Here is a 72,089-nt window from a genome sequence, read left to right as displayed (position 1 = left end):
ATTTTCTACAAATTTTATTTCTATAGAAAATTTGCACAAAAAGTTTCTGAAAATTTTATTTTTTTAGAAAATTTTCTGAAAATTTAATTTCTTTCGAAAAATTTGTCAAAATTTTATTTCTACAGAAAATTTTTTCAAAATTTTATTTCTATAGAAAATTTTGTCGCAATTTTATTTCTATAGAAAATTTTGTCAAAATTTTATTTCTATAGAAAAATTTCTGACAATTTTATTTCTATAGAAAATTTGCTGAAAAATTTATTTCTATAGAAAATTTGCTGAAAAATTTATTTCTTTGAAAATTTGCTGAAAATTTTATTTCTATAGAAAATTTTCTACAAATTTTATTTCTATAGAAAATTTTCTAAAAAATTTATTTTATATAGAAAATTTTAGAATTTAGAAATTTTATTTTATTTCTATAGAAAATTTTCACAAAAATTTTCGGAAAATTTTATTTCTTTAGAAAATTTTGTAAACATTTTATTTCTATGGAAAATTTTATTTCATTAGAAAATTTTATTTCTTTAGAAAATTTTCTGAAAATTTTATTTCTATAGAAAATTTTGTCAATTTTTTTTTCTCTAGAAAATTTTATTTCTAAAGAAAATTTAATTTCTTTAGACAATTTTGTCAAAATTTTGTTTCTATAGAAAATTTTGTCAAAATTTTATTTCTTTAGAAAATTTCCTGAAAATTTAATTTCTTTAGAAAATTTTGTCAAAATTTTATTTCTATAGAAAATTTTGTCGCAATTTTATTTCTATAGAAAATTTTTTTCAAAATTTTATTTCTATAGAAAATTTTGTCAAAATTTTATTTCTATAGAAATTTTTCTGAAAATTTTATTTCTATAGAAAATTTTATTTCCATAGAAAATTTGCTGAACATTTTATTTCTATAGAAAATTTGCTGAAAATTTTATTTCTATAGAAAATTTTCTACAAATTTTATTTCTATAGAACATTTTCTGAAAATTTTATTTTATATAGAAAATTTTAGAATTTAGAAATTTTATTTTATTTCTATAGAAAATTTTCACAAAAAATTTCTGAAAATTTTATTTCTTTAGAAAATTTCTGAAAATGTTATTTCTATAGAAAATTTCGTCAAATTGTTTTTCTCTAGAAAATTTTATTTATAAAGAAAATTTTATTTCTTTAGAAAAATTTTTGAAAATGTTATTTCTATATAAAATTTTGTCAAAATTTTATTTCTTTAGAATAATTTCTGAAAATTTAATTTCTTTAGAAAATTTTGTAAAAATTTTATTTCTATAGAAAATTTTCTGAAAATTTAATTTCTTTAGAAAATTTTGTCAACATTTTATTTCTATAGAAAATTTTTTCAAAATTTTATTTCTATAGAAAATTTTGTCGCAATTTTATTTCTATAGAAAATTTTCACCGTAACGTTGCGTCCAACAGCATCTTTGAAAAAATACGGTCCAATGATTTCACCAGCGTACAAACCACACCAAACAGTGCATTTTTCGGGATGCATGGGCAGTTCTTGAACGGCTTCTGGTTGCTCTTCACTCCAAATGCGGCAATTTTGCTTATTTACGTAGCCATTCAACCAGAAATGAGCCTCATCGCTGAACAAAATTTGTCGATAAAAAAGCGGATTTTCTGCCAACTTTTCTAGGGCCCATTCACTGAAAATTCGACGTTGTGGCAGATCGTTCGGCTTCAGTTCTTGCACGAGCTGTATTTTATACGGTTTTACACCAAGATCTTTGCGTAAAATCTTCCATGTGGTCGAATAACACAAACCCAATTGCTGCGACATTTCATTCATCGACATTTCACGGTCTTCAGCAACACTCTCAGAAACAGACGCAATATTCTCTTCTGTTCGCACTGTACGCATTCGTGTGGTTGGTTTAATGTCCAATAAAGTAAACTGAGTGCGAAACTTGGTCACAATCGCATTAATTGTTTGCTCACTTGGTCGATTATGTAGACCATAAATCGGACGTAAAGCGCGAAACACATTTCGAACCGAACACTGATTTTGGTAATAAAATTCAATGATTTGCAAGCGTTGCTCGTTAGTAAGTCTATTCATGATGAAATGTCAAAGCATACTGAGCATCTTTCTCTTTGACACCATGTCTGAAATCCCACGTGATCTGTCAAATACTAATGCATGAAAATCCTAACCTCAAAAGAATCACCCTTTAATTTTGTAAAGACTAGATTTAAAGCCAGAAAACTGCATAAAAATTCTCCCTATTTTAAAGAAGCAGCATCTTTGGCTCGGAACCAATACCATAATCCTTAGGGGAAGTGAAGATTTTAAAACTAAAGTTTCCCCCTAAACGACATAGAAAGTCAGATCCAGCGGGAAAAAAGTCAAATTTGCAGCACTGCTGCGATCCATTTTGATATCATTTGCTTCGGTCTACGGCACAAAACAACCGCCTGCTGCCGTCAATGGGCTCAATTAAACTCAATATTTATTTTAATTTCGTACATCAGTTTATTTATTTATCTGTCATCATTTGGCTATCGTATAGCGTCCGTTGCAATCCACGTGCAAGGAATTTCTTGGGTTTCGAATAACATCCTTTGTAAATATTTGACTCTTACAATTCCAGCTGAAATCGGAATAGTAAAAGCGAAAATCATCTGTTATGGACATCTCTTATCAACGGAGCAGTTGGCAGCATGCACGAGCGAGGAGTGTTATTACAGTTGCGAACAAATTTGTGATGTTATTAGGAAAGTAAGAGTGATTCTAAATACATTCAAGTAAGAGGGATACTTAATCTATTCTATGGACGGTATAGGACAAGGTCCTGCTGTATGTGTACCTGTCTCAGTTCTGGTCAAAACGATTGAATGGATAAAAGTACAAGAAATGTTAATACCCTCCACCATTGGATGGGGATACACTAACTTTGTCATTCCTTTCTAACACATAGAAACTTTTAGACTTAGAACCACGGTTGCCACTCAAGCCTAAAAATTAGAAAATTTTGTCATTTTTTTCTATAGAAAATTTTATATCTATAGAAAATTTTCTGAAAAAAATTATTTCTATAGAAAATTTTATTTCTATACCCAGGAAATTTTTCCGTAGTTAAAATAACGCTAAATTTAACTTATTTTTATTGGAAAAACATGATTTGCTTGTAGTTAAATTTTATTATTTTTATCGAAATTTTCCACTAAACGTGAGTATAAAGTTCAACGACCGTACACATAAGTTCAATATGAACTAAAACAAATGAAAATTTACGATTCCCAAAAATAGTAAGAATGAATGGTTAAAATGATCATGATTTGGCGCCAATGATTTACTTCTTTACTTTTAGTTAATTTTTTCTTCTATGAGATGATGTAATTTCGTGATCTGCAGTTAAGAAGTACAACAGGGCATTAAAATTTCCTCGTTTTAACAACGCTTTGTGGAAATATAGTTCAATTTTCGTGCGTGGTAGTTCATTCTTCCTATAAAACAGTTCACTTTTTTTCGGTGTAGAAAATTTTCGGGAAAAATTTTATTTCTATCGAAATTTTTTGAAAATTTTATTTCTTTAGAAAATTTTCTAAAAAAAAATTTATTTTTATAGAAAAATTTCTGAAAATTTTATTCCTATAGAAAATTTGCTGAAAATTTTATTTCTATAGAAAATTTTCTACAAATTTTATTTCTATAGAAAATTTGCACAAAAAGTTTCTGAAAATTTTATTTTTTTAGAAAATTTTCTGAAAATTTAATTTCTTTCGAAAAATTTGTCAAAATTTTATTTCTACAGAAAATTTTTTCAAAATTTTATTTCTATAGAAAATTTTGTCGCAATTTTATTTCTATAGAAAATTTTGTCAAAATTTTATTTCTATAGAAAAATTTCTGACAATTTTATTTCTATAGAAAATTTGCTGAAAAATTTATTTCTATAGAAAATTTGCTGAAAAATTTATTTCTTTGAAAATTTGCTGAAAATTTTATTTCTATAGAAAATTTTCTACAAATTTTATTTCTATAGAAAATTTTCTAAAAAATTTATTTTATATAGAAAATTTTAGAATTTAGAAATTTTATTTTATTTCTATAGAAAATTTTCACAAAAATTTTCGGAAAATTTTATTTCTTTAGAAAATTTTGTAAACATTTTATTTCTATGGAAAATTTTATTTCATTAGAAAATTTTATTTCTTTAGAAAATTTTCTGAAAATTTTATTTCTATAGAAAATTTTGTCAATTTTTTTTTCTCTAGAAAATTTTATTTCTAAAGAAAATTTAATTTCTTTAGACAATTTTGTCAAAATTTTGTTTCTATAGAAAATTTTGTCAAAATTTTATTTCTTTAGAAAATTTCCTGAAAATTTAATTTCTTTAGAAAATTTTGTCAAAATTTTATTTCTATAGAAAATTTTGTCGCAATTTTATTTCTATAGAAAATTTTTTTCAAAATTTTATTTCTATAGAAAATTTTGTCAAAATTTTATTTCTATAGAAATTTTTCTGAAAATTTTATTTCTATAGAAAATTTTATTTCCATAGAAAATTTGCTGAACATTTTATTTCTATAGAAAATTTGCTGAAAATTTTATTTCTATAGAAAATTTTCTACAAATTTTATTTCTATAGAACATTTTCTGAAAATTTTATTTTATATAGAAAATTTTAGAATTTAGAAATTTTATTTTATTTCTATAGAAAATTTTCACAAAAAATTTCTGAAAATTTTATTTCTTTAGAAAATTTCTGAAAATGTTATTTCTATAGAAAATTTCGTCAAATTGTTTTTCTCTAGAAAATTTTATTTATAAAGAAAATTTTATTTCTTTAGAAAAATTTTTGAAAATGTTATTTCTATATAAAATTTTGTCAAAATTTTATTTCTTTAGAATAATTTCTGAAAATTTAATTTCTTTAGAAAATTTTGTAAAAATTTTATTTCTATAGAAAATTTTCTGAAAATTTAATTTCTTTAGAAAATTTTGTCAACATTTTATTTCTATAGAAAATTTTTTCAAAATTTTATTTCTATAGAAAATTTTGTCGCAATTTTATTTCTATAGAAAATTTTGTCGCAATTTTATTTCTATAGAAACTTTGTTCCATTTTTGGTAGAATTCTACCCACTGTGGCAACCGTGCTTAGAACCCATAAAATATATCTATTCTGGGTCGAAACGAGCTATCGATTGGAAACAAACAGTTGTTATTGATGTAGGTAGGATGGTGTTGCAAATGGGCCATAACGAACCACTTTTAGGTATAGTCGCCATATAAACCGATCCCCAGATATGTCTTCCGAACCCGTTGAAATTTAGTTCGTGATGTTACTATGTCCCTTCAACAAACCACAATTGGTTCATATTGGTCCCTAATTATATATAGCGGCCATACACAGAAAAAATGTTAAGTGGTTTGTAGTAAGAATGAACTACCTCGTGCGAAAATTTTATTAAATTATATACCATATTTTGAGATTTTCACAAAGTGTCATTAAAACCAAAAAAAAAATGCCCTGGTGTACTTTTTAGCTACAACGTACTAGACGTACATAACAAAATAATTGACGCCAAATCATGACCATTTAAAAAAAAGTAAACTATGTTAAAGTAAAAATTAACTATTTCCTGCGAAAATTGAACTAAATCGTATTACAAATTTTGAGATTAATAAAATTAACGCCAGATCATTACCATTTTAACCACGATGTAGTTCATTCTAACTATTGTTGAGAATCGTACGAAAAACTTCTTGAACTTATTTGTATTTCATTGAAATTTTAGTGGCATTTAGTTCATAAAATTTTTGAGACATAGCCTTTGAGCTTGGGAAAATTTCTTAAACATTTTAAAAATGAATATTACGTTATATTTTGTAATAAATATAACGTAATATTAGCATCAGTTTTACAACTTACTTTTTTTCTGTGTACGAAAATTTTCTTCTGCGTTGGTTCATATTGAATTTATATGTACGGTCATTGAACTTAATACCCACGTTATGTTCATAAAATATTGGAGACAAACTTTACAGAAAGAAACTTTCATTGGGCTGTGGAAAATTTCGAAAAAAATAAAAAAAATATTTTTATTGCAAACAAAATATTTGTTTGTAATAGTTGTTTTTTTTTTTTGCAATAAAAAGGTTAAATTTAGCGATAGTTTAACTACAGATTTTTTTCCAATGTTTATACATCTCAAAGATTTGACCTCTAAAAGCTCATGGAGGAACGAATTTAATGCGATCCGGATGAAATTTTACCTCTAATTATCATACGAAAATTGGTTCATATCAATTCATATTTATTTATAGACTCCTCCATATCAGACAAGCAATTTCAATTGAAATATTAATTGGAAAAATAAATTTTATGATCGGATCATAACAAATTATTTTCTAGATACCTGCTAGTCAAATGTCACTATCAATTGACCTGTACCAACCTAGTCGAATTTATTCTAATAAATGTATTATTTGATTTAATTTTATTTAATATATTTTAAAATTTAATTATAATTTTAATCCTCTTAGGGCCGGTTTATCAATGTCTTGTTATTATTTATCGTGTCGATAAAACAGCTGATCCCATACAAAAATTTTACTAACCGGAGGTCTATCCTCCGCTTAAAATTAATCGGAGGATGAGAAACTGGCCATTAGCTTACTAGATGAAATCCCCCTTTTAATTGGATAAATAATATACTTCAATTTATATGAGACCAATAACAATTCCCCCCAAAAAAATCGTAAAACTAAACCATATGTCCAGATATCTTTGCATTTGTAATTTTTGCTACCTCTTATGATTGCCTCAGAAAGTTGTAAAGCTACTCCATAAAAATATAAAAATAACGTTTTCCATGTCATAAATTTTGAAAATTCTTTTCAAAACCTCAAGTACAGGGGGTCATTTTTATTGTCTCGCCGTAATGTGAGATTGGTAATTATTCCATTGTAATCTGAGGGACTTTGTGCAAAGCTTGTTACTTTTCCACTTTGCCCAATAAAAACAAAATCCACAGCAATTTGGTTCTTTTTCTCCTATTTTTTGGTAGAGTTCTACAACATATGAGTGTTCTTTCTAATTTTCTTTGTTTTTTTTTTGTGTAAATTGTTACAACATAAATTTATGTAGAAAAATTACAAGATAAGGTTGGTTGTACTACTACTGCCATTTCAGGTATACCCCATCCATATATTCATAGTACATCCTCATCATAATTCATTCTAATGGTAAAATGTTCTTGGCTAGCTCGACCTCATTGTGTAATGGATGGATGGATGGATGAATGACTGTCAGAGACTGAATGCATGAAAAACCAACGAAGAAATGGGTGTTATTCGATCTGTAGTACGTTCTTGAGTACGCAGCAGTTATGGTGATTGTTGAAAAGGAGGAGGTCCGCAGAAGTTTCCTCCACCTCGTTTCCTTTATGAGTGCACTTAATCTTCGCAACAAACCAGTTGTTCAAAGGGATTTTTCACCAAAATAAAAATCCAGGAAACTCGTTGGAAAAATTGTGTGGAAACAAAGGAAAATAATTCAATTATTACGGTTGTGCGGTCGGTCATAGTATTTTGGGATAACATTTGTTCTTTGCTGCGCAATTGACAGCAGTAGTGGTACTGCAACACACGTTCCATTGTCCATAATTCACATATCATGTTTTTTGTTTGTTCGATATCATTGTGCGATAAGCACTTCAAAGATTATATAGACTTCCATATGAGGGATGATTATCCTCTAAATCTTCGTTCGTCGTAATACGTCTCAATGAGGTGAAAGATCTCGTGTGGGATATATACAGGCTCATTCATATTGCTTGTTTTAGTGAACTTGATGATGTTCGTATTAAAGACCTCATTTATGCTCTATCCACGATACCATAGACGATCATTTATATTAACCTGAACATACTATGTAACATGCTTCTTTGGAAAAAAATTTCGGACTCCACTATAAAAAAGAAGAATTATAATTGTGATGAGTTGTGATTAATTTGAAGTTGTTGTTCTGTGAAATATTTTTTTTTTTTGAGATTTCCACAATGCGTTGTTTAAACAAGGAAAAAAGTAATGACCTTTTAACTACAATTCTCTCATAGAAAAAAAAATTAACTAAAAGTTAAGAAAAAATCATTGGCGCCAAATAATGACCATTTAAAAAAATTAGTAAAGATGGCGTATTATATATACCATAATCAAAAGTTTTGGTGATATTCTACTATTTAATAATTATTAAATTTTGATTGGAATTCAATATTCTTCAGAATAATCATTTGTAATTATTTGTATATATAATAATATTTAGTTTTCTTTTCCCTTGCATACAAGTTTATAAACATCGCCGGGGACATTTAATTCTTGAATTGTATATGAATTTATTATGAATAAAGAAATAAGATTAACAAAAAAAAAACATACAGTAGTTCATTCCCAGCAAAAAAAAAAAAAATTGGAAGTTCTTCTCAAGGCACAACTTTAAAAGAACTTCCAAAAATGCCCTCCCAAAGATGTTCTTTATTTTAACTGCACAGGAAGTTCATTTGAGTCAATTTTGTTATAACTAGCTGTTTTCATATTTTTAATTGGAATCGGTTACAAACAGAGTAAGAATTAATAAAATGATACAAATTATTTAAATTTAACCGAAAAACATTCTAAATTATTTCTCGAAAAATTGCGAATTTTTGAAAATATTTGATGACGAATGCTCCAGACGAGCGTTTCAATGCATAAAAAATCATAAAAAAAATTTTAAAAATTATTTATTTGTCACAATATATAAAAAAATTCTTATTTCACATCCAAAACACTGAATTCGCCTCACACCTTAAGAAGAGATGCAAATTCAGTGTAGCGGCTGTTGAAATGGTGGACACCCATCCTATGACAAGCCCATGTTAAATTCATCGCTTCTGTGTCAATTTGGCACCACTTCCGGATCCAAAAAGAACATTTTCACTACTTTTTGGCGATGCTTTTTTTGCTGGGTTGTTACTATGTTTGGGTATCTCACGGACATTTTCATCGGCTTTAGTTCATATTGAACATTATAACCACATGTAGTTTATAACATTTTTCATACATACTACGGATGGGAGCCAAGGTGGTGCAATGGTTAGCATGCCCGCATGCTACGACCGAACACCAAAAAGTTTTTCAGCGGTGGATTATCCCACCTCAGTAATACTGGTGACATTTCTGAGGGTTTCAAAGCTTCTCTAAGTGGTTTCACTTGAATGTGCAACGCCGTTCGGACCCGGCTATAAAAAGGAGGTCCCTTGTCATTGAGCTTAACATGGAATCGGGCAGCACTCAGTGATAAGAGAGAAGTTCACCACTGTGGTATCACAATGGACTGAATAGTCTAAGTGAGCCTGATACATCGGGCTGCCACATAACCTAACCTAACCTAACCTTCGTTTTTAAATACAATTTATTTATTTATATAAGCAATTTTTTCTTCTATAAAATACATGTTTTATTAATATATTAAATATACTTATTTAAAATCAACAGCATCGACTTATCAACTGTAAACCACATTTTTCTTCTTCTCGTACCTTTCACTTTTAATAAGTTGCTGCTTAACGATTTTGTCAATTCTTTTACAATTTCAATACCTACAAATATAAAAAATCATAAACCAATTTTTTCACAAAAGGTTAGCGTCACTGAATATTAACCTGATAATTGAAGACGAATTAAGGGGTTGTTATTCTTCTGGTATTTTCTCATTAATTTAAAATAACATATATTTTATATATTTTATTTGTTATTTATTATATTATTTTACTAAATTATCTTTTAACTATCTCTCCGTATATCACAACAACACGATTCCAACTAAAACAAGTATATACGGCCGTAAGTTCGGCCAGGCCGAATCTTATGTACCCTCCACCATGGATTGCGTAGGAACTTCTACTAAAGGCTGTCATCCACAACCGAATTACTTGGGTTGCGATAACACTTGCCGATGGCAAGGTATCGTAAAACTTTTTAACACTGTCTTCTAAATTGTAAGTTAGTCCATAAGGGGTATATATTAAACAAAAAAAAAAGGCCGATTAAATACGTATATAATTCAGTTTGACAAAATTTTCTATAGAAATAAAATTTTGACAAAATTTTCTAGGAAATAAAAACTTGACAAAATTTTCTATAGAAATAAAATGTTGACAAAATTTTCTATGGAAGTAAAATGTTGACAAAATTTTCTATAGCAATAAAATTTTGACAAAATTTTCTATAGAAATAAAATGTTGACAAAATTTTCTATAGAAATAAAATGTTGACAAAATTTTCTACAGAAATAAATTTTTTACAAAATTTTCTATAGAAATAAAATTTTGACAAAATTTTCTATGGAAATAAAATGTTGACAAACATTGCTATAGAAATAAACTTTTTACAAAACTTTCTATAGAAATGAAATTTTGACAAAACTTTCTATAGTAATAAAATTTGACAATTTTTACATGGCTGTTAGAGGCCATATACTAACGAAATTTCAACCGCATCGGATGACTTTTGCTCCTCCAAGAGGCTCCGGAGGTCAAATCTGGGGATCGGTTTATATGGTAGCTATATATAATTATGGACCGATATGGACCAATTTTTGCATGGTTGTTAGAGACCATATACTAACACCACGTACTAAATTTCAATTCGATCGGATGAATTTTGCTCATCCAAGAGGCTCCAGAGTTCAAATCTGGGGATCGGTTTATATGGGAGCTATATATAATTATGGACCGATATGGACCAATTTTTGCATGCTTGTTAGAGACCATATACTAACATCAGGTACCCAATTTCAAACGGATCGGATGAATTTTGCCCCTCCAAGAGGCTCCGGAGGTCAAATCTGGGGATCGGTTTATATGGGAGCTATATATAATTATGGACCGATATGGACCAGTTTTTGCATGGTTGTTAGAGACCATATACTAACACCACGTACCAAATTTCAATCGGGTAGGATGAAGTTTGCTCCTCCAAGAGGCTCCGGAGGTCAAATCTGGGGATCGGTTTATATGGGAGCTATATATATTTATGGACCGATATGGACCAATTTTTGCATGGTTGTTAGAGACCGCATACTTAGACCACGTACAAAATTTCAACCGGATCGGATGAATTTTGCTGCTCCGGAAGGCTTCGCAAGCCAAATTTGGGGATCGGTTTATATGGGGGCTATACGTAAACGTGGGCCGATGTGGCCCATTTTCAATACCATCCGACCTACATCAATAACAACTACTTGTGCCAAGTTTCAAGTCGATAGCTAGTTTCGTTCGGAAGTTAGCGTGATTTCCACAGACGGACAGCCGGACAGACGGACAGACGGACAGACGGACGGACGGACGGACGGACGGACATGCTTAGATCGACTCAGAATTTCACCACGACCCAGAATATATATACTTTATGGGGTCTTAGAGCAATATTTCGATGTGTTACAAACGGAATGACAAAGTTAATATACCCCCATCCTATGGTGGAGGGTATAAAAACAGCCCACGCGCAAACATATCGACTACACGGATGAAACAGACTGTTTTTCATATGTTTGGCTATAAACATTATATGTTTGGAACACAAATTTTTAAACACAATATTTTTGAGTGCAAGCATATAATGTTCATAAACTAGCATAACATGTTTGGGACATATATGTTAATATGTTAGAACATATTATGTTTGGGACATAAAATGTTTGTAAATATAATATGCTTGGATGCAAACATATATTAATTTAGAAATAGCCTATAAACATATATGTGTTTAGTAGCTTGGAGCGCTATTTAACAGGGAGCGATATTGAATTAAGTTGGTGGTTGTTGCTTGTTATTACAAAATTAACATTTTATTATTCCTTGGGCAATTGATCAGCTACTTCTTTGATCCTTACAAACTGTGTGGTCCGCTGTTCGAATCCCCGTCCGGCAAAAGGTAAAATTAAAATAAAAAAATCATACAATTGAATAATTTCTTCTACAATGTTTGTATTACAGAAAAAGGTGCTAAGAACTAAAAAATCTCGTGGAAGTGAGAAAGATGTGGGGGAATATACAATTGGGCAGAAACAAAATTTTGAGCATTCAGGTCGAAAACCTATGTTGTTAGCACTTATATTACCTGTTTATTTTCATAATTCGTTATGATTGTAAATATATAAATAAATAAATAAAATTTTGAGCACAATATTGTTTGGGAGAATTTTTTTAAGCATATAATATTTTTGGGTGCAAAATGCTTCCAAACATATTATATGTTCACATAATAACATATTGTTTTTTGGAAGACAACATTATTGAATGTGGATGCAAAAATACAAAATGTTTGGAACTTAGACTACCCAAACATATATTGTTTAGACCAATATGCTTTCAAACATATTATATATTGGAAGAGATCAAACATATAAATGTTTGGGCAATACCCAAAAATGTATATGCTTGAAGCAAAATATGTTTGGGAGTATATGTTACAGAAGCGATTTTTTGTGAGCGTGTACAGGCAGATAAAAGAAATATAGGAAAATTTCCTATATTCTAACAAGTGTGTTTCCTTAAGTTTTGAAAGGATTGAATACTTCTTAGTACGAATTAACTAAAATATTTTTCTATGACAAGTGTTATTCGTAGTTATAATAAGCTTTCTATAATAAAGGAAGTCAGAATTATCATTTTATAAGAAATCTTACTAAATTTGAGGAAACTTGGTTTTAGTTCATACTTTGTTTATTTTGACGAATGCTTTGTTATCAGTGAATAAAATTTTCTTTTTCAGTAGTAAATTGTTATACCCAGCGAAGAAAACAGTATTAGTAAAATTCCATGCCTTACTCTAGTTAATGAACTATTCCTAACTGCTTTCAGTTTAGGATTTTTTTACTGAAACAAGTAAATTTTATTATTTCACACAAAAATTTAACTTAATGGAAATAAAATGGCTAAACTAAATTGATGAACATTTTTTCCCTTAGTTTCGAAGACACCTTTTTCTGGGTGCAGTAGTAGTAAAATTCCATAAAATGGCTTAACTAAATTGATGAACATTTTTTTCCTTTAGTTTCGAATACACTTTTTTCTGGGTGCAGTATTAGTAAAATTCCATGCCTTATTCTAGTTAATGAACTATTCCTGACTGCATTCAGTTTAGGATTTTTTTTTTACTGAACTTAATGGAAATAAAATGGCTTAACTAAATTGATGAACATTTTTTTCCTTTAGTTTCGAATACACTTTTTTCTGGGTGCAGTATTAGTAAAATTCCATGCCTTATTCTAGTTAATGAACTATTCCTGACTGCATTCAGTTTAGGATTTTTTTTTACTGAACTTAATGGAAATAAAATGGCTTAACTAAATTGATGAACATTTTTTCCCTTAGTTTCGAAGACACTTTTTTCTGGGTGTAGACGTATACTGGAGCCACACCCCATCTCTAGATGCAAGACATAATTCAGAGTATTTCCGGGGAGATATAGCATTCTCTTAGTGAAAAATCGGACCAGTTTTTCAACATTATCAATGTGGAGATCATCAAACAGATTTATCCTATATTAAGTATAAGAGATGGGGGAGTGTGTTGTGTAGATAACAATTTAGTGGGAATCCATTCTCCTTTATACTTAATTTTTATTATTTATGGAGATATTTGTTGCATCACAAGAAAAAAACAGTATGAATTCATAGTTTACATTCATTCATTCTAACATCAAATAACAAAGAAAACCTTCAACCAACCACAAATTGTTAATTTCTTTGCCTTATAGCCTACTAACCTAGACACAAACTCCTCTAAGCCAACGTACATGATTATCGTTAGTGACCTTTGGTAATGGCCGTTAATTTTCCATAGACTTAAGATATTCCCATTATTCTTCTTGGAAATAGGTAAACCACACAATGAGTTTGATAGTCAGTTGACACGCTAAGTCCAAGGAATAGAATTGGGATCCATAGTAAACAAATACTAAACAAAGAGAACTATGCCAATTTATGGACTACTTAAATAGTTCTCACTCTCTATAGCTATCTTGTGTAAAATGATGTGTCCATGATTCAGTCACTCTGCCACTTTAGCATTTGGCATTAATAATTTGCACGTAACCGATCAGAAAGTGGTTCCCCAAGAAAGTAGCCAACATTGCTTAAAAACGAGTGGCGTGTAACATGCAACACCAATTCCCATATACTATCAAACGATGACGTTTCGTTCCACCAGACCGCTTGGACTTTATCCAAATGAAACCTAGAGAGAAAAACAATCCCTTAGAGATTGAAATCTAAGTTAGTGGAACTCTAAGATTACCCAATCTAGCGTAGTGGAAATAAGACACAGCCATGAACGAGACTGGGAGTATATTCTCCCTATAGTCGATTGCACACGTTGCTGAGGTGATTATTCAAATGCCGAAAAAGGTTTGAAATAGGAAAACCAAAAAAAGTTCTCATAAATTTGGTTTTTGTGTCGAAAGATGAGTGCGTTGATGACCAGCCAACCAACCAAGCGGCATTGCAACATAAATCATATGCTGTACTCTACGCTGATGACACTCCACTGTCCCTGTCTGTCCGTCCACGTAGATTTGTTGTCTTCTTTTTTTGTCGAAGGGGTTAGTTGTGCATTGAGTTTCAGATTTCCTTGGCTGTGACAAAAAGCAACGATTCCCAAAGTCAGATGACTACCTCCGGTAGTGAGTGACCACTGGCCAGTCTGACTGATCAGCCTGTATGTTTTGATAATTCAGCATTCATAGATGCCGCACGATTAGAATAAATCGTAATATTAGACATGGAGAGTCATTAACATTGTTATAATTACAGTAATTATACTAATACGAACGTGGGATGGGATTCCGAAATAGGATGGGGTTTTTCGGGGTTTGCCATGAAATTGCACTAGGTAAGAGGGGGAAATATGTTTGTTCATTTTCATCTCCAGTGATCTTCAATAGAATGAATTTAGCTTTAATATGAATTTTGATTCATGCAATATCAACACATTGGCAATACCGTTATGAAAATAAGAGAAATTTTACTCATGCTTACAATGAACGTTGTAATGTCTCAGTCATTTCATTTTTGTCAAGCAAATATTATGAAGGTTAGCAACAAAGTCTCTGTTGTATTTGAAAACAATTAACCCTTTGAGTATCGATGTCCACTTGGCAGGACGTTCGTAAACAACACCAAACTCTATTTCCCCACTTAGGTTCGGTTTATTTCTCGATGTTATTTTAAAGTAAAAGTTTTGATCTAAATATTTTCCATATTGATAAGCATTAATGCAAACAAAAACGGTAAAGTTCTTTTACATTAAACGAAAAATTAGGTCCTCAAAATTAAACTTTTTTCTACATGTTGTTAATTAAAGATTAATTAAAAGAACGGCTGTCATAAAATTTTAGGCGAACTTACACTGTAAAAAACTTTTTTCTACATGTTGTTAATTAAAGATTAATTAAAAGAACGGCTGTCATTAAATTTTGGGCGAACTTACACTGTAAAAAAATATTGACCTAATATGAAAATTAAATTTTAGTACACGCAATTTACACATCATCAATGGTGAATATGTTTTAATTTAAAGACTGTTTGATTAAATGAGGGTTCAAGATTATTTTTTTTTTCATTACATAAATTTTCCCTAATTTAAAGAAAAATATTTTTGAATTAAATAAATTAATTTTTGAATTAAAATAAAAAAAAAAAACAATTATAAGATACACGCAAAGAAAAAAACGTTTGGAAAACGTGTACCGAAAACGTTTTTCTTTTGTTAGAGTTTTTTGAATTGCTTCGAAAATTTTAAACTTTTATCACCAAAAAAATTCGTTTGTTACAAAATTATTATTTTTTCAATAAAAAAAAGTTATTTTTGAAACAACAACACAGTCCATTTCGTTTATATCAAACACTGTTCTTTTCTGACTTTAGGTCTTTAATAAGACACATTTTACAGTTCAAAATTTAATATACTACAATGTAATGTTGAACATTTTTTCGGAATCTTCCGAACATATCTGGAATATATGTAAAAATAAAAAAAAAAAAAATAAAAAACTTTGGTCGAAGCAGGGATCGAACCCACGACCCTTGGCATGCAAGTCGGACGTAGCAACCACTGCTCCACGGTGCCAAACTAAATGTTTGTTTCTGTTAAATAAACTTTGTTTATTCAGTTCGTGGGCGCCGCAAGCTATGCTATATAAATATAACTTATATGGACATTTATCTATTGATGACCATAACAGGTACATAGCTCAGTGGTTAGTGTGTTGGCTTACAAAGTGCATGGTCCGCGGTTCGATTCTCCGTCCAGGCGAAAGGTAAAAAAATTTTAAAAATTTATAAAATCGTATAATTTCTTCTACATTGTTGGTATTACAGGAAAAGGTGTTAAGAACAAAAAAACCTCGTGGATGTGAGAAAGATGTGAGGGAAAATGAAATTAGCAAGAAAACAATGTTTTTTTTTTAGTTTGTCTTTATGAAATTGTTTTTACATCATGGAAAAGAATAAACGTTTATCACAAAAAGTATGTACTTTTCTTCCAAATACACTTCGTTACAGCGAAAAACAAATGAGAAACGAACTTTGTTTGTCTAAAATTTCGTTTGGGAGGAAAGAATTATTTTTTTTGCGTGTAAGACTTACTCTGAAGTACCCGTTATTTATTGGATTTTTTCACTGATATTTATTAAGCTTTGTTAATATATCGCTTTGTTAATACCCTACACAGAAAATAAATTCACGAAAATTTTTCCAATTAAAGTCTTAATTGAGTTTAAAAAATGTTCAATTAAAAATTTAATAGATTTTTAATTGAAACAAAATCAATCACAAAAATTAATTATCAATTAATTTTTTAATTGGATCAATTATGTTTTTTTTTTAATTCAATTTCTTTAAAATAATTTTTTAATTGATATTATCATCTCTGTGATTGAAGACATTTCAATTAAAAAAATAATTGGATCAATTAATTTCATGATTGAGTCAGAAAAATATTTTTTGTGTGTAATTTTAATTTTATCGAGTCTAGAGTTAAAGCTAGATAGGTTCCTAAAAACTGTCTGTTTTAACCTTTAACTACTGAGGTGAAATATATAATGTGGTGGTAGTAGATGTTACCTCTTTAATTTTTGGAAATGTGACGTAACGGTCTAAGTAAGCCTATCCTAACCTACATTGTATAACTCATTCTAAGCATTAATTGATTGACACATTCTCCTATTTTAATTCGATATATTCGACTCATTGATGCTCTGAAGGAAAAATATACATCGCAAGTACTAAAATTCCTTCCGCAATTTTTTAAAATATCAAACAATCAGTCATTTAGCTAAAGCTGTAAAAGCCTATAGGGCAGCTGTTCTTTTCGCGATGCTTTAAATTAGCAACCTTTACCCTCCTCAACTCTCTCTCTCTTTTTTTCCTTGATTTTGGAATATTCGCAGTATAAGAATCCACCACCATGTTCTTTGGCGCAAAAAGATCAACAAACTTGTTTTGTGATTTTTTTTGGCTTTGAGCTCATGACAAGCTTGACCCCTGGCTTTTTTGAGCCTCATTGTCCTCATGCATTTAAGTTTCAAAACAGATTTGGCGCGCAGGTTACTTGGGATGGTAGTCATTGTTTGGTCGTTTAAATTATTCTTTCTTTGCTTTTGCTCCAAAAAAATAAGCGCGCAAAATTTACAGATTTTGTTTTAATGTCTGATGGTATTTGCTGTTGTTGATGGTTTTTTTATGGATTTCATGAGGCAGGTGCAATATACTGTGTTGAGCAAAGGGCATTGCAATAAGCCATCAAACAGCTTTACAATGAGCCATTTGTTCACATTTGGAGGAAGGTATAGTATCTTTGAAACCTTATTTTGTTGAGTTTACCATAAAATCTTTAATTCTTCGGTGGTATATTTTTGTGTGACTTTGGCTAACATAGTAAAACTACAAAGTTATGCACACGCAGAGAAGGAATATGATCATCTCAAACATGTTTCAAGAGCAAAATGTTATTTTTGTATGGTGACCATGCAACATGTTTATCACTAAAATGTTATTTTCTCGTCAAATATAACCTGCTTGCCGAAATCAGATACATGATTTCCGAGAAAATAACATGGTTGCGAAAACCATGTTACATGGTCACCACCCAAAAATAACATTTTGCTCTTAAAACATGTTTGAGGTGATCGTATTCCTTCTCTGGGTGTATATACTCTGTGCCAAATTTAAATAAGTGTCGGGTAATATAACCATATATTGGGGGACTATATGTATATGTATACACTCAAAAAACAGTGAACCCACCAGGAGAAAAATTTTGGAAATTTTTGTACAAAACGTCGATTTTAACTAAACTGTATTACAAATGCCGATATCAAGCCGATTTGACAAAAATAAGTACAGTGAACCCCTCAAACTTGGATACTCTGAAAACCGGACACCTTCCAAATGTGGACAGTTGACTGGGGACATTTACTATATTAACACATTAAAATTAACCTCTCATAAGTGGACACCTCTCAAATTTGGACAATATTTAGGCGACCGTGGGTGTCCAACTTTCAGAGGTGTCACTGTAAATATTTTTCGACAAGACATAACTATATTATTTTCACTTCATTAAGAAGATTTTGTAGTTTGAAGGGAAAAATTGGAGATCGGTAAAATTTACAATTTTAAGATATTATAAACTATTTTGTGGGAAGTACGAATAGTTTAACCCCTTCTTTAGTTAATTTAACTAACGTACACAGAAAATTAATAAAGACAAGGAAAATTTTGAAAAACATAATAAAAGTAGTACCCTAGAGGGTTCAATTTTTGTTGAGTGTAAGATCACATTACAAATTATATTAGTATCATCTGTATTGTATAAAAAACCCATCATGCAAAACCATTTAAACGGATTGTGTACAATATTAGTTCAAAAATAAAAAAAAATTACAAATTTTAAATTTAGAACATTAGAGAGCGTAGGTGCAAAATGTTAAATCCTACGCTCTAAATAAGATTACTTGGATCGATAGACTTTTAACTTCTTTATTTGAAGAAAAATTTACGCAAAAAGATATATAATACACATTTTCCAAATTTCTTTATTTTTAAGATATTTGTTCTTAATACTGTGTAACTTGTATTAGGTCAATACTTTCTTCAGTGTCATCCAGCTGGGGCCTCTTGGAAACATTTAGAATATCAAATCTTAAATTGTACTCCGATTTTAAAATTTTCAAAAAACTTCATTGCACAGAAAAAAATTGTCGTACACGCTCACAAAAAATCGCTTCTGTAACATATACTCCCAAACATATTTTGCTTCAAGCATATACATTTTTGGGTATTGCCCAAACATTTATATGTTTGATCTCTTCCAATATATAATATGTTTGAAAGCATATTAGTCTAAAAAATATATGTTTGGGTAGTCTAAGTTCCAAACATTTTGTATTTTTGCATCCAAATTCAATAATGTTGTCTTCCAAAAAACAATATGGTATTATGTGAACATATAATATGTTTGGAAGCATTTTGCACCCAAAAATATTATATGCTTAAAAAAAAATTCTCCCAAACAATATTGTGCTCAAAATTTTATTTATTTATTTATATATTTACAATCATAACGAATTATGAAAATAAACAGGTAATATAGGTGCTAGCAACATAGGTTTTCGACCTGAATGCTCAAAATTTTGTTTCTGCCCAATTGTATATTCCCCCACATCTTTCTCACTTCCACGAGATTTTTTAGTTCTGAGCACCTTTTTCTGTAATACAAACATTGTGGAAGAAATTATTCAATTGTATGATTTTTTTTATTTTAATTTTACCTTTTGCCGGACGGGGATTCGAACAGCGGACCACACAGTTTGTAAGGATCAAAGTAGCTGATCAATTGCCCAAGGAAAAATAAAATGTTAATGATGTAATAACAAGCAACAACCACCAACTTAATTCAATATCGCTCCCTGTTAAATAGCGCTCCAAGCTACTAAACACATATATGTTTATAGGCTATTTCCAAATTAATATATGTTTGCATCCAAGCATATTATACTTACAAACATTTTATGTCCCAAACATAATATGTTCTAACATATTAACATATATGTCCCAAACATGTTATGCTAGTTTATGAACATTATATACTTGCACTCAAAAATATTGTGTTTAAAAATTTGTGTTCCAAACATATAATGTTTATAGCCAAACATATGAAAAACAGCCTTTTTCATCCGTGTAAGCGCAAATATTTATTGTCCTTATGTCATTTTTGCATATCGTTTCTCTGATACATTTTATGGATATCTTTACATAAAAGAAAATTCCATTGAACTCAGGTCAACTTGATCCGAAACATTCTTCAGTATTAATGAACGTCTCAAAATTCGACGATTTTTGTGTATCTTTACTTTATAGTATATATAAAGCTTTTGAAGATTTTATTTTAAATACTCTTTACACTAAAAAAAAAAGTGAACTCTCTATTTCACTAAAGCCAATTTAACTTTATTTTAGTTCATGGAATTATTATGTTTGGAGAAAGTTTCCTTTACTCTAATAATTTTTTGTGTACGTTAGTTAAATTAACTAAAATCGAGGAAAAAATATACTCAAATGAAGCATAAAGATTAACTAAATTCGTGTCTTCCACAAAATAGTTCAGAATTTCTTTAAATTTGTAAATTTTACCAAAAATGCGTCCATCATGAACTTCGTATGTCACTAAAGACATTCTTGCAATTTTTAACTCCAAGTTTTTCCTTCCAACTACAAAATTTTCTTTAACAAGTGAAAAAACTTAGAAAAATATTTACTCATTTTTATGACATCGACGTGATGCCAACGTTTGTAATACTGTTTAGTTAAAATTTTCTACAAATATTCAAAATTTTCTAAAATTAACCGAAAGTTTTCTTGCTGGTGGGTTCACTGTTTTTTAAATGTACTTAAAAAATGGCATACTTGATTCTTGAATTCGAGTTTGAATTTGTAATCTTAAGTTGCTTATGAAGGACTTTAATTTTACACAATGAAACAAACATTAAAAATCCTTAAATTGAGATTTGGTTCAAGTGACAAAAAAAAATGAAATGTGAATTGCGCCGGCGTAATTCCTCTTTTTCTTTGGTTTTGAATCAATACCAAAGTCACAATAGTATATATACATTTTTGATCTGGATAAGTTTTTTTTCAGTACGTATAGACAACTCAAAGGGTTTATTTGCAACAAAAAACAATTCTTTCATTTCTCTATGAAGGAGAACCATTTTACCGTTTTTAAAATTCTATATTTTATTTTTGGCATTAAACTGTACTGTTGTTTTTTTGATCTCAGCTTAAAGCCATGCATTGACTAAACTACAAGTGTAGCTTAACCAACAAATTGCTGGCAAATTTGTTTAGGCAGTAGCCGACTATCAAACCCTTTTTCGGGAGGTTCAAGTGTAGTTCACGTTGGGTTGAGTGAATTACCCGAATTTATTCTGATAATTGGTTGATAGTTTTGCTGCAAGAAGAGGATGCTGATGAGGAATGTGGTAATTCCGAAACAGCTGTACATCCAACCATCTTGCAGTCTATAGGGCTTTGCCCAAATAAGTTTGACAAGCATACTTTTCCTCTGTTGGTTAAGCTACACTTGTAGTTTAGTCAATGCATGGCTTTAAGCTGAGATCAAAAAAACAACAATAACGATTGAAGAGAAGCCAACAATAACAAACAAAACGAATGAAAATAGAGGAAGCACGCTCAAAAACAAACCCAGCAAAATACATTCAAATCGATGATTTGAGTTTGGCAAAGGAAAAGAGATTTGCTGGCAAATTTGTTTAGGCAGTAGCCGACTATCAAACACTTTTTCGGGAGGTTCAAGTGTAGTTCACGTTGGGTTGAGTGAATTACCCGAATTTATTCTGATAATTGGTTGATAGTTTTGCTGCAAGTAGAGGATGCTGATGAGGAATGTGGTAATTCCGAAACAGCTGTACATCCAACCATCTTGCAGTCTATAGGGCTTTGCCCAAATAAATTTGACAAGCATACTTTTCCTCTGTTGGTTAAGCTACACTTGTAGTTTAGTCAATGCATGGCTTTAAGCTGAGATAAAAAAAACAACAATAACGATTGAAGAGAAGCCAACAATAACAAACAAAACGAATTAAACTGTACCTATAAAATAGTAGACAAAAGTAAAATTTTCGTTACAATCCCTTGGAATTTTTTCAACAAATGTACTGGTCCAATTAAAGACGTATCGACGGTTTCGCCTCTATAACCCTCATGTTTGTTAAAAATATTCACGTATCGTAAATTTAAATATTTTTCATCATCGACGCATTGACTCAAAACCTTCTAAAAATCTTTATAGGTTTTTATTAAAGAAAAATGCATAGAAAACAAAACTGAATTTACAACGAGTCATAAAAATGTAAAATATGTTCTGTCACTCACATAGGCAGCTTGTAAAAAACCTACATGTCCTTGTTACTCATGCGTGGAATTGCAAGGATGCCCGCATATCTTCAACACCAGTACCGCAGAACCTCAGTTTTGCAAATGCGTAGACAATGTTACATGCGAGCATTTGTGTTGGCATTTATCCCTTAACATTGGTTGAGTTCACTCAAGCACCTCGATCCCTCCGATGATGGTGGTAATCGTAAATTTTCATAATGGATCAATGATCAGCTACGGATGAATGACAACTATTGATGAATAGATGTCATTAAAGGAGCAATGAATTTGTTGTGGTTTCTTCAGATCTAAGCAAACATAGAAATGTCGTCTATTCAATTCATTTGCAATTGCGAGTATCGAATTGAAATTGATCTTTTTTTCTTTCGATAACAATGCCTTTTTAATGTGTACCCAATTTGTTGTGAACTTTTTGTCAAAGGTATAAGCCACGAATGTTAAGATTAGCATCTACTGTCACTATAATGAGGGAGAATTGATCGTTATTTGCGGGCTTTTAATGAATAAAGAAAATGTTTAAAAGAAAAATTGCGTGCATGTTTCTTTGGATCTATATGATGGCATCTTTATAAAGAATAATTTCCCCCGTTGTGGAAATCATTAAGTTCTGTTTTTTTTTAAACGAACGAATTTTTTCATGTTGTAAATCGTTTTATTTTGATTTGACCTTCTCTTAAGGTTTGTGGTATTGATTCTGAGCCAAGGATGCGTCTTTTTTAAAATAAATAAATTTTTATGGACCTGTCTAAGTATCTAGCTTCAATAGAATTAAAATTAAGATACATATCTCATTTATCAAATTTGCATTCCTATTTTGCGATATATTAACATGTTCGCTACCGAAATAAACTTAATGTTATATACTTTAATTTTTAACAAAATTTTTAACAAAAATTTGTAATTTTGAGGACCTACCTCAATTATAAGATTATTCCGAAAACATGATTCTTGAATTGTGACTAGAGTGATCAAAAACCCGTTTATTCGGTTTTTCTCAGTTCTAAAAAACCGAACCATTTTTTTTAAACCGATGGGCGGTGTTAAAGAGTCTCGACACCTAAAAATTTGGCATTTGGCTTTCGAAGACTCATTTTTTAGTTTTTTAAAATATTCACAAACAGAGTTAATTTTCTACATAAAGGTACACCAAATTAAGTGATATAATAATAAGGTAAGAAATATCATAGATTTTGGTGACAAAATATACGCTCCTAATTGTACAAGCACGATTTGCTAATATTTCATTGAAATATCTCTGAGATTTCTTTTGAAAACCAATGTATTTTATTGACACCTTGGACGAATACTATGTTGAAAGTGTTCAGAAACGAGTTGGAAGTGCACAGAAAATACATTCGGGATGTTTCCTTATTTTAGTTTACATTGGAAAAACAAAACACCGATTCTAACGGTCCACCGAAAATGGGATTTTATACAAAATCGACAATCAATCCACCGGTTTTCACCGACCAGTTTTGATCACTCTAATTGTGACCTTACGTAAACAAACTTTATGTGGCCTATAATATCTTTCGAATATACAAAAAAGAAACCGAAAAAATATAATATTTTGTATGAATGTCCATATACTAGATACATATAGAAAAATGGTCTCAAAATTTCGTATTTTTCGTTTATTGTTAAAGAAGTTTCTAAAAATTCATTTTAGCCTCTATTTTAATATTAAATCGAAAAATAAATCGAAACTAAGTGGGAAAATAGAGTTTGGTGTCTTCTCCGAATGTCCTCCTAAGTGGACATCGGTAGTCATAGGGTTAATAAAGCTATTCACGTACAAACAGATGCCAAAATGTTTTCTTAATTCCAAAAATAATTTAAACCAAAAATGTAAAAACCTTAAAGGTTAAAGTGGCAGCCCTATTAAGTTTCAGGCTCACTTAGACTATTCAGTCCATTGTGATAAATAAAACTTTAAAAAAGTCTTAGCCTATATTTGAAGGGTTTTTATTTTAAGTCTAAAGATTCAATATATCAGTAAATTTAAAGACGATCAAATCAATGGGTTTCTTTGCTTTAATGAAAAATTGTTTTAGTTCAAAGATATACGACTATAATGGGGAAAAGAAAATTTCAAAGATTCGTGTCCTAATTTTAATGAAACAATTTATAGGAAAGATTATAATATTGTTTTTAATTAACATTTGTTTATTTTAAATATTTTTTTTCTACTTATTTTGTCCTAAAATTTATGTTGCACAATCTTTCATAATATTTTTTTTTTTCAGTACACTCTTGTCTGTGGCTAAAATCAATTACAAACAATGTAACGGCAAAATTGTTAAAGTCAAAAATATCGGTCACGTCATGCAATCAAATAAAAGTTTGCTGGGATCCAACGATTTTGACCTTTACTTTTGGATTTTGGTATTGCTTCCGAGGCAAGGATGCAATTTCTTTTAAAGACATTTTGAAACGTATTATAATTTAAATAAGACCTTATTTACACGAAACCTTTAAGTCAAGGATACAGAATACTTAAAATAAATATTAGCCTATATTTGAGGTTTTTATTTATCTTTAAGCCAATGATTAAAGAGCAAATTATCGAAATTGTTGGTTTAATTTTTTTATATAAAATTAAAATATTACCACTTATTTGCTCGCCCAATGCTTTGTTAATTATATATCAAAAAAAGAGAAAATTCGGTTTATTCTTAATTTTAATTATTTAAAAAAAGCTGAGTTGTATTTTCTAAATCGTCTTTATTTTTAAGATGCAGTGCCTTGGGCTCGAAATCAATGCCAAAATATTTAAGTGAAGTATAAAATATTTTGCTCCAAGTAAATTGTTTGACAATTTGACAAATGTTGTTTTCCTCCATAAAAATAATATAATAATTATTTTCAAATACAGAAACTCTGTAAAAAGATGTAGCTAAGTAACTAATTGATTTATTTCGTTTTTTTGTATAGACTATTCAACCCAGATGGGCATTCCGCAAATAGAACCATAATTATAAATGATAAATAATTTTTATTCCGTTCCGGTTCATATGTGTGCATGACGTTTTAAATGTTGTTTTCTGACATTTTACTGTCACATAATAATTATATTGACATGTATCTAATGACAATTCTAACCCTCTTCTATTGATTGAAATGCTTATGTGCTCAGTGGGAAACAAATTGCATTACCATATGGATAAAAACTAATACCAACTGCTCAAAATAAAACTTATATTGAATTGTGACATATTTTTATGAAAAATAATTTCATGTAAAAGTTTAATGTACTCTTAATAGTGTTTAAAATTTACATTATTAAGAAAACAGAACTTGTATTTATTTATAACTAATACTAGATTTATAGTAAATACAAAATAAGTATAACAAATAACAAAATCATTTGGTTTTTTTTCACGCCGTTAGTTTTTCTAACCCTTCTAAAGGTTTTTTTCTGTACGCCGTCAGTCTTTCTAACCCGGCTTTTTTCTGTACGCCGTCAGTTTTTCTAATCCGGCTTTTTTCTGTCCGCCTTTTTTTTCGACGCCGTTCAAGTATTTACATTTTATTACGTAGTTTCGAATAGAAGTACCTAAATGTATGCTGTGGTAAACAAATCCCATTACTTGTACTTGTTATCACATCAGACATAGCATACCTTCAGGCTGATTTTACTATTGTAGTGCATACGACGTAACCAAAAAATCATTGAAATGGTCCTTTTCTCATCCTATTTAGTGTGTAAATACAACCATAGCGATAAGAGGTAGACGAAACAAATGCCATAACCTTGTCGGCAACTACAGTACATACATATGAGACAAAATCATCGACACCCAAGGGTCGTATTTTGTCAATAAATGTAAAAATATTAAAATATACATATAATTTAGTTGGTTTAATTGCGTGCACACCTCTAGTGAGAACCTTTTTTTGGTATGCGTTTTTTTACCGTTTTATTTGGTATGCGTTTTGTTTGGAACCTTTTTTTTGGTAAGCGTTTTTCGTATTAGTATAGTATTTTCAATTTAAATTAAAATTCATCAAAAAATCCCCAATAAATGTTTGGCAATGTTTTTACGAAAACACGAATAAAGAAATGGACTCTGCTGTAGAATAACAGGAATAATATTCAAATTGAAAAATATAAATGTTTTTCATACCAGCTTATGTTAGGTTAGGTTATGTTAGGTTAGGTGGCAGCCCGATGTATCAGGCTCACTTAGACTATTCAGCCCATTGTGATACCACATTGGTGAACTTCTCTCTTATCACTGAGTGCTGCCCGATTCCATGTTAAACCAGCTTGCGTACTGTAATAAGATTTCGAAACACCAAGGCAGAAAAGTAGTGATTGTCTTCCAAATATTCAAGAACAATGTATTTATGAACGAAAATCTACTTCTAAATTTTTATATGAAAAACTTATTTTGATCATACCTCCTAAACTGAGCGTCCTAGAGCGAAAAGGAGGTCAATTCGTGACCACCCCCAAAAAATCAAAAATTCCATCCAAATCCCAAAAAAAAAAAACTTATGTGAAAAACTTCTTTTGCTCATGTATCTTAACTAGGCAAAGGAGTTAAATTCGTGACCACCCAAAAAATCCAAAATTCCATCCAAATCCTAGGTTAGGTGGAAGCCCGATGTATCAGGCTCACTTAGACTATTCAGTCCAATGTGATACCACATTGGTGAACTTCTCTGTTATCACTGAGTGCTGCCCGATTCCATGTTAAGCTCAATGACAAGGGACCTCCTTTTTATAGCCGAGTCCGAACGGCGTTCCACATTGCAGTGAAACCACTTAGAGAAGCTTTGAAACCCTCAGAAATGTCACCAGCATTACTGAGGTGGGATAATCCACCGCTGAAAAACTTTTTGGTGTTCGGTCGAATCAGGAATCGAACCCACGACCTTGTGTATGCAAGGCGGGCATGCTAACCATTGCACCACGGTGGCTCCCAATCCTAAAAAATGAAATTTTTATATGAAAAACTTCTGTTGCTCATATCTCCTAAACTAATGGCGGACTAAAGGAGGTTCATACTTGACCATCCCAAACAATTAAAAATTCCATCCAAATACTAAAAAAATCAACATTTTTATATTTAAAACTTCTTGTGCTCATATCTCCTAAACTAAGCGTCCTAGAGCGAAAATAACTTTATTTCGTGACCACCTCAAAAAATCAAAAATTCCATCCAAATCTTAAAAGAAATGAAATTTTTATATGAAAATCTTCTTTTGCTCTTATCTCCTAAACTAAGCGTCCTAGAGCGAAAGTGAGGTTAATTCGTGACCATCCTAAAAAATCCAAATTTTTATATGAAAAACTTCTTTTGCTCTTTATCTCCTAAACGAAGCGTCCTAGAGCGAAAAGGAGGTTAATTCGTGACCACCCCAAAAAATTCAAAATTCCATCCAATCCTAAAAAAATCAAAATGTTATTTTGCTCATATCTCCAAACTAAGCATCCATGAGCGAAAAGGAGGTTATTTCATGACTACCCCAAAAATTAAAAATTCCATCCAAATCCTAAAAAAAATTAAATATTTATATGAAAAATTTCTTTTGCTCATATCTCCTAAACTAAGCGTCCTAGAGCGAAAAGAACATTAATTCGTGACCACCTCTAAAAAATCAAAATTTTTATATGAAAAACTTATTTTGCTCATATCTCCTAAACTAAGCATCCTAGAGCGAAAAGGAGGTTAATTCGTGACCACCCCCCCAAAAAATCAAAAATTCCATCCAAATCCTAAAAAAAAATACATTTTTATATAAAAACTTCTCTTGCTCAAAACTAATTCTAAACTAAGCGCACCAAAAATATATTAATTTGTTTAAAAAAAATAATACAGTCGTTTAAAATGCAGTCCGTGTATTGATAAGTTTTATAAATATTTTGTACTTTTGTTAAAAGTAACTAAATAAGTACGTTATTCTAAGTACAAAGCTTTATATATTCAATTCGTTTTGAAGAGTAATGCATTCTTCGACAAATTTTAAGATATGTTTTTCAGAAGACAAAATAAATTTGTCGAAATTTGTTGTCTCAACCTTTTAGACAGAAGTTTCAGTTACCCTCCAATTTACCCAATTATAATTTGAATACAAGAAGTACACAAAAATCAAAACTAAGAAACTTAATTAATTGTTTGTATAACTTTTTTTATTAACTTATTTAAAATTCGAAAACGTTATACTATATCTATTTAACATTAACAACTTAATTTTAAATTATATCGAAATGTTTTTTTCATTAAGAATTTATATTAATCTCTAGAGTAAAGTTAATATATATGTGAATATAATCTGATAAATTATCGGATATTTTCTGTAAATGAGTGAATATAAATGCATGGATTTCAAATGAAGTATGAATGGTGATTGATGATACGTGATGATGCAATAATAATTTATATGGCCACAAAAGTCTTATGGTTTTCTGATACCCAGAATAAAGTACCAGTACAGTCAGTCACTCTTAAAATGCAAATAAAAAAGTAATGCGAAATTTTTTTTGTTTTTCAGGAATATAGGACATTTAGATAAATATTAACTATGTATTCGAAGAAGATCTATCGTTATTCATTTCATAATTTTCTTTTTTTAATTGCAGCAATCTTAATGTCCGCCTAAGACGCCTATGTTTGTCTTAAACTAAAATATTTCCAAATTACGACATAAATATTTACATAACAACTATAGTTTTGTGTGTTTTTAAGTTCATTAGTTCTCCAACTACAAGCACTCTTCAGTTTCTTCCAGTGCTATGGCCACTGATGGAGGTAATTCAACTTCGAGTAATTTGGCAAAAGTTTCTGCATCTTCTTCATCGAGGTTGTCTTTGCCACAACTTCGTTCTTGCATTTCAATATCCAAAGTTCCATGTTGTCTTTGGAAGGATATGAGAAATATGGTTACCGATATAACAATGAATAAAACAGCAATGCCGGAACTTAGAATAATAATGGCAGTTGACTTGTTGGAACTATTGCTATTGGATACAGGCAGTGCTTTGCCGATTCCAGCGGATTCATCAGCTAAATTTCCATTAAATGTTTGGCCTGCATCTTGTGGTGGATAAGAGTCGAACATTGTAGCCACAGTATCATCATCCATAAGAGCAGTGTTAACTGAGCGTGATCCTTTCAAAGTTTTGGAAATATCATACTCTTCGCGGTTTTGCGATAGAGATTCAGTTGTACTGAGAAAATTAAGTTCCTTAGAATATTGCTCGTTTAGATATGTGGTAGTCTCGGGATTTATAATAGGTAAAGACTCGGTACTAGAGGATGGTATTTGATTTTTATGAGCGTCGTCATCATTCTCTTCGGCGCTATCATTCTCATTTTCATCAGATGTATCTTTCTTATATTCTTCTTCAGAATCTACGTCAACATCATCACTAGCTTGTGACATTTGATCTGCATTAGATGGGTTTTCTGAAGTAACTGTTTCCATGTTCGACTGAACATTTTCGTTACTTTGTTCCTCTGATTGGTTCTCGTTTACAGATTTGCCCTCTTGGTTTTCGTTACTGTCTTCAGAGATAGTTTTGGGGATATTTTCACTTAGATTTATTTCGTTATGAGGACTGACTTTGGGATTGTCTTCTTGGACCTCATTCGCACTAGCAATAGGCATAGTCTCTTCAATAATTGTGGGATTGGGAACCTCAATTATAATACCAGGTTGTTGCTGATCTACGTCGTGTTCCCTAGGTAAAACTGTAGTTTCAGGTACCTCGGCGTATATTTCATTTTCATCTAAAACTTTCTTTATAACAACGTGTTCAGTTTCTTCTGGAATTGAAGTAGTTTCCTCTTCAGCGATTATATCTAAAGATGTTTTTTGTTCTTTCTGCTCCGCAGTCAATAGGGTGTCATCCTCATTATTTGGTACAGTTGATGCAAGCGATTCGTCCAAGACAACTGACAAGGCTTCATCTTCTTCAGCAGATTGTTTATATTCATTATTTTCGGCTTCGTTTTCATCTAGAATAGCAATATCGGTGGCATGTGTTGTTGCTGATTCATGGACCTCTTCACTGGTTTCGGGTATGGTGAGATCTACTTCGGTTTCTTTACTTTTCGATTCTTGATCAGCAAGAATATTTGAGTTAGCATTTTGCTCGTCTGTTAATTCAGATACATTCTCATGTTCAACTCTAGCTTGTGCTTCGTTAGAAGAATCTGAGGAATTGGATTCGGAGGAAGATGCTGAAGACTCTTCGGGGGTTTGTTCATTCTCTAGATTACGAGCTCCGCGATTAACCTCCTCATTTCTTTTTCCATTACCAATATTAATATCTCCAATGTCAGATTCATTTTCGTTTTCTTCTTCGTCTCTTGGTTCTTGGTTATCAACGATACTTGGATTTGATGTTTCTTCTATCTCTAACTGATTTGATGTATGTTCCTCTTCGCTTAATGCAGATCTATTCTCAATTCCAACTTCAGGTTTTGCCTGGTGAGAAAAGTCGGAGGAATTGGATTCGGAGGATGATGCTGAAGATTCGCCACTGCCTTGCTTACTTTCATGAATATCCTCTTTATCTAGATTACGGGCTCCACGGTTATTTTCCATCATTGTTTCCCCGTTACCCAGATGTAAATCTTCAGTGATTTCAGTTACTTCTCCGCGGATTTCATCTGCTGCATCAGATTCATATTCTACGTCATCAGCAACTTCAGGAGGTACTTGTGCTTCATTCTGAGATGGATCTGAAAAACATGTTATTATTTAAAATGTTTACCACAACACAAAAAATTATTTTACCTTTCACTTTCTCATCGTCTTCAGATTTATGCTTGGTTTCATCATCTTTATGGGTTATATTTTCATTTTGGTCATCATCTGCATCCAGTTTTGGTGATATATCATTTTGATTTAATGTTGGTTCTATTAAATCTTCCTTCAGAGTTTCTCTTATTTCAGGTTCGGAAATATCTTTTAGAATTTCCAAAACAGGTGAAGGTTCCAAACCTTTTTCCATTTCGGTTTTCACAGAATTTCTAATAGATTCTTCCAAATTTTCCGTTGATTCAGCTTCTTTAGCACTTTGCTCAGAGTTTACATGTGGCGCTTGCACAACCGGATTCACTTCGACCATTGTGGAAAATATTTCATTATTAACATCCGGCTGCTCCATGTCAATAGGTTTATCCGATGTTGATACATGATCTAAAAAGTAAAATCAGATCAGTTTTTTAGTAAGCTAAAAAATAATTGTAAGTACTTTATTTAAATCGTAAATTTATTAATTTATATAAAATATTCTCATCATCGCGCTAATAATAATAATAAGCATCCCTAAAAACCGATCAGGGAATGACAAATTAAAGATTGTTTTTTTTTTTAATTATAAGCAATTTGTCAGATTTTAAATTGGTAGCTACATTTCAGTTGAGATGAGTTGATATTATCGGCGCCGGCATCGAGTGGCCAAAAGTCGTCAGCGGTCATTGTTGCCAGTATGTGAATGTGTATTAAAAATAGGTTCTGCTGTAGAAAATCAGTGATGATGTAAAAATTGATTAATATGTAAGCTGCAATAAGATCAAGATTTCGAAACACAATACCAGGAGGCTGGTGATCGTCTTCCAAACACTCGAGAAAAGAAAATGGGAGTTCGCTCACCATGTATGTGCGAACGAAAATTAACTTCTAAATACTGAATAATCGATAATAAAATTGGGTTATAAATCAGTATTAAGATCAACCATTTCCATAATTTATATTTTTATGGGATATATTGTCAAAATCAGTCACGAACATTGGTCAGGTGACAACATTTGGTCCAGAATCCTTACGAAATGAGTTCACAATTGCAGAAAAACGTCGCAGCCAAACTGAGTAAAATTATAATTTAGCGCTTGGGCCCTTAAAAAAAATCATGTGTCCGTTTCTAGTCCAAATGCTCCATGGAATAAAGAGGAGTAACGTTTTCTGTTTTTAATTTTTGCTCGCTGTTCTTCGTTTGGAGCAATAAAAATAATGTCATGTAAACCTGATTTATTATACTGAACCGATTTCGAAAACATCCCAAAATTTATGGAAATTCCCATAAAATTCTCAAGCGCCCAACTTGGGAACGTCCACGAAAACTATCCCCAATGTTGACAACCCAAAATTTATGGAAATTTCCATCAAATTACCAAGCGCCCAACTTGGGAACGTTTCAATCCACGAAAACTATCCCCAATATTGGCAACACTGTCGGCGACAGCTGAAATTATCGGCGCCACTCGGCGGCTGAAAGCGATCCTATAATCTTACCTTCATATAGGGTTCTTGACTCAGCTTCGTTTAAATTGTGTACAGTCGTATGTATTGATGGTGTGTTTAAATTTTCAACATTAACCAATGGTAAGTTTTCAGTAGTGTGTGTCTTAACTATATTCGTTAAATTCCTGCTTTCCACATTTGAATCTTCATTTTCGTCAAAGTGTGGTGAGTTTATAAAGTGGGGTGTTGACAGTGGTGGAATGGTTGTTGACAAAACTACATATTCTTCAGTGGTTGTATCCGTATTATCCGTCAATTCTTCAGGCGCAACTGGGTGATCTGAAATAGAAAAAACACGATTTTATTAAATATAGATGCACTTAAGGTTGCAAAGTTATATATATTTTTTGGGAATTTTAAAATCATTTACATTACATTAAAAGTAAAACCTTATAAAAATCATATATTTATTAAAAAAAAAATAATAGCAAGGACCAGTCAAATGTCATGACAAATGTCCGTAGAAATGACTTTATTCTTATTTTGATTGTTTAGTTATATTTTGATGACCGAGTCCACTACATAAACAAATTTATTAATATCTATTCTGAGACTTATTTGCAAAACATATCTTTATTTTATCTGAACTAAATTTTCTAACGATTCATGGTCAATTAAAATAAAGTATCATTTAAAAAACAGTATTCCATATCTTATCGACATTTGACAAATTACTAGAGTTTTTATAAATGATATCATGGAAGGCTTGCACTGTGATAGTGATTGGCACTATGCCAATTGTTTTATTTTTTTTTTAGCTATTGATAGTTATTCAACAAATTGTAAATACTTAGTAAATTTGTTGAAAATCTATATAAGGCTTGTCTTCTTTTAGTACTGAATAACCACGCCGTTAGGGAAATGCTTCATTTTTAATGCATAAATTGTTGAGATAGTAATAAATATTTGCTACTATGATTATTTATGACATTTTATTGCTTTTAATTTTATCTTATTTGGACAAACTAATCACAATGAATAACTATTGTGAATCAAAAAAGTCACTACGAAAATTCATTCATACTGGCGACATTTGCACTGATTTGTTGTTCTGGATAGCTCCTACAAACGTTCATCCAATATTAAAAGAAAACAGGCCTATTGATATTAATTTGATTTATTTATGTATTATTGTAAAACTAGTACAATATTTGATTTGTTTCATTTAAGGAAATTTTGTTTTTTACAATTGACAAAGCCAATTAAAAAGGAATTTCATAACAGCACTTTAAGAAGCCCGTAATATCTCTATTTTTCCGAAGAAAAAAAAACCAAAGGAAAATCTAACATTTCTTAACTGTGTCGCTAGAAGTTAATATATCAAAATTTGTACGTGTCTTACACTTGCTCTGGTCTTTTCTGAAGCATAACCACCTACGATTCTTTTCATCTTATTTCATGAGTATGAAATGATATGAACTGTGACTGGTGATGAAATTTTGAAATGAGAATATTTTATCCAAGAGATGCTGTCAAATTTTTATTGGTTGCCCATAAAACGACTCCACATTTAACATGTTACCCCAACCACATAATAATAATTAATGTTCTAAGAAAAGCATGAAAATGAATTTTCAAAAAATTGGAAAATATATCTTTCCCAGAATACACTAACATTGACATATGAATGTGGTAAAACTAAAACATCGATAATTGGTTTAGCAATAAAAGCAAAAATTTATTATAGGAAAGTAATTTTTCAGCCCCTTACCACCGTCCCATTGACAGAATGAGATGATGTCTTTTTCTCAAGCAAACAAGGGTTTTAAAAGTGATGTGCACTTCAACAAAACAAAAATTCACTTTCATTATATCTATAGCTTTTTTGAAGAATTATTTTTTAAACATTTATTTTTAAAAACTGCTTAACGACTTGTAATTTTTAATGTCATGTCGGTGTTGTGGCCTAGCTGTTCTTCTTCCTTGGACTGCATTCCATGGATGACTCCCTGGGAATGGGTCTTATGGAAACATATTCTATACACGTTTATGCTTTTAGTTTCTACATTCACATTGCATATCAACAAAATAGAAGCATTGGCAGACACAAAACTCCCATTCTTCGAAGAGTTCTAGTTGCCTTATCCCCTTAACAAGTTTCATCCAGTTTGTTCGGCTATGAAATCTACTCCAGAATGTCTCTACGCTCGTAATTTAATTATTCCAACAAACATTATTTACGGTGTCAGCTATGGAGCGGGAACCGTTTTCTATGTCCAATATTTTGTGTGGAATTGTCAAATAAAAAATCGAACATTTAAGCCCAAGGCGAACATAAAATGGGAATATCAAATGCATTCGTGACAAACGAAATGTCTTTTCTTCAAGCGGTATATGAATGAATTTTGGAAATGGGGGGGATTATTAATAAATACCATTGTATGTGTGTGTGTTTGTATTCTATTAGCTCCCCCCATTTTAGTTCTTATGGTTCCCCATTTTTTTTCTTCTATTCCATTCATAAATAGCCAAATGTTCTTGTTTGTTTTATGATATGATAAATTTTCTTTAAATCGTAATTATTTTTATGTTTAACCTGTAAAATACACCCCACATTTTTTTAAGATATAACTTTGGGAAAGGTTAATCCTTAATAATAGAACTAAATCATTCAACTGAAAAACAATAATATTTCCATCTAGAGTTTTATTTCTGAAAAATATTTAAATGAATTTAAAACGAAAACACGAAATATTACGCAGCAAAAATAGGCAAGTAATTCCTAAAATTACACTGAACATAAGTTATCCGTTACAAAAAATCATTGTATTTATGAATAAATTCAATAATGTGGAAGATTTGCTCCCAATTTTTAGTACATATTTTGTTATTACTTTTTTTTATTGTAGGGATTGTTTTATTAAAAATAATTATAAATATTTTATATTTATAATTTTGTAAAGAAACAATAAAAACAAATAAGTAATTTGCAATTTAAAAGAAAATGTAATTTTTTGTACTTTGTGTATCACGGTTTATAAAATAAAAATTAATTTATTTATTTACTCGATTTTAAAAGTGGTAATATATGATAAATGTGTTATAATTATTTTTAATAATATATTGCAAATGAAATGTTATGCGTTTTTAATGATATTTAGATTTTGAACAAATAAATTTAATTTACTGATTTTATATTTATTAAATAAATATTTATTTTAATATTATACAGGATAAATTTTAAAATAATGAAACTGTTATTGTTGTTTTTTTTGTTTTTTGATCTCAGCTTAAAGCCATGCATTGACTAAACTACAAGTGTAGCTTAACCAACAGAGGAAAAGTATGCTTGTCAAATTTATTTGGGCAAAGCCCTATAGACTGCAAGATGGTTGGATGTACAGCTGTTTCGGAATTACCACATTCCTCATCAGCATCCTCTACTTGCAGCAAAACTATCAACCAATTATCAGAATAAATTCGGGTAATTCACTCAACCCAACGTGAACTACACTTGAACCTCCCGAAAAAGGGTTTGATAGTCGACTACTGCCTAAACAAATTTGCCAGCATATCTCTTTTCCTTTGCCAAACTCAAATCATCGATTTGTATGTATTTGGCTGGGTTTGTTTTTGAGCGTGCTTCCTCTATCTTCATTCGTTTTGTTTGTTATTGTTGGCTTCTCCTCAATCGTTATTGTTGTTTTTTTTGTTTTTTGATCTCAGCTTAAAGCCATGCATTGACTAAACTACAAGTGTAGCTTAACCAACAGAGGAAAAGTATGCTTGTCAAATTTATTTGGGCAAAGCCCTATAGACTGCAAGATGGTTGGATGTACAGCTGTTTCGGAATTACCACATTCCTCATACCTGCATGAAAGTTATTTCATAAAAATACATCCTTAGAGTTACTAAGGACAAGACGACTTCATTGGAGAGTTAATCTACTATTGGTCAAGGAGACAATTGAGAGAGAATTGGGTCTTCCGTGCTAACCAAATCGCATTCGTATTCTAAGGGCTAGAAATCGTAGTACTCAAAACAATATTTTTTCCATTGTAGGCTTCTAGGCTATTCCTAAAAATTTACTTTCGATGTTTCTTCTTATCTTTTTAATGATTGGTATTAAAATGTTGTTGTTTTTTTTTTGTTGACCTCAAGTCGAACTAAACAAATATAATTTTGTTTTTTAGAAACAAAGTTACATTCACCGCCACCGTAGTGCAATGTTTTCAATGCCCGCCTTGCATACACAAGGTCGTGGGTTCGATTCCTGCTTCGACCGAACACCAAAGAGTTTTTCAGCGGTGGATTATCCCACCTCAGTAATACTGGTGACATTTCTGAGGGTTTCAAAGCTTCTCTAAGTGGTTTCACTGCAATGTGGAACGCCGTTCGCACTCGGACTTGTCATTGAGCTTAACATTGAATCGGGCAGCACTCAGTGATAAGAGACAAGTTCACATTCAAAAAAGTAAATACATCACTGAAGAAAATATGAAAGACAACTTCGTATGATGAAGGGGGAAAATTAAAAATTGTATGCACATTTTAACTATTTTGTTTATACTAACTAAGTAAATCTTTATGCTTCATTTGTTTATGATTTGTTTTGCTTTTTTTAAGCCATTTAATAGAAAAAATATCACCAAAGGATTTCAAAATAACAAATTGATTGAATTTGAAAATGTAACCTTTTAAAAATTAGTCAATTAACAATTATTTAACTTTTTAATTATAAAGTCAGTTACACTCAAATAACAATGAACCCACCAGGAGGGAAAATTTTGGTTAATTTTAGAAAATTTAGTTTAGTTTTAGAGAATTTTAACTTAACTGAAGCACACAAAAATAAATGAATATTGTTCGATATATTCAAGAAAATATTCCATGTTCACCGTCCGAAAATAAAATTTTGCTCTTAAAACCTGTTTGGGATGATCATATTCCTTTTCTGCGTGTATGAACTAAAATAAAGTTAAATTGGTTTAGAGCCATCTTCCTTTGAGTGTATGTATGTACACTGAAAAAAAGCATGCTCGGTTCCAAAGATTTTGCCTTTACTATATTGATTGGTATTGATTCCGAACCAAAGAAGCGGAGAATACAAGCAAGGATACTTTTAAGACACAATTCTCTTTTAAATTTGGGTTTTGTGTACTTGCTTCTAGGAGGCAAATTTTAATTTTTCGTTTTTTTCAGCTTTTTTTCTTCATATGCTATCAAAGTCCTTTAAAAACGAGTTACCCACAACTTTATTTTCCAAATTCAGACTCGACATCCAGTAGAAATTATGCTATTTTTCAAGTAAAAAGCGTCTTTAAAATAAAGTGTTGAAAAACATGTCCTATTTTTGAACGATTTGTAGCCAAAATGGAAAAAGAGGAAAGAAAACAAATTTAAAGACAATTTCATTAATTTTAAAGAATTTTTCTGAATTATTAAAGAAGTTGACCTTAGTACAAAAACTTTTTCTTTCATGTTATGATACACATTTTTAAGTTAAATCACTTAGGGCGTTTTCGATTCGCAAAAAATATGTTGCCTTGGTGTTACACTACTTTTTCCCTAATTGACATTTCGGCCAAATGATAGTGTAATTCTAAAGTTATTATTAATGTATAATATTGTGAGGTATAAAGTATCCAAAATCTATGACAGTGTCCTTGATATCTTGCAATCAATTTCGAGAATGTTGCACCTTTCTTCCCAATCGAAATCGCCATTAATTATAAGGGCAATACGACTTCATTGAAAAGTTTATCGACTTTTGGACAAGGAAGAAATCTTTATATTAGAGAAATGCGTCTCCTATGCTAAGCAAAATTTGCGTTCGTATTTTAAGGACATAGAATCTTTGACTTCACGACAATATTTTTTTCAGTGTATGTACTCAAATTTCTCTTTGTGAATTCTGAAATTTTGTTCAGTGCACTTTCTGAAATCAAGTCAAATGAATTATTTATTTTACAATTTCTACAACCACACATGCTTTTCCTATTACAAAAAGAAGGATTATGTGAATGTGTGTGGTATTTTGCATAAACCATCAATCTTATAAACAAATAAATTCCAATAAGTTAATCCTTTAATATCCCCACAGTATGGAAAATCCAATATTGAAGTCCCAAGAACAACACAACATACGAACAAATTTATTTTCATGTCCTTCCATTGAGCCATCTGGGTTAAATCCTACGGATGTAAATAAGACATTTGTCGTAAGGCAATCGTGCCATCACATCAGCATCATCTAAATTACGTAGGTTGCAGTGTTGCAGTGACAATAGGCGGCAATCCCTCAAAATGACTTATGGGATGCTCTTATGAAACAATTCCTCCTCAATATCTTTTGTGTTTGAAAATTTACTACGTATTTCGCATTATGTAGGATGCCAGGCTATTTCAAAGAGTCGCCCTTTGTCTACTCAACATGCCGCCTTTTTCACCACTCACTTGGATTTTGTGTCACCTAATGTGGCATTTGAGGCGGCGTATGGACGAGGAACGATCATGCGATTATTGTTATTTTTCACATAAAAATATCAGACAATGATCTTCTAAAGAACACATTTCTAGAATACACCATAAGCCCACTATGTCCATATGAGAATGGCGGCAACCAATGGCAATATTACAACCACAACAACAACGCCATAGATTTGTGTGTGCGTGTTTGTGTGGAACGAATTTACTTTTACAAATAATCTATCGAAATTTATTTTATTGTTGTTGTTTAAGTTGACACTGGGCTACAACGACAACAACAATATCGATGAAATGTCCGTCTTGCAACCAGCCGGACTTTCTTGTTGGTTCATTGGGGAATATACACAATGCATCATTTTTGAAACAGCATGTTGAGAAGGCCTTTCTTTTGTTTTCCTCGTTAATCTGTAGGGTATTTTCCTAACAATTGTTGAGCTGATCAATGCTCAAATAGAAAAGAACTAAGGGCCGCAGGGCAACAACGACAGCAGTACCATATTTCATCGAATTCTATGTGTTGGTCGCACATATCTGTGGTACTCTAAACATGGTCTTATAAGGGTAGATAGAGCCTGGCTAAAGGCCTTTGGCATTATAAAATATTTCTTGGCAAGAAAGGAGTGTATCTCTACTTCAGCAAAAAGGCGAATGGATCAATTCTGCCTATCTTCTGATTTACACAATAACTCTGCACGCACAGAAAAAACATGTTAGGACATATTTGCCGCAGCAATATAAAATCGACATTTATAGTGACCAAAGTCGACTAATCGAACTTTAATCAGAAAGTCGAATTTCCTTTGAAAGAGGAATGTGATATAGCTCTTTTTATGCTGAAAATTGATAAAAAAAAAGTCTAATGTGGCAACAACAAGTTTTTAATAATCGCCAAAGTCTAATGTTAACAATTTAAAAAGTTTAAAAAGTTCGAAAATCGAAATTTTTATTTTTTTGATTCTCATTACAATTCCACGATTACTAAAATTCGTTCCATAATTTTGTATATGTTGCTCAAAATAGATTTACCGACTATAAAATTAAGGCAATTAAGTATTTATTAATCATTGGAAAAGTTGAATATATCAATAGTCGTGCGAACAAATCCAAAATCAAATGTTCTACAATTTCATTCATTTTGTTTTGATTTGAAGTCTGGGTTAATTAAATTTTATTTCTGCATGCACATAATATATTCGATCAAACCCTAAAACAGTCACAATTACAATACAATAACATTACTACTTGGTTTAAATGAGCGCACTTTCACTAAATAGCAAAAAAAAAAAAACAAACAGATAGTTTCTGTGTATAATAAAGAATGGTGTTTGAGATTGAAATCATGTCTCTAAGTGCGCCAGATATACATATATCCTATCCATCTTGCTTTCATTATTAATCTGCGTCCCACGTTGGGCGCCAACGTAAACAATGAGACTATTTTCTACTAATTGCCAAATATACAATTCCTAATTTTAATATTCAGCAGAAAAGAGGTATATGCCAAATTCTCCTATAAATTAGAGTACACCCAGAGAAAGAATATGATCACCCCAAACATGTTTCGAGAGCAAAATTTTATTTTTGAACGGTGAACGTGGAACATTTTTGACGCAAAAATTTTGTGTTCTAGGCAAACATATACATGGTTCCCGAAATCAGATACATAATGTTCGAGAATGTTCGTTACATATTCGCCGTCCAAAAATAACATTTTGCTTTGAAACATGTTTGAGGTGATCAGCTCCCTTCTCTGGGTATATGAAGAAAATGCGAGTAAGTTTTAAATTCTTGGTTGTTCAAATGATCACATTTCATAGATGACTGAATATTGACATAAGTGATTGAAATTGATCAGTGAAGTAATACAATAACGACAGTTAAATGTTAGTGAAAATATAACACCATGTCCAAAATCCAAGTTTTTAGACATTTTCACTTTAATAAATTGAGTTTGTCTAAAGAAGTTCAACTGTATACCATAAGATATTAATATATTCATGCCTTCGTGACTTCATGTCTACATAGAAACTAACCCGACAGTTGGACATATGAATTACAAACCACCTATGATCATATGCCCACAATTCTTCGGGCCTTCTTAGTTAATCTTCTTAGATTTAGTTGCTTTGAAAGTAGCATAGAAGATACCAATGACTGATGATGATTGCATTCAATCGTATCGATTTTAAAATCTCTCATTTTCTCTCTCGCTCTCTCTCTCTCTATTGTTGTAACAACATTCGATGCATAACCATATCGTAGATACATTTGTTTACATATGTAAACAGTATGAATGTATTTGTTTGTTGGAAGTTTGTCTTGGAATTTCAAGTCAACCACAAACTCATAAATCCAAACCCTAATGGCAGGCATGAACATGAATTTTGTGAACATAGAAATATGTGTCATTATTAGAAGTTGATCACGTACAACTCTTCTTTTACACTTGCAACATAAAATCCAGAGAAATCTGAAAAACGATCAGCAAAACCACAACAAAACCGAAAATGCATTAATTTTATATTTTTGACACGATTGTCGGTTCTTTGGAATGGACACCATCTCTTGATAGGATCTGTACAACGAATTGGCTTTGATGGAAAACCAATAAGTCATTTCATCGCCAGCATTTACCAGACTATGGCATATTTTATTGTCAGACTGATGACAGGTCACTGCGTCTGAATTGTGAACTGATGGATCTTGGTCACTGGAAGAATAGCCATGGAAGCTACATTGAAATAAAACAAATTGCGTGCGCCACTCGATAATGAAACATAAATGAAATATTTGATATACAAATTGAAATAAAGCTAAACAAAAACACGCTAATATCTACTAGGGTTAATGGTTGAGGGGTCCATTAGGCCAATGGTTTAAGTGGGAAATGTTCAGCACTTCTTAAGAAATTCAATTATGAGGGTGGTTTGTATTAATCCTAATGCATTGCACAATAATTGGAATCCATTAAAAGTGCATCCATTCACGTATCGCATAATCCTAAACCAATAAGCCTCTCACCATTGTTCCCACATGCATTAGCTAGCCGAAAATGGAGTCCATTGATAAGAAAATGTAGGACAACTCATATGCTTTATGAGATCTTCAGAATGTGAATTTACCATGAAAATTGAATGTAATATAAATTAAGTGAAAATTCATTAAGAAAAATATAAAAAACAAATATTTATTTTGTACCAACAAATGGTGGCACAAGGTTTGAGATGGAATCATTTTTTTTTATTTCACACCAATTGTGATAGGCGACAATATGAGACTACTGCTGTTATGCTACTGCAACAACGAATATGTATCGCCTTCTATTTTTTTCCTATTTAACAAATGTGTGATAAAAATTATCTAGCAACTTTAACTATACCCACTTGGAAATGGGGATAGAGGCTTTCATGAGGAAGGTCGTATGGAATTAAATTATTCCAGTATTTCGATTTAATAGACATTTTTATTATATTAACATTTGAAGAATTATGGAATTCGCCAGAGTTTATTTAACTGTGTCTGGACAGTACTGCGTATTGCTTTGCTTGTGCGTGCCCTTTTGCTGATCTTAGATATCATGGCCTTTGTTCATCATTAGAGATACGAAGGTCGACCAATCGACTTTTTGTTAAAATCAGTCGACTGTTTGAAATTTTCAAATTCGGCAAATTGACTTAGATTGTTTTTGAAAATCATCAGTTTCCAAATTATATTTTCTTTTTAATTTTCATTACACTGAAAGAAGAGTTTTCTTTTTTGACGAACGAAATTTTAGACAAACGAAGGTTTCTTTTGACACAAAAAAAACTTTCTTTAAAAGCAAACAACAAAGTTTGGGGACAATCGTTGCATCGGTTCTCATTTATTCCCGTTATTTATTCTTAAAGAAAATCAAATAAAAGAAACAAATGGGAATTTCGGTCGTCTAAATCTGGTTCCAGAGGAAAGTTTTTCCTTGGGGGTAGTTCCTTTAACAAATTTTTTGTATCAGTATTAGGGCAGATTTTAATCATTGAGAGCCAATAAATAGTAAAAAGTTCAAAATGAAGAAAAAAATAATACGAGTCCGACAATAGCCGTTTACGAAAATTTACGACAGGAGATTAAATTGCTCATCCATTAAGATATAAGGCTAAGTTATTATCGGGTCATACGTTCGTGGCCCAATTTACTTTCTACACTGAAAAAAATATTTACGTGATATTAAAGATTACGCAACCTATATTTTAGGATGCGAAATTTACAAAATATTAAGGACAAATTTCTTTAAAATATTGAATTTTAATTAAAATAAAGTTTATAATCTTTGCTTCAAAATTTTTTTTAAAGAAATTGTTCTTAAAGTGACTGAAATATTGAAACTTTAGATTTAAGATAAAAACGCTTCTAATATAGGCTAAGACCCATTTTGAGGATTTAGCGTCTTTGATTTAAAGTTTTTTTGGAATTAAGAAAACATTTTTTACTATGAAGTATCCGTTATAATTTGGATTTTTAAACTGGCATTTGATTGTACGTGAATACATTTATTAATAAACCGCGAAAACAGACTGAAAATTTGATAAATGAGATCTGTATCATAATTTTAATTTTATTGGTCCTAGATTTAAAGCCAGATAGGTCGTTAAAAAATTTCTTTATTTTAAAGAAGCAGCATTTTTGGCTCGGAATCAATACCAAAATCCTTAAGGGAAGGTCAAAATCTTTGGATCCAAGAAAACTTTTTTTTTTTGAGTGTAGTATGAGAGCTATATTAAGTAGTTGAAGTCTGTGTTACCATTTATGTATACAAAAAACCTTTTTGAATAGGATTTCCATCCATGGAGGATGATACATAAGTTTCGACCCGGTCAAACTTTCAGTTCTAATGACATTTTTGTTATTCATTTTGTTATCATAAATACCATATTGCTTTACGAATTTTTAAAATTAATTATTTCGTTTTATTGTTTAATCATTAAAACTTTCGCCAAAGCATCTTTCAATATCAAACTCAAGTGATTTAGCATAAATATCTGTGTGGACTCATACATCGTCTGCTCTACGAGAAAGAAAAACAAAAATCTGGAAAAACTTGCTGTTTGATGATTATTTTCCCAGTATGGTGTGACATGCAACAGTCGGCTCCGGCCGGCAGTGGTTGTTGCATTACTTGGTAGCCACCACCATGGGGCTTGAAGAGGAGATAAGATTTTTCATTTGTTGTTGTTGTTGGTTGTCGATATCAACAACATCACATTGGTCTCTTCAGCAGTTGGCTTGGATGCCCCTGCTGTAATCTCTCAACGCTTTGGGCACATTTTAAGTTTCGAAAAATTCTAAGTAGTCTTCATGATAACGATGATGACGATCATGGCCCAATGGAATCAACGGAGTTGTGAGCCTTTTATCAACAATTCGATGTGATTGTTGAAGAAGAACAATCATGCCAACCACATTTGATTGAAATGAATATGTACCACCATCAAAGTTGCAAGGAACCAGGCGAATGTCAGTGTTAGTGGCCATAATCAGAAGCTAACTAAACTACTGGTTTTGTTTTAAGGCTTGAGATACTTGATATACAAATGGTGGAATAATGTTTTTTATTTTCATTTGTAGGTTGTACCGATGGCCAATTCTATAGAAGGCACACGCAAAGAAAAAAAACGTTTGGAAAACGTGTACCGAAAACGTTTTTCTTTTGTTAGAGTTTTTTGAATTGCTTCGAAAATTTTAAACTTTTATCACCAAAAAAATTCGTTTGTTACAAAGTTTTTATTTTTTCAATAAAAAAAGTTATTTTTGAAACAACAAGAGAGTCCATTTCATTTATATCAAACACTCTTCTTTTCTGACTTTTGGTCTTTAATAAAACACATTTTACATTTCAAAATTTAATATAGTACAATGTAATGTTGAACATTTTTTTCGGAATCTTCGGAACATATGTAGAATGTATGTAAAAAAAAAAAAAAAAACTTTGGTCGAAGCAGGGATTGAACCCACGACCCTTGGCATGAGAGTCAGACGTAGCAACCACTGCTCCACGGGGCCAAACTAAATGTTTGTTTCTGTTAAATAAACTTTGTTTATTCGGTTCGTGGGCGCCGCAAGCTATGCTACATAAATATAACTTATATGGATATTTATCTCTTGATGACCATAACAGGTACATAGCTCAGTGGTTAGTGTGTTGGCTTACAAAGTGCATGGTCTGCGGTTCGATTCTCCGTCCAGGCGAAAGGTAAAAAAATTTTAAAAATTTATAAAATCGTATAATTTCTTCTACATTGTTTGTATTACAGAAAAAGGTGCTAAGAACTAAAAATCTTCGTGGAAGTGAGAAAGATGTGAGGGAAAATGCAATTAGCCAGAAAAAAATTTTTTTTGAGTTAGTCTTTATGAAATTGTTTTTACATCCTGGAAAAGAATAAACGTTTATCACAAAAAGTATATACTTTTCTTCCAAATACACTTCCTTACAGGGAAAAGCAAATGAGAAACGAAGTTTGTTTGTCTAAAATTTCGTTTGGGAGGAAAGAATTATTTTTTTGCGTGCATTTGTAACGAAAAAAAGGGTTATTCAAAGGGTTGCAGTTGCAGTGAGTTATAAGAGCTGAGCAATTTCTTAAGAGGATAACTTAAGGAGCACCAAATTAACTCTAGGGTCATTCAAGGCTAATAGGTCTTTGAACCTTCTTGCGATTAGGGATAAAATATTTTTCAAAGTTAAGAATTAATAAGAAAATTGTTTCAACCCAAATTGCCTTAAATATATGGTCTTCATAATATAATATTAATCATTTTAGAAAACGTCCTTAAATACAATGATATTTTGTTTAAAAAAGTATTTAAAACTAGGACATGACTTACAAAACGCTTTTCACCTGAAATGTGGCATAACTTATACTTGAAGTCGAGTTTGAATTTGGAATTTTATGTTTTGGTTAAGACGTTCAGGAAGGAATTTGAAACTATCTGTGCATTATGAAAAAAAAAAAAAAATAAATAAAAATTGAATAAATTAAAAATCGTTTAAGTACGTTAAGTACTTAAAAGTGAATTGTCTCTTACTCTTCCAGTGTGGGAGCCACCGTGGTGCAGTGGTTAGCATGCCCGCCTTGCATACACAAGGTCGTGGGTTCGATTCCTGCTTCGACCGAACACCAAAAAGTTTTTCAGCGGTGGATTATCCCACCTCAGTAATGCTGGTGACATTTCTGAGGGTTTCAAAGCTTCTCTAAGTGGTTTCACTGCAATGTGGAACGCCGTTCGGACTCGGCTATAAAAAAGAGGTCCCTTGTCATTGAGCTTAACATGGAATCGGGCAGCACTCAGTGATAAGAGAGAAGTTCACCAATGTGGTATCACAATGGACTGAATAGTCTAAGTGAGCCCGATACATCGGGCTGCCACCTAACCTAACCTACTCTTCCAGTGTACATATTGCATACGAACATTCAATGAGGAGCGAGTTTATTAAACTGATAAAATTTATCAAAATGTTTATTATCAATTTTTTATCAGGTCCTTGAGATGAGCCTATGGCCATTGCATGACCCTCAACTCAATATTATATTATCTTATATGAAATTACTGATGGATTATAGGAGCCGGAATCATTCGAAATTTTGAAAGTCGCCTATCAGTTATTGAAAAGTCCACTTTTGGTATCCCGGCTTTTGTTATGACAGCTGTTTCAATGTGCAACAATCTGCATCGTTGACTAGGTACAGTACAAAAGTGAAATTCATAAATACAATGGAACGTGACGTTTATATAATGATTTTTCTATTCAACAATATGTAAATTTTTCGACGTCTCAACGAAAGAATTGCAATGAAATTGTCTTTCTCTCTTGAGGAGGCAAAAATAGTTCATCAAAATCGGTTTAAATATTTTTTTATATACATCATGTGATAACGTAATGTGCTAATCTAATTGGACTAATAACCTTAGAGAGTATTTACTTTGTGTTTTAATTTTTGTTTTTTATTTTTTAGCTAACTGAGCTCTATAATGCAGGAGAGAGTCCTTACTTTGTTTTGTTCTTTTTTATTTTTTAACTAACTGAGCTCTATAATGCAGGAGCAGGACTACTGACTATAAAATCTGGTAACCCTCTTTCGTATGAGAAAAATTCACCACATGCTATGCTATCTCAATTGTCCAATTGGACTAGTAATGTTAGAGTGAGGAGGGATAGATAATTCGTGGAGAAATTTGAAATTAAAAAAAAAATCATTTGTCGGTTGTAGCAAAAATTTATATTTTGAATTTTTCAATTTGGAAAAACTCAATTTTTCAACTTATTAAAATTTTGGAAAAATCTACTTTCAAGAATATTAAAAAGTAATAAAAAGATCTATAACAGATTATGCTATATATCAATAGAAATAGTGAATATTAAAATGTGCACTTTAAATTCGAATTTTGTATGTTTATGTTGAAATTAAATTTAAAACAAATCACTCTGTAAAAAATAGTGAAAATCTAAAATTTTACATTTAGGTCGGTTTATGTCCGCTTAGTCGATTTTGGCCAAGAAAAGTTAACCTAAACTATATACAGTCGACTCCGCTTTAGCGCAATGCGCTTTACTGAAAAACCTCGGATAACTGAAATCGATCGCATTCCCCAGTTGTTTTTTCTGTCCATTTCATTTAAATTACTCCGCTTTAGTGAAACTCCGCTTAACTGAAAAAATCGGATTACTGAAAAGTTTTTTGTGTTCAAATGAGTTTCGTCACATTAGTATGACTTCGCTTTACTGAAAATGCCACATTCTCGCTATTGAGAGAGAGTACATTTTCTTCTCCGTATTGAGAACGCTTTATTTCAAGTGAAGATGGCACTTTCAAAACAGTTTAAATCACTCTGTAAATAAAATCAACTGAAAGGTAAAATTGTAGATGGCACACACACGGAATCAAACACCTTGTTTTTATTATTTTATGTACATAGCATTGGTCATAAGTTCGGTTAACTGAAATTGAGTGGATTTTTTTCCAGTTATACGGAGTCCGCTTTACTGAAACTTTTTCAGTTATCCGAAGTTCGCATTACTGGAAGTTTTTTTCAGTTATCCGTAGTCCGCTTTAGCAAAAACTTCGGATAACTGAAATTAAATGGCTGCATTTTTAACGTTTCAGTAAAGCGGAGTCGACTGTATTTTCGAATATAACTTATAGATTTTTTACCGGTATACCCTTATATAAATGGAAATGACAACATACATAGGTAGGTACTTACGAAATATTAAAAGAGCAAAAGCAACAAACATAACAAGAAGAGAGTTGTTGTGAAAATACTGCATGCGGCTTCTTCTGCCAGAGGCAAAAAACCTGTGTAGCCTTAGCCATTGTGGATGCTGATCGTCATCTTCATGTTGAGGCCTATTATTATTGCAGCTGCTCGCCATTTTCAGTGGCAATTTTTATGTTATTTTCTTCTTTTTTACGTTTAACGTTCTTTACGTTTTGCGCACTATGCACTTCTTCGACACACACGACGCGATAGAAGGAAATGTGTTTCTTTTTTTTTGTAGTAATTCAAGTGTAAATTTGTCGATTTGAACAAGAACGAGAACAGAACTTTTCGGGGTCTGAGACCTGTTGGATATCACAGAGGCAACTAAATATCAAAAACACCTGTAGTTTATGTTATATGCAGCTTGATCATAGTTGACACGATAACGGCACCGTCAGTGAGTTTCTGTTTATTTTTACAAGTTTGGAGACGGAACAGAATTTGTAATCGATCTTTTTCTTCTTCTACTCCCTCTGTAAACCGCTCTATGAGTTGTCACTGACTGACCGACCGACAGACACTGACTGGCTGAACGCCTTCCTAATTGACGACTGATTGTTTGTTTGTTTGGTATTCCAATAGGCAGTGGTGTCACATTTGAAATTTCTTCAACGGAAGTCACTTTCGTTTTTGTGGGCAGTAAATATTCCAAATAGTTTTCTTTCGTTTGGTTTGTGTGATTCCTAATTCAGTAAGCACTTAAGAAGAATATCCATATGCCGATATATTTGTTAAAGAATTGTTGACTTATTTCACCATTCGTTGTCAAACGATCACAAGAAAACTTATGCGTAGTATTGTTGTTGTTTGTAAAATTTCTTTTATTCTGCTTGACTTTTACTGCTACTTATTTATCCAATAATGCATTCAGTTGACCGCGAACGTTGTGCTACATGCAGTTACTTTCATCGCACATTTAGAACTGATTAAGTGAATTCGTTTTCAACTCCACCCGAGAACTGCAGATGCGCCTAGTATTCAGTCAATGTTTACACAGATACTCACACACACAACGCTAGACCAACATTTCCATTTATTTTAGGTTCCTTGATCAATTTCTCTCTCCCTCTCTCATAAAGTTGCCAGATCGAATGAAGAGTGTAAGATAACGAAACAAATGGTTTGTTGGTGATTTAAGTAAAATATTTATTAAAGGATTAGGAAACCACAGATGAACCCTAGTCTTGTAGACTCTGTTATTAAATATTTGTATTGAGTCAAATCGGAGTTAAAACAAGTAAGTAAAGTCTAAAGTCGGGCGGAGCCGACTATATTATACCCTTCACCACTATGTAGACCAACATTTGTGTTACCATCTCAACTACTTAAAATTTGCTGGGAGCTATATAAAAGTTTGCATTTTCAGATACAAATACTTTTAATGGAAACAATTTTTTGTACTTCTACAAAAACTCTAGAATTAAAATTTAAATCGGCTAACGCCCTGGGATGAAACACAATGTTAGTAAAAAATACGGGAAATATGAAGCGAGAGAAATTTTAATGCAATTGTACAAAAGAGATTTATAATTTTTCAGACGATACATATGTATTCGAGATATAGGACAATTTGAGTAATATTTACAATTTTTGCTACTCAGCAGTGGCGATTTTACAAGGATATTGGTTAGATCTCGCCAAGATATGTGGTCAAGTGTGGGTTGTGATATATTATTTGGTCTATTCGGGTGACTTGGAGCCTTATTTAAAACTCATCCGTTCTGTGGAAATTTTGACATTGCAGTGTGTAGGATATGGCTAAGATATGGGGAAATCATCACAGAATTTTGAGTAAAGTGTGCGAATTTTGGCCATATTTGTATTCTCTGAGGAAACTATTCAGTCAATTGGAGGAAAATCCCATTAAAAATGGGTCTAAAATATGAAACAGTCTACCATATTTCCCCAACTCTGGTGTACGTATATATGGGAGCTATATACAATCTGAACCAATTTTGACTAAATTTGACATGCATAGTTAGAATAATAATTCTGCTATCTATGCGAAATTTCACGTAAATGGGAGTATAGCTTTGGCCCCCCATGGTCATATGAGTGCAAATCGTACGGGAGATATATATGGGAGCCATATCTAAATCTGAACCGATTTCAACCAAATTTGCCACAATTACCTATACTACTAAACATACTCCTTGTGCGAAATTTGAAGCAAATCACGGCAAAACCCTGGATTTTGAGGCCATATAAGTTCAAATCGGACGAATCGATTTTGACCATATTTGGCACATAAAATAGTATCGTTAAAAGTACCTCTTGTGCAAAATTTGAGGTAAGTCAGGGCAAAACTCTGGCTTTTGCGACCATATAACTTCAAATCGGGCGAAAGATATATATGTGAGCTATATCTAAATCTGAACCGATTTTAACAAAATTTGACACACTTAACAATACTATTAAACGTACCCCTTGTGCAAAATTTGAAGCAAATCACGGCAAAACTCTGGCTTTTGTGGCCATATACACGCAAAAAAATAATTCTTTCCTCCCAAACGAAATTTTAGACAAACAAAGTTCGTTTCTCATTTGCTTTTCGCTGTAAGGAGGTGTATTTGGAAGAAAAGTATATACTTTTTGTGATAAACGTTTATTCTTTTCCAGGATGTAAAAACAATTTCACAAAGACTAACTCAAAAAAATTTTTTTTTCTGGCTAATTGCATTTTCCCTCACATCTTTCTCACTTCCACGAAGATTTTTAGTTCTTAGCACCTTTTTCTGTAATACAAACAATGTAGAAGAAATTATACGATTTTATAAATTTTTAAAATTTTTTTACCTTTTCGCCTGGACGGAGAATCGAACCGCGGACCATGCACTTTGTAAGCCAACACACTAACCACTGAGCTATGTACCTGTTATGGTCATCAAGAGATAAATATCCATATAAGTTATATTTATATAGCATAGCTTGCGGCGCCCACGAACCGAATAAACAAAGTTTATTTAACAGAAACAAACATTTAGTTTGGCACCGTGGAGCAGTGGTTGCTACGTCTGACTCTCATGCCAAGGGTCGTGGGTTCGATCCCTGCTTCGACCAAAGTTTTTTTTTTTTGTTTTTTTTTTTACATACATTCTACATATGTTCGGAAGATTCCGAAAAAAATGTTCAACATTACATTGTACTATATTAAATTTTGAACTGTAAAATGTGTTTTATGAAAGACCAAAAGTCAGAAAAGAAGAGTGTTTGATATAAACGAAATGGACTCTGTTGTTGTTTCAAAAATAACTTTTTTTATTGAAAAAATAAAAACTTTGTAACAAACGAATTTTTTTGGTGATAAAAGTTTAAAATTTTCGAAGCAATTCAAAAAACTCTAACAAAAGAAAAACGTTTTCGGTACACGTTTTCCAAACGTTTTTTTTCTTTGCGTGTAAGTTCAAATCGGACGAAAGATATATATGGGAGCTATATCTAAATTTGAACCGATTTCAATCAAATTTACCAAGCATTTGTAAAATGTCTACCCTCTGTGCAAAATTTCACGAAGATCGGTAGTAAACTTTGGCCTCTGTGGTCATATGAGTCTAAATCGGACGAAAGATATATATGGGAGCTATATCTAAATCTGAACCAATTTGGCCGATATTTTGCAAGATTTTCGAGATTCATAAAATATTTGGATGTACGGTATTTCAAGAAAATCGGTTGATAAACACGCTAACTACGACCACATCGGGGATAAATATATATGGCAGCTATATCTAAATCTGAACCGATTTTTTTCCAAAACCAATAGCGATTGTCTCTGTCCCAAGAAACGGCCCTATGCCAAATTTGAGGACGATCGGACTTAAATTGCGAGCTATACTTTGTGCACAAAATTACATATACAAACAGACGGACGGACAGACAGACAGACAGACGGACATCGCTAAATCGACTCAGAATTTAATTCTAAGCCGATCGATATGCTAAAAGATGGGTCTATGACCACTATTTCTTGGCGTTACATACAAATGCACAAACTTATTATACCCTGTACCACAGTAGTAGTGAAGGGTATAAAAATCAACAATATTAGCTTTGCCATTAGTAAATACCCTCGAGCCAAACAAAATTACCAAATTGATTCCTTTCTGGTGCAATTCGGATGCTCAATATTAAACAGGTGTCTAAGAGTTTTGTAGAACTGTCTATGGGGTAGTCCTACTAAGTTGTCCCAGGACATGTCCTTCAGAATAAGTCCAAATCGTTTCATAAAGTGTAAATTTACCTCGTCTATGACAAACCCATGTTAAAGTGAGCGGCCCCTTTTATATGTTTTGACCAGAACTGGGACTGGTCCATCCACACCGAAATGGCCCACATAAACCAGTGAGTACCTCCTGTACTCGTCCTGAGGTTGCTCCATTTGCCACAGGAATGTGAAATTAACCCATTATCGCCCTCTGTCCCCACATGAGGAAACTTGTTTAAAGTCAAACAACTATAAGCTACCCGTTATTTTTTTTATTTTAAACAAGTTTCATATTCAGTGCGTTATATTCTTCTTATTATTCGGATAAGTTTCGTAAAATACTTTCAATTGTTTTATGTTCCAAGTGATCTAAAATCTATACTTCTTCGCATATAAAATTTTCGATTGTGTGTATATAAAACTGTTAAGTTTATTGTTATAAAAAGTTTAAAATTTTACTACCACACCGAAAAAAAAGTAAACTGTTTTATAGGAAGAATGAACTACCTCGCACGAAAATTGAACTAAATTTTACTCCACATTTTGAGATTTCCACAAAGCGTTGTAAAAACCAGGAAAATTTAATGCCCTTTTGTACTTTTTAACTGCAGTTCACGAAATTACATCCTCTCATAGAAGAAAAAAATAACTAACAGTAAAGAAGAAAATCATTGGCGCCAAATCATGAAATCTTGAACTTATGTGTACGGTCATTGAACTTTATACCCCCATTTAGTTCATAAAATTTTTGAGACATACTTAAAAAAGGAAAATTTTATTAAATTGTGGAAAATTTCAGTAAAAATAATAAGATTTAACTTCTAACAAATAATTTTTTTCCAATAAAAATAAGTTCAATTTGGCGTTAGTTTAACTACGGAAATTTTTTTCTGTGCTGGTAATGGAGATTTTAGAAGAATTTCATGCTTAATCTGCCCAATGTCCCCATATGGGGGCACCAAAGTGTCATCTTTTCATTTAGTCGTTACTGAGTTAATAAAAACCCATAAAATCTAATTTTGTCCGGAAGTTTCATTTTGGGTGTTAATGGGTTAAGATCAACATGTCTGCTTGGCATAATTTTTCGTACGTATAAATTATTCATCTAAATCAATTAGCCAGAATAGAGAGGAATGGAACCTGATCACATAGTGATTTCTTAATTTCAATTCTAATTAATTGGGAATATTGCGATAACCGCCAATACCAAAAACTCATCAATCTGGCAACAAAGCTGACTCAATTCAATGGTCACTCTGTCTCTACTCAGCAGCAGACAAATGCCTTCACTCTGCAACAAATGAAAATTTAAGTATACACGAATGTGGGTACCATTGATTGCCGGTATCTACGACTTAAATATTTGTGTGAGTGTGTTTGTGCTTCTGTGTGCAGTAGCATCTAGGTATTGCCTATGGCAATACCTGAGTATATCTTGTCTGTTATTTTGTCTGCCTTCCCATCAAATCCATCATTCATCATTCGTTTTGTGTTTTTATTCAACGTCTCGTGAGTTTCAAGTCCATTTTTGCGGATAAGAAAAGGAATTGTTTGCTGTTAAACAAATTATGAAGATAGGTGCCTACGTCACTTATTGTATACAATTTACACTCAACATAAAATGTCAGTTGTCGTTTTTTATGTTATATAAATTACTTACACACAAAAATAAAATACTTTCCCGGATTTAAATGTTAGACCAACTCCTTTCTTATAAAGCAAAATAAATAAATTCGAAGTCACCGTGGTGCATTCACAGGGTCAATCCCAGCTTCGATTAAACACCAAAAAATTTCAGCGTTGAATTATCCCTTTCTAAGTGTTTCAAAGCTTCTCTAAGTGGAATCGGACAGCACTCATGTGGTACCACAATGGACTGAAGAGTTCAAGTTAACCAAAAGTAACAGGCAGTTACTATACCTAACATTACCAAAAAAGTTTGTTCCTCAGGTTCATGTTTCGACCGAATATCAAAAAGTTTTTTAGCGTTGGATTATTTCCTCTCAGTAATGATGATGACGTTTCTGAATCTAACAATTGTTCTCTAAGTGGTTTCACCGTATTGTGGAATGTAGGACTCGGCTATAAGAAGGAGGCCCCTTGTCAATGAGCTAAACATACACTCAAAAAAAGTTTATTCGGATCAAAAGATTTTGACCTTCCAATAAGGATTTTGGTATTGATTCCGAGCCAAAGATGCGGCTTCTTTAAAATACTGACATTTTTAGTGACTTATCTGGTTTTAAATCTGTCGAATTTTCTTTAAGGAAAATTTGCTCAAAGACATGCAACTTTAACGGAGGGACGCAAATTTACAAAATCTGTGTCCTAAATTTAATGAAACTTTTTTGAAGCAAAGATTATAAACTTTATTTTAATTAAAATTTCATTATTTTAAAGAAATTTGTCCTTAATACTTTGTAAACTGCGCATCCTCACATTTAAATTGCGTAATCTTAGGTTAGGTTAGGTTAGGTGGCAGCCCGATGTATCAGGCTCACTTAGACTATTCATGGCGGTCATGCCAACCATTGCACCACGGTGGCTCCCTTGCGTAATCTTTAATATCACGTAAATATTTTTTTTTTTTTTAGTGTAGAATCGGGCAGCACCCATTGATAAGAGAGAAGTTCACCAGCTGTGATATCTCAAAGGACTGAATAGTCTTAGTGAGCCTAAAAATTTCGGGCTGCCACTATATCGAAACATAACCTAACCATGGTCTCACAGGACTGTGCTATGTAACTGAAATATATTTTCTAGTGGATGGATTGCACAAAAATCCTCTGGGTCCTCTTTATATCTATTTATGATTTCCAAATATAATTAATTCAACTCTTTATTCGGGTGAAATAGGGATCCTAACAAGATAGATAATATCTGTTCAATTAGTTTGATAGCGAAAACGCTCTATTCATCTTGGGTTATACACGTCTTTTTATTTTTCCCTTTCCCGTTGCCTCTCTCAAACCTATACTGGTATTATTAATTCTTTATTACTCGCTATATTTGTATTGTGTTTTTGCTAACGACCTAAGGAGGAAGGGAACTATAAAATGTGTTCGAACAGAAAAAGGCATCCTTTTGTGTTTCAAAATTCTACGAATTCACATCTTCCTTCACACACACACACCCATGCGCATATGAATAAAATTCACAACGAAAGCCGTTTACTTGGCCTGGGCTAATCGTTGTCGTTTATGGTGTCTACAGTAAGTACGATTCAATTCATTCCCTTTAGCAAGAATTGTTGACTAGGGATGTCAATCTTAAAAATATTGCCTTATGTTAATAGTAGATTGTCTGCCTTTTAAAAATAATTAAATGAAAAAGAGGTAACGGATATGAAGATATATTTTCTGTGCACAAGAGCACTATTATATTTGGATTTAAGCCATATACATATGTATTACTCGGAAATATGACTATATCAATTTTTTTATTAACCGATATTATTCAAACCAAGGACTAATATGAGTCATATTAGGGATGCCAGACGTGCTCTTTTAAAGAGCACATGTGCTCTTTTTTTACAAAATGTGCTCTTCAAACACGATAGGCCAAAAGAGCACGCAAATGTGCTCTATTTTTAGTTAAATACTCTTTTTGTGCTCTATGTATGCATCACAACAAATATTACTCCAACGCGATTCAATATATAGTAAAGGTAAACTGAACATACGCAAATGTCACGCGAGATTTTTCTACGCCGTTATTTTCTAATTAAATAGTGTTTTAGTTTATATATCAGAGTCGAAGAAAAACACGCCGATGTTGCTTCTTCACTCTGTACTCTGTTCTAAATGTAAACAAAATTCTTTCAATAACATTTTTCACAAAAACACCAAACAAATGACTTACAAAGTATTGTAAGAAAATTAGCTTGGGTTGAAAGTGGTTTATTTTATGTATGTTTTTTATATTTAAATTAATTATTATGGAATTAAATGTTTTTATTCTATTTGAAAAGTGTGCTCTTTTTTTGTATGTGCTCTTTTTATAAACTGAATGTGCTCTTTTTGCCTCTTCAAAATCTGGCATCCCTAAATATTTATGACCTAATATGAAAGAACAAGCAATCGACCATTTTTCAAACAAAGACAGTTTAATTAAAATAATATATAATTCTTCATTCAAAAAAAAAAACTGAGTGTAAATCATACTACGTATTAGTTAAAATTTCTCCAATATGAGAATATTTCCTTAACTTTCATAACACTAGTTTATACTAAAAATGTACACTTGATGAGAGTCGACTTTTCTTATGTATTTTGATCTGCTGAATTCGAAAAAGAAAAATGTTTAAAAATTTTTTATGGAACAGTTTTTGAGATATCCCGTTATTTTTAGTTTTTCGCCAAAAAAAAAGTATAAACAAAAAAAACGTCTGGTTTCTCTTCACTCAATTGTTTATAACTTTGTCATTTTTCGGTCGTTTTTCTCCTAGTTGGTCTTATTACTTACATTAGAGTATCATCTATACGACCATGGGATATAATGGTTTATACTTTTCTGGCGGAAAAGGTCCATTGTAAAGTACGATTCTTTTTGAAAAATTGGCCTTTTCGCATCGACATTTTTTGAACCACTTAACTTAACACAGATCCAATTATAAACGATTATTAATCATTTTAATACCTTTCACTCGAAATATAATTTGTTTAGCAAAAAAAAGAGAGCGAAAAACTCAAAATAACGGGATATCTAAAAACTGTTCCATAATTTTTTTTAATTTTTTTCGAATTCAGGAGATCAAAATACATAAGAAAAGTTGTCTCTCATCAATTGTACATGAAATTTTTTTTTTGTAAACTAGTGTAATTTGTTGTGTACGTTAGTTAAAATAACTAAAGGAGGAAAAAGTTATACATAAATGGAACATGGAAATTTACTAAATACGTTTTTCCCACAAAGTAGTTCAGGATTTGTTAAAAATTAGTAAAGATCACTACTAATGCGCCTATCTTCAATTTCATATTTTTGCAATTTAGAACTCTAACTTTGAAAAAATAAATTATGTCTAATAAATCTTCTTGAAGTATCGTAAAATATTTACTTTTTTTGTAGAACAGGTTATTAAAATTTTCTCAAATTAACCTAAATTTTCCTTTCGGAACGATTCACCTTTTTCTAATGTTGGTTTAAAATGTCTTTCATTAAATTGCATGATATGCGTTGAACTACGCATCCCTCTGTTAAAGTCTAATGTCTTCAATGTAAGTCAAATTTCCCTTAATTTTTGGTATGAGGAAGTAATCTTTAATATAATTCAAATATTGAATCCTTGGATAAAATAAAGATATTCTTGGAAATTAAGAAAACCCTATGTCTGTGGTATATTTTGTATTTCAAACAGATATTTATTTGTTCGTGAATAACTTTGTTACTCTCAAAAAAATTTTGCATCCGTTGCATCTCGATATGTTCAGCTCGCGAGCAAGGTTTTTACAACTGCGGCGTGGATTTCGATCAGATCTGGTATCACGGCTGCGTGTTGTCCGAATAGGGCAATCGAGGCACCCATCGCGTAGTCGGGATTCTGATTGCTCAACTCGCGACCGACCAATCTTTTCATTCGGCGTTGTACCCAAACAAGATCCTGCGTGACAGGATATCATACAGTCAGAATTTGTTTTGGAATCTGACATTGTCTTAACCCCTCGAAGGAGTTCAACATTGATCCATATCTTCCGATTTTACGTTTTCAGCGTCTAAGTCATGTGTCTGAGTTCGTTATTATTTCATTTCACCTTTGCGAATCCCTAAGTATAAAAATCTTGCAAATACTTTTATTTATGTGCGTAATTACAATATTTAGTACACACAGAATGCGTACCATGCCATTCCATTGTTCCTGGATATTCTTTGACACTTCCGAACTGGTTGTGCCACTACAATGGACAATGGAATGGATGCATGGCTGAAATGTCTGGATGTTTCGAGATGATATTGTTTATATCACCCAAAATGTTTAAATGATTCTGGTGCATGCTGTATGGTCGGAGGTAATTGGTTATTTCAATGGAATCGCTTCTTTGTCCCATGTTTATAGCGGACTGAGTGAAGTAGTACATCGTGTTTCTTTTATTGAGGAAGTAGATTTGTTTTATGACACTCACACATATAGTACATTAAGATATCTTCTCTGAATTACTTTTAATCATAACTTGCTCTTTGTTTTTTTTTTCTTCAAATATCTGTGCTTAAAAAAAAATTATGATGTGAATATGTTCTTCAAGCTTTGCTACCAGTTATGATCATGGAAGAGTTATTGATATTTCTAGGAAAGTTGTTCAAGTTGATTTATATTCGTAGAACAAATTATTGTCCATGTGAGTCTAATAGTTTTCATTGTTTTTAATTGAAAGTGGCAATAGCGAACTGTCAAATTGAAATTTCCCACGATACAAGGGTAAAAAAAGGTTCTTAATAAGAAAGACATTTGTTATTAAAATATAATTAATGTACAGATTGTTATTCTAAAGTGTGATATCTTCAATTAAAACAAATAATAAAAAGCTGGAAACGTAATCAATTAATAATAATTGATCCAAGTATTTTTTAATCAAATTAAATAATGATGATTATAATATGATTGAAAATTTCTAAGTTTTTTTATTAAAACATTAATTACTAATTATAATTGACAAAAAAATTAAATGGATCAATTAATTTCATGATTACATAACCTTCTAGGCTATTGAATTGGTTTCTTCGCAACCAGCGTCCCAAATTTTCCCATCTCCTGCTAGATCTGGTTGTTTTAAAGCCTTGTAGTGCCAAAAAATTAATTTTTAGTACTTTTTAAGAGGTTTTAAGCATTTTTATTTCCGACATGTTTCTATTGAAATATGGACAGTACTGCGTTTTATTCTAACCCTAGCTGACAGATATGTAGCAGTAGATCGAACTTCGTCGACTGCAGCGAATCAAAGCAGAAACTCCCTCGCTTAAACAGCTTCAACCCTTGCCCTAAAAGTCTCTCGGAGGCGGGCCGCCCATATCTCAGAGAGCTTTGCAATGACCAAATATCATGCGATATTTTTAAAAATCGGTGGTTTTCTAATACGATTTTTTGTAGTAATTTATCTTCTGTAGTAGCAGTTTTCGAGGACTTTGTGATAACTCATTCTGGTTATTACGAATTCAAAAGTTTTCATTGCAATACACTTTCACTCACAAGTCATTTTCTTCATTTGTAGTAAAATATTATTAACTATAGAATCAATTTTATAGCCAATATTCCGATGCATATATCCCATAAAAATGTCAGCAATTATATTGAACATTTATCGTACTAATATATGACATTTAAATGCATATATTATTGGACAACTTTCTTCCAATTGTTTATTTTAAGAAATTTCTATGCACAAACAAACGAAGTTCAATAACTGCGAGTATAACATAATTACATTAATAAATTTCACTTACGTGTCATCCAATGTAGCTTTTAGTTAATATAGGCCATACATTCATTATATGTTGGATATATGGGATTTTTTGTCTATTTCCACTATCATATTCTTGGAAGTTTTTGCAACATCAACGTTGAATGACCATATACATATACACCCATGAAATTTATTGAGTTTCATTATTGTAAATCATCGGTAAATCTCCATTGATCCCTTCATTAGCATACGAATGTAATAAATCTTAACGGCAATACGTGAATGGAGTGTTAAAATGCAATGGATGTAAGTACTCTAGGTATGTTAGGGGAATTCATGAATTTCCTAAAATTATTTCGAATATGCATGAAAAAGATGTAATGGGAAAGCTAAGGTTGAGCGATGTTCACGTGACAAGATTGTGCCTCACGAAAAATTTCACGAAGTTAATGAACATCATGGAAGACATCTCTTATCGGGTGACACTCATTGATATGAGAGAAATTTCCAGATGACCCTATAAATTTTTAGTTTTGAAAAGAGATAACAGAGTGCAGAAATTTACAAATACATTGGGAGAAGCAAAACAGCACAAGTCCCACTGCACTCCCTTCATCCAGCGGGCCTGGATAATTTTAAAAATTTTATTTTTTATTGTAATTTAAATTTTTGGTGTGAAAATTTTGATCTAATTGTGATTGCATTTCTGTGGCTGAAGATGAATATTAAGTTCAGAAATACTTGGGAATTTTGTCCGTTATCTTCAGTAACATTTGCTCATATATTCTTCATTATAGCACGACAAGTTTCATAGAATTTCCCTTATGTTTTCGAAGAACTTTTACAATTTTCGTACGAACATTTATGAAACATTCTTTATTAAAGTTTCTTCATTCATTTTTTAAACAAAGATTTTTCATAAATTTTATAATTTTTTTTTCATTAGAATATGTTTGACATTCCGTTTGTAATACGTCAAAATATCTATTTCCGACTATAAAGTATATATTTTTGATCAGGAAGAAATTCGAAGACCCATGAACGTTCAGTGTTAACATTGGTGTATCTCACAATGTACTGAATAATCTAAGTAGTTGTGGTGAAACGCTACAAATAAGAACATTCTCCATTGATCATGTTCTTGCGTAACAAGATTTCCATTTAAAAGTTGGTTAGGTTAGATAGAGTGGCAGTCCGCGGTTTAGGCTCACTTAGACTATTCAGTTCATGGCGGTACCAGAGGTTCTTAACTTCTCTTTTGTATCCTGTCTGATTCAATGTTTACATCAACGACGAGGGCCCTCCTCTTTAGAGCCGAGTCCTAATTGCATTTCACATTTCGATGAAACCATTTAGAGAAGTTTGGAAACACTCAGAAATTCCACCAGACTATAAGTTTTTCCGGACGGTATGTCTGTGTTTATAAAGAATCTTACAGTGTATACAATCGATACGAATTGTGAGTGATGACTAAATAATCGGTAAATGTCCCATAAATATTTTTTGTTTTTTTTTCGTGTTTATTGTTTCAAATTTTCTATATAATGTATAACTATAATAAACGATAGTATATAATATTTTCTTCAACAATACTTAGTCCCATACACGCAAAAAAATTTTTTCTGATTCAATCACGAAATTAATTGATCCAAGTAATTTTTAATTGAAATGTCTTCAATCACAGAAATGATAGTATCAATTAAAAAATTAATTAAATAATTAAAAATTTAATTGATCCAATTAAAAAATTAATTGATACTATTATTTTTGTGATTGATTTTTGTTTCAATTAAAAAATTTTTTGAATCAATTAAATTTTTAATTGAATATTTTTTAAAAGTCAATTAAAATTTTAATTGGAAAAAATTTCGTGAAATTTTTTTTGTGTGTAGTCGGGCTCTCGAGTACAATAATTATGGTTGAGATTTTCTTTTGGGAAAATATGCACCCAGAAAAAAGGGGCTCTAATGCCAACTGAACTTTATTTTAGTTCATGAAGATTAGTTGATTTTAGTTAGATTTTGCACAATATGAGCAAATGTTCCTTATTTGAATAATTTTTTGCTAACTTTAATGATGTGAACTTAAAATAAGAAAAAAAGTTGTATACAAATATAGTGCACAATTTTACTAAAAAATAAATTAGTTCATATTTTCCTAAAATGACAGAAGTTTGCTTAAATTGAGTTCATAAGTCTCTCAAATGAGTAAATTTTACTAAAATTGTACCTGTCTTGAACTTCGTACAGCGCTAAAGACATTTTAACAATTTTTAAATCCAATTTTTTCCTTCAACATATGAAATTTTCTTACATACCAGAAAAAAATTAATTATTTTTAATAAATTTTCTTCAATTTGATAAAAATTATAAACTTATTTGTAACATGTTGCAATTAGAAAACTATTTTAGTTAAAATTTTCTAAAATAAACCTACATTTTCTTCCATGGTGGGTTCACTTTTTTTTGGGTGTGATACTAGTATTATTCTTACATGTTTGAAATTTTATTGTAAATTTTTTGTAATGAAAAATTTTTGCAAAAAACATGACGTTAAATTTATTTTTAAAGGTTTAAGTCAGAAGTTTTAAAGCAAAGGACTTAAAATATAATTTTGATTAATTAGCCACCAATACTGTTTTGGTATAGGTTTATGAGAGGAAAGCAGATCTCTATGTGATGTGCTAGTGCTGAATCTTAAATTATTATCTAAATAATTTGTACAATCAATAGCTTTGATATTGACACTTGTATAATAGTTATAAAACACAGGAAAGACCTTTCTGAATGATCTTTTTTATCGAGGTATAAGAATGACTCAGGCGGGACCCATCCTTTACTTGACGTGTCTATAATATATCATTCATCCACATAATATGGCGCCAATAGATCCCATAACCATGCAGCAGTATTAATTATACCTTCTGACTTAACTTATAATGTGGCCAATATATGGGATATGTTCGACACGAGCTCTGTCATCCGGATAAATTTATAATCTGCACGGCGCATTACTGAGAGGGGATAATCCAATGTTGAATAACTTTTTGGTGTTTGGTAGAAACTGAGATTGAACACATGACGCTCTGCATACTATGCTAATCACTACACCATAGTGGCACCCTCTATTTAATTGTAGTATCCCAGCAACAAACTTAGGAAGTTGTTGCACAAGCATCCTGGGATTCACCATCAATTCCTTTCCACTTCCGGTGAAGTTCTTTTGGGCCAGTTTTAGCGAGTGTGATATTTGACCGTTTGAATACAAAATTTAATTTTTGGACAATTAAAAAAATGTCGCAAAAAAGACTAAATAATAAAAAAAACAATGCAAATAAAGTTAAAATGTTCATCTTTGCCGGATTTTAACCTTTGTTGGTTGACTTTTTCATAACCATGAAAGATTATTTGCTAATGAGAGTTTTTGCTGGATATACCTAACCTTCATGTACCTATGTTAGCTCTTCGATTTAGCAATAGTCACATATTATCTTTCCATTTAGACAACAATGTGGATATGTAAGTGACATTTTTATTACGCATCTGCAATAATTTTCAACAAAACTTACTTCTTAATTCACATTAAGTAATTTATTATTGCTTCATGTACTCTATTTCCATGTAAATATCATTAAACCTCTCCCAAAGCCAGAAGTCTGTAAACCATGTCAGTCCTCATTACACACCAAACTACCTTAGCCTCGCGTGAGCCATCAATAAAATACACAAAAATGTCCACCAGAATATCTAAGTATTCCAAATGGATGAAACGTAATTCTAAATTACATGCACATTACGAGCATATGTCCCAGACTTGGCATCCGTCTCGTTTTTTTCAACATTGGCCTTTTCGATGTTTCATGGTCTTGTAAATTACTTTCCAATAACAAAAAAATGTAATCGGACATATCCTAGAGCCAATGTCAGCCTGCTACCCGTTGTAAAGAACATTATTAGTCCATGTTTTTTGTTGTCTTCGTCCGATCATTGAATGATCAATTGAAGTCATAAACATTCGATTTTATTGGCCCTTTTTTTCTCTATGGCGGCACAATTTCAGACTTAAGGCCTCAGTTTTATTGTTGTTTATTCGTGTTGTTGCTTTTTATTGTAATTATTCAAAAGTGGGACAGACAAGAAGAGGTAAGAATTTACGAATGCTTCTTACATTTCCTCCAAGTGGAAATTATTTAGTGGTGATTACTTTAGTGTGGAGTGTGTAGCTTCAATAACAAGGTAAGGAAATTAAAAATTTTTGTTTATTCTGAAACAAGGTAGAGAACATAGAATTAAGTTTCTTTTTCCGATATGTAGTACCGGAAGTATGGATGAACATGAAATCTAATAAGAGTCAGAAGAGAATCAATATTCTGGGTATAGTCAAAACAATCATCTAAAGCTCACTGTCAGGAAAGCAAGTTCATGCGCAGAAGAATGGTTAGGTTAGAAGAAGCAGGTCAATATTTCAAACTCACTTATAATATCGAGTCCATTGTGATGACACAGTGGTGAACTTCTTAATGACTTAGCTCAATGACCAGGGGCTTCAATTTTACAGCGTAGCTCATACCCTTGATATGCAAAGCGGGAATGCTAACAAGTGGCCAGAACAATGATGACCACAATGAAAAAGTCTGTGCACAAAAAAAAAATGCTTGGATCCAAACATTTTGACATTCCCCGAAAGATTAAGGATGACATTGATCCCGAGCCTAAGATACGGATTCTTTAAAATAAAGACAGTTGCAGGGTTCACTCAAAAAAAAGTGAACTCTCTATTTCACTAAAGCCAATTTATCTTTATGTTAGTTCATGGAATTATTATGTTTGGAGAAAGTTTCCTTTACTCTAATAATTTTTTGTGTACGTTAGTTAAATTAACTAAAACTAAATTCGTGTCTTCCACAAAATAGTTCAGAATTTCTTTAAATTTGTAAATTTTACCAAAAATGTGTCCATCATGAACTTCGTATGTCACTAAAGACATTCTTGCAATTTTTAACTCCAAGTTTTTCCTTCCAACTACAAAATTTTCTTTAACAAGTGAAAAAACTTAGTTATGTCTAATAAATTTTCTTGAATTTGTCCAAAAATATTTACTTATTTTTATGACATCGGCGTGATGCCAACGTTTGTAATTCTGTTTAGTTAAAATTTTCTACAAATATTCAAAATTTTCTAAAATTAACCGAAAGTTTTCTTCCTGGTGGGTTCACTGTTTTTTCAGTGTGCTATCTGCCTTTAAATCTAGGGTCTATGAAATTAAATTTAGTGTATCTATCAATGATCTGTCGAATTTTCATTTTCTTCTTGCAAATTGTACAAATAAATTTCAGTTTAAAAATCCAAATAATAGCAGGTACTTCAAATTAAAAAATGTTTTCTTAATTAAAAATAGTCTTATATATTAGAAGCTTTTTTATCTTTAATACAAAGATTCAATATATCAGTTAATTTTAACACTATTTTTTTAAATCAAAAATAGTTTTCTTTACTTTAAGGAAAATCTGCCTGACTTTATAGGCATGAGACTTTGACAGAGAGACGTGAATTTCAAAGATTCGTGTCGTAAACTTAAGGAAGAAATCAAAGATTATAAACTTTTATTTAATTAAAATTTCTTTATTTTATAGAAACGTACTTAACCCATTACACGCCAAGACCATTAAAAAAAATAAAAATTTAAACTCATTTATATATTTACAATTAACTTCAGTTAAAAAATATAAAAAACATAAAACATAAAAAACCCAACGAAACGTTGTCTAATTTAATTTATAAACAAAATTATGCGATATAAAATGTTGCCAACTATCTGTACGAGTACAATGGCAGGGAATGGGTTAAGATGTAAGATGGGTAAGTTGCGTTACATAAAAGTTAGTTTGCATAATCTTTATTAGAGAGGCATTTCAAATCCAAATCACACTGAAAAATATATTGACCTAATATTAAAAATGTTACAACCTAAATTTTAGGACATGCAATTTACACAATACCAAGGAATTTTTTTAATAAAGAAATTTAAAAAAGAAAGTTCATAATATTTGCTTTAAAAGTGTTTTCTTGGTATAAAAAGCATTGGCCGTCAACAAAATTTTTTCTATATATTTTTTTGCATTTTTATTAATTTTGATCCTTTTTTAATATGATTTTAATAATTTAGTAAATTACCACTTGATGGTACTACAATGTGTAACAAACCTAAGGAATGCAAGAAGCCGCCAAAGTACAACGATTATATTAATGTATTAATAATAAGTATATAAATCCGAAATCTTAGAAATAAGTATTAGTCTGAAGCTTTTTATACCCTCCTCCATAGGATGGGGGTATATTAACTTTGTCATTCCGTTTGTAACACATCGAAATATTGCTCTAAGACCCCATAAATTACATATATATTCTGGGTAGTGGTGAGATTCAGAGTCGATCTAAGCATGTCCGTCCGTCTGTTGAAATCACGCTAACTTCCGAACGCAACAAGTTATCGACTTGAAACTTGGCACAAGTATATGTAATTGATGTAGGTCGGATGGTATTTAAAATGGGCCATATCGGTCCACTTTTACGTATAGCCCCCATATAAACGAACCTCCAGATTTGGCTTGCGGAGCCTCTAAGAGAAGCATATTTCATCCGATCTGGTCGAAATTTGGTACGTGGTATAAGTATATAATCTCTAACATCCATGTAAAAATTGGTCTACATCGGCTCATAATTATATATAGCCCCCATGTAAACCGATCCCCAGATTTGATCTCGGGAGCCTCGTGGAAGAGCAAAATTTATCCGATTCAGTTGAAATTTGCAGGAATTGGTCCATACCAGTCCGTAATTATATATATCCCCCATATAAACCGATCCCAAGATTTGACCTCCGCTGCCTTTTGGAGAACCGAATTTCAACCGATCTGGTTGAAATTTGGTACGTGGTGTTAGTATATGATTTTTAAAACCATTCCAAAAGTGGTCCATATCGGTCCATTATAAACCGATCACGAGATTTGGTTTTAGAGCCTCTTGGAGGAGCAAATTTCATCCGAGTCAGTTGAAATTTGGTACATTGTGCTAGTATATGGCCGTTAACAACCATGCGTAATTAGGTCCACATCGGACTATAGTTATATATATCCCTCAGATAAATCGATCCCCAATTACACAAAAATTAGTCCATATCAAGTTCATAATTGCATATAGCCCCCATATAAGCGACCCCCATATTTCACTTCTGGCTCTCTAAGTACCGTCGTAATTATTTGTAGACTTACCTATATATACCTTTTTCTAATAAAGGGTGATTCTTTTGAGGTTAGGATTTTCATGCATTAGTATTTGACAGATCACGTGGGATTTCAGACATGGTGTCAAAGAGAAAGATGCTCAGTATGCTTTGACATTTCATCATGAATAGACTTACGATCTGCCACAACGTCGAATTTTCAGTGAATGGGCCCTAGAAAAGTTGGCAGAAAATCCGCTTTTTTATCGACAAATTTTGTTCAGCGATGAGGCTCATTTCTGGTTGAATGGCTACGTAAATAAGCAAAATTGCCGCATTTGGAGTGAAGAGCAACCAGAAGCCGTTCAAGAACTGCCCATGCATCTCGAAAAATGCACTGTTTGGTGTGGTTTGTACGCTGGTGGAATCATTGGACCGTATTTTTTCAAAGATGCTGTTGGACGCAACGTTACGGTGAATGGCGATCGCTATCGTTCGATGCTAACAAACTTTTTGTTGCCAAAAATGGAAGAACTGAACTTGGTTGACATGTGGTTTCAACAAGATGGCGCTACATGCCACACAGCTCGCGATTCTATGGCCATTTTGAGGGAAAACTTCGGAGAACAATTCATCTCAAGAAATGGACCGGTAAGTTGGCCACCAAGATCATGCGATTTGACGCCTTTAGACTATTTTTTGTGGGGCTACGTCAAGTCTAAAGTCTACAGAAATAAGCCAGCAACTATTCCAGCTTTGGAAGACAACATTTCCGAAGAAATTCGGGCTATTCCGGCCGAAATGCTCGAAAAAGTTGCCCAAAATTGGACTTTCCGAATGGACCACCTAAGACGCAGCCGCGGTCAACATTTAAATGAAATTATCTTCAAAAAGTAAATGTCATGGACCAATCTAACGTTTCAAATAAAGAACCGATGAGATTTTGCAAATTTTATGCGTTTTTTTTTTTTAAAAAAGTTATCAAGCTCTTAACAAATCACCCTTTATATACCACGTATGGACTAACTTACAATTTAGAAGACGATGTTAAGAAGTTTTAAGATACATTACACTGAAAAAAATATTGACCTAATATGGAAGATTATGCAACTTAAATTTTAGGAATCGAAATTTACCCAAAGTTAAGGACAAAATTCTTTAAAATAATGACATTTTAATTAAATGAAAGTTTATAATACTTGCTTAAAATTTTTTTTCGTTAAATTTAGGACACAAAACTTGAAATTTTCCGTCTCTCTGCTGAAGTTGTAGATCTTTGAAGTAAGGCTTATTTTCCTTAAAATAAAGAAAAACATTTTTAATTTAAAGAAATCGTCTTTAACCTAACTGACATATTGCATTTTTAAATTTAAGATAAAATCGCTTCAAATATAGGCTAAGACTTATTTTAAGGATTTGCATCTTTGGTTTAAAGTTTTTTTAACATTAAGAAAACTATTTTTACTTTGAAGTACCTGTCATAATTTGGATTTTAAATTGGAATTTGTTTGTACATAAATGCATTTATTAATATATCGCAAAAAGAGGATACAACTTGGATGAATGAGATCTGTATCTAATTTTAATTTTATTTATTCTAGTTTTAAAGCCAGGGAGGCTCGGAATCATTACCAAAATCCTTAAGGGAAAGTCAAAATCTTTGGATCCAAGTAAACTTTTTTTTTGAGTGTACCATCGGTAAGTATTACCACAACCCAAGAAATTCGATTGTGGATGACTGTCTTTCGTAGAAGTTTTTACTCAATCCATGGTGGAGGGTACATAAGATTCGGTCTGGCCGAACTTACGGCCGTATATACTTGTTTTAATTCAAAGATTCAACATTTCAATTAATTTAAAGATTATTTCTTCAAAGCAAAAATGTTTTAAGGAAAGATAACCGACTTCAAACACATATGAAAAATATTTTTTGTTGAATTTAAACATTCGAAATTGAAATGCAATCTTTTGCATTCACGTCATACAAATTTTCGTAATCAAATATTTCTTTATTTGTAAGACGAATTAAAAATGCGCCCTCTTCATACGTTTATTTTTGGAAGTTTTCTTTAATTCCGTCCGTTGTATTTCCGCCATTGTGATGTTTTGCCTTGATGATAAAATATAAAGTATGCATATTTAGAATTATGATTACTTATGCACTTATGGCAGTCTCCAAAAAAAAACTTTTGTCATTGCTTTTGTGAATAAATTGTGATTTTTACATACAAATATAGGTAAAAATGCCTTTGAACTGCTGCATCCGGAAAGGTTAAAATGTGAGTCTGCCAATTCGAATAAATGCTTAAATAATTTTTTGCTAGTGTAGTTATAAAATATCCTTGTTTTTCTTATTTATTATTATGAAAGGTCAAATGATTGTAGATTAATATTATAGATTATTCATAATTTCCCAACTCGTACTCTGAATTTAACTTTGTAATTATTTTAGGCCTTTTCGATTATATCCTATACATATACACACAAAAAAAATCTGATGCAATCACGAAATTAATTGATCCAATTAATTTTTTAATTGAAATGTCTTCAATCACGAAAATAATAGTATCAATCACAGTTTTAATTGGGCATAGAAAAAATTATTGATTAAAAAAATAATTGATTTCATTAGCAAATTTCAATTAATTTTTTAATTGATTCAATTAAAAATTTAATTGATGTTGATTGCAAAACTTAATTAATTTTTTAATTAAAAAAGGTCAATATTTTCAATTACTTTCTGAACTGGCTTAGAGTTTTTATTTGGAATAACAAATGATTGTTTGAAATACATTTTTAATTATAAAATGAAAAAAAAGGTTCATCACTTTTTTTAACTGACTTAGTCTTTCGAATTTGATTAAAAAGTTAGTTGTATCAATTAATTTTTTAATTAATAATTTTAAAATTTTCAATCATTTACTTAATTAACTTAATGTTTCTACCTTGATTAAAAAGTTAATTGTATCAATTAATTTGTTAATTAAACATTTTAAAATTTTCAATCATTTACTTAATTAACTTAATGTTTCTACTTTGATTAAAATGTTAATTGTATCAATTAATTTATTAATTGAAAACAATTTCAACTTCAATTAACTTTTTAATTGGAAATATTTTGGTGATATTTTTTTCTGTGTATGTATCCCGAAATAATTTGCACCCTGGATATACCAATTGTGAAACAGTTCATTCAACTGTTAAACGTTCATATGAAATAATGAAAGTCTCCTCAATCCAAAATTATAGTTTGTAGCAATCATTTTGTATTTTTGTTTTTAATTTTTATTGAATTTGTTGATGCATAAACATGTTACATATCCACCGTCCAAAAATATTATTTTGTTCATATTCCTTCTTTTGGTGCAGAAATACTCAATTCTTAGTTTGGAACTATCTCTTCTGATCTTAAAATAGATTTTAAGAAATTCAAAGTTTGCAATCTATAAATCGATTTATATGGCAGCTATCCCAAAATAGGATGGGAGGGTTGCTAGCCCATACATCACAGGTTTTGGTATATTAAGAGAAAGTCTACTTAGATCGAAAGTTTTTGAAATTGCCACTTTTTAGTTATACACAGAAAATAAAATTATAATTTTTGAGCTAACAATAAATTATTGTTACAGAAAATTTTTAAGTTCAACAAAATTTTTGTTGATATAACAAAATGTTTGTTGATATAACAAAATTGGTTGCTAAAGTGACTAAAATCGTAATTGTGTTTACAAATTACGTTGTTAGCTCAAATTTAAACGTAATTTTAATTGTATTGACAATCAAATTAATTGATATTTTTTTGTGTGTATATTTTTTATGGTGTTCCTTTAGTTTGTCAAGTCCAAATCTTCATATCCCTGTACGCCGTTCGGACGTGGTTATAAAAAGGAGGTCCCTTGTCATTGAGCTCAACATAGAATCGGGCAGCACTAAGAGAGAAGTTCACCACTGTAGTATCATAATGGATGGAATAGTCCGGAATAGCCTCAAATATCGGGCTGCTACTGTTCCTAACCTTGTAAACTCAAACAAAATACTGTCCTAACACGCTTGATCTCATCTTTGAAATTTGCAACCCTCCGTTAAAATTGTATGTCCTAATCTCTTTGAGATTTTTATCCAAATTTTAATATTGTAGAACCTACGCTGATATCGTTATATGAACGAAATGTGTCAACTAATTCGTAATATAACGAAAATGTTAATTATTATCGTTCGTACTGTTAATGGAATGTTTTAATTTCCCCAATAAAAATATGTTTTGTTGTATCAATGAAAAATTGTCATTGGCTCAATTTAAATAAATTTAAAGGCTTCGTGGAAAATACACCAAATCTTTAAGCGAAGGCTAAAATCAAAGTAAACTTCGTTTTTGAGTGTAGTTGAAGAGTAGGAAGAATGTTGAGTTCAGTGAATATAAAATCCAGTGTTAATGACGATTTGGCACCATTTCATTTACAAAATAAAATATTCAATAAATTTCGCTCGAATTCTTTATATAGAAAAATCTGAACATTGAATTATATTATTTGCTGATTAATTTCCTATGAGTGATTTTGAATTACATGATTTTTTTTCCTATTTTAATCATTCTTCAAAAAAAAAAAACAATTTATACACATAGAAAACACATTAGAATTGAATTAACAGAAACTTACCCAATGTTTGCCATTTCCCTTCAATTAACAGACCACCCTTGGTGAACAAGCTATTAAAAATTGAAAACCAATTGTAAGCCCCTCCATGGAAGGAAGTGACAAACTCAGCCAGCAGAATTAGGAAATAACAGCAATCGGCTTGGTATCTTCCT

The 72,089-nt window shown here is 31.4% G+C and overlaps 1 protein-coding gene across 1 annotated transcript; it reads right to left on the bottom strand.

The window, feature by feature from the left end:
- Positions 1-28,597: 28,597 nt before the first annotated feature.
- On the bottom strand, positions 28,598-49,363 carry Dtg (Dpp target gene). Its single transcript, XM_075294973.1, has 4 exons — positions 48,404-49,363; positions 32,732-33,019; positions 31,232-31,636; positions 28,598-31,176 (listed from the first exon to the last, which is right to left on the bottom strand). The coding sequence occupies exons 1-4, from the start codon at positions 48,570-48,572 to the stop codon at positions 29,192-29,194; spliced, it is 2,847 nt and encodes a 948-aa protein (XP_075151088.1). The 5' UTR covers positions 48,573-49,363; the 3' UTR covers positions 28,598-29,191.
- Positions 49,364-72,089: the final 22,726 nt, after the last annotated feature.

The sequence above is a fragment of the Haematobia irritans genome, chromosome 1, assembly GCF_050003625.1.
Source record: "Haematobia irritans isolate KBUSLIRL chromosome 1, ASM5000362v1, whole genome shotgun sequence".
NCBI lineage: Eukaryota > Metazoa > Arthropoda > Insecta > Diptera > Muscidae > Haematobia > Haematobia irritans.
The sequence above is the reverse complement of the archived record's forward strand: the minus strand, read 5'-3'. Positions and strand labels throughout refer to the sequence as shown.

Bases quoted from the DNA above. Each gene is read 5' to 3' on its own strand.
- Dtg (XM_075294973.1), bottom strand. From the start codon at position 48,572: ATGGCGAGCAGCTGCAATAATAATAGGCCTCAACATGAAGATGACGAT. The intron at 33,020-48,403 runs GTAAGTACCTAC...TTTCTATTTCAG, and splicing joins TTTTGCTCTTTTAATATTTC to ATCACCCAGTTGCGCCTGAA. The intron at 31,177-31,231 runs GTAAAATAATTT...CATGTTTTTCAG, and splicing joins AGACGATGAGAAAGTGAAAG to ATCCATCTCAGAATGAAGCA.